Raw genomic sequence first — 72,089 nt, 5'->3', positions numbered from 1 at the left:
TTGACGTATTTGTTTCAATTTTGCATTTAAAAAAACTGAACACCCCTCATTTTGAAGGTGTGTGTGTGTAGAATGTTGCTGCTATTTTGATTTTGGAATTCACTCTTCATTTGTCAAAATGCCGTCCAAGCAAGAAGAGCAGCGTATCAAAATTTTGCTCGCGCATCGCGAAAATCCGAGCTACTCGCACGCAAAGTTGGCAAAATCGCTAAAAGTTGCCAAATCAACCGTTACAAATGTAATTAAAGTGTTTGGGAAACGTTTGTCGACAGCCAGGAAGTCTGGATCGGGGGGAAATCGAAAACCGGAAGCCGCTGAGACGACAAAGAGAGTTGCCGGTAGTTTCAAGCGAAACCCTAACCTCTCTCTCCGAGATGCCGTAAATAAGCTGGGTGTATCGTCTACAACCGTGCATCGAGCCAAAAAACGAGCCGAACTATCGACTTACAAGAAGGTAGTGACTCCAAATCGCGATGATAAACAAAATACGACGGCCAAAGCGCGATCCCGGAGGCTGTACACGACGATGCTGACGAAGTTTGACTGCGTGGTAATGGACGACGAAACCTACGTCAAAGCCGACTACAAGCAGCTTCCGGGACAGGAGTTTTATACGGCAAAAGGAAGGGGAAAGGTAGCAGATGTTTTCAAGCACATGAAACTGTCAAAGTTCGCAAAGAAATATCTGGTTTGGCAAGCCATCTGTACCTGTGGCTTGAAAAGCAGCATTTTCATAGCTTCCGGGACTGTCAACCAAGAAATGATACGTGAAAGAGTGTTTGAATAAACGTCTGCTGCCTTTCCTGAAGAAACACGGTTGTTCCGTACTGTTTTGGCCGGATTTGGCATCTTGCCATTACGGTAAAAAGGCCATGGAGTGGTACGCCGCCAACAACGTGCAGGTGGTTCCCAAGGACAAGAACCCTCCCAACACGCCAGAGCTCCGCCCAATTGAGAAATACTGGGCTATTGTCAAGCGGAACCTAAAGAAGACCAAAAAAACTGCTAAGGGCGAGCAGCAGTTCAAGGCAAACTGGCTTTCTGCGGCGAAGAAGGTGGACAAGGTGGCTGTACAAAATCTGATGGCAGGGGTCAAGCGTAAGGCCCGGCAATTTGGATTTGGAAAAGCGGAAGCCTAACTGAATATTTTTCCTGAATTTTATACTAATTGAACTTGAAAAAGAAATTTAATTTGATTTTTTAAATAAACGATTTCACCGATTTACACGCGTTTTCCCTTGACCAAATTTTGACCGTATCACCCTTTAATAGCAAACTAATCTGGAACTGGTCTAAGACATATGACCCAGTGAGTATTGACACCTCACACTGTTGTGAATGAGCACGGACGCGAGATTTACTAGAGTATTAAATGCAAAACGCAAATTCAAAATAAAACTTGACAAGTCAACGTCAATCCCCTTATTCTTGGGCAGGGTCTGACGATGTGAATCTGATTTTGATCAGTGAACGGGCCCCATATGGTACATTTTCTCACTATGAACATGTCATTTCCAGCCTATCTGAACTATTTAATAAATGGAAACCATAACATGAGTTACGCTTCCCCTAAGCGGGCCCTCCGCATCCTATCTCTGTCTTATCTCAAATGCCAATGGTTTGAATGTATCAATATATACATTGGAAATGACGTTCAATCAAATAAACCCATACCCCACTCACTTGGCCAGGCTTCAGAATCGTCCAGTGGGCAGTGCGCTCTACACTCCAAACTCCCTTTCTTTCAAATTTACCCCAAATTTTATGTTTTACCCCTCTGAGTGTTGATTAATCACAATGAAACATTGTGACTGAGCGCGGACTTGAGGTTACTAGAGTATTAAATAATCTAGGTCCTATTTAGGATTATATCTGAAAAATCCAAATTTGGCCAACGCCCACCGTTTCCCAGTCCGGTATAATATGGTTTATAAAACCATTTTTGCAGACTAAATATCACTAGGTTGTAAGCTAATACTTCCAAGAAATTTGGATCTACGCTTGTGTAATGCACCACAACTGCAGAACAGATGTTCCGAGGTTTCACGTTCCAAATTTCAGACACGACAGATATTACTCTGAACCCGACCAATGTTCTTCATGTGATATCTACTAGGACAGTGCCCAGTTACTAGGCCATTGTATATACTAAGAGCTCTTTTATTGAGCTCTAATAGCTTTTTGGTGTACGTTATATTAAGAGTTATAAATCTTTTCGACTGGTTGCAGTTTGTGACAGTCATCTAATTAGCCATCATCCTTTGCTCTTACCAGCATTTGAGTTCCATTTTTACCGTACAGTATGATATTCCACAGTATGGCTCGCTTGAAACACTTTTGGAAAATGTCCCATCGCAACTGAAATATTTGTCCTGGGCCAAAGATTCCTGCATCTGCTCGTATTCCAATTTTTGAGCCATCGGTGAAAAATATGACGATTACTATTTCAAAGGGATGTATCAGCTTTTGTAAACAATGCATTTGATCGTCGATTTGGCGTAACTGGTAGCTCACCCACAATGTAGAATTTTTCCCTCGCTGACCGTCGTTAACAGCAGAGAAATTAGTACCTAGTCGTGGAGCGTTTCCTACTTGTCGTTGGATTTGTGGTTTTCACCACACATTTAAATTTCTCAGGAGCTTTCTTTACAGGACAGTCGGTAGTTTGCTTGAGAGGAATCACTACAATTCATGCATTTACCTGGCATGTAGAATTTTTTTGTTCCGTGAACCCATCCCTGGCACTTTCGGCACTAGGTGAGGTTTTGGAAATTTCCTAGAGTCTTTCTGAAGTGTTCAAACTTCACTCGGACATGGAGCATACTCTTTCTATGACCTTAAGGTTGTTTAGTTCACTAATTTGAAGTGAACTAAATAAAAATCATAAGAAGTCCTGTTGCGTGAATCGCCTGGACGGGATTTCATTTTTATTTTCATTACTTGGACTGGCTTAACTCCAAGTAATTTAGTCAATTCATCTTTGATCTGATCCAGGGATTCACCACTGGGTAGACCTTTCAAGACAACCTTGAACAGACGTTCAGTTTTGGTGTCATAAGTGAAGCATTTGTGTTGCTTCTCAGTAAGATACTTGATGAGATGTTTGAATCCCTCCAAGGTTTTAGCGAAGACATATCAAGAAGACAGGCAACTTTGCCAGAATCCTGCGCTTGAGTGAAGGTGGAAGCAACGCATAGAAAAATAAGCAAATAAACAAACCTTTCTTCTGAGAGGATTTAATCTTTGTTTGCTATCAAATTCATTCGAAGCATTTACCTTTGAGCGGCAGATGACGCGAGTGTACCTGTCTCATAGCGTTCGTATGAGAAAATGGAAGAGTTGCCAGTTTTCTTGATACGTTGCCTTCGGTTTTAGCCGATACACGTCATTCACCCTGACACAGAGTGGCCAGACCTACCGATTTTTGGGATGCCTATCGATTCACAGACGAAAGGTTAAAAACTACCGATTTTTCACTTTTCCTACCGAGAATCACAGATTTTCAGTAATCTTGAAAAAAGTTCAATACCTATGTTTTGTTTTCCGTGTAGTAAGAATTAGAAATATTGATTTCAACGCGTTTAAAAAAGAAGAACTGAAGGACAGTGTATTGTTCTGAAGTAGAGTCCCCCCCCCCCTCCCCCCGCTCACAAAGGTTTCAAGTATCGGGAAAGTCTTCTTAAGACAGCCTACCGATAACTACCGATAAAAGTTTTAAAAAGCTACCGATAATGAAAAAAATAATCTGGCCACCCTGCCCCGACAGCCAATTTGAAGTCAAAATTTGAATTTAACGAAGTTCAAAAGTTCCGTGCAAAGAGCGTGGAAAGCGGTAGTGGTTATCACAATTGGAGGGATTTTTTCCTTCTTGGCATTAAGCCGGGAATGTTTAATGGAATTTTGCCTGGATGATGGATCGTTATCCGAGAACATATCAAATCGATTGCTCAAATAAATTTTATCGGAAGGGAGATCAAGAGATTGCCCTTTTCTTTTGCGTTTAGGCGACATGGCGGCAAAAGTAAGTTTCCCCAAATCGACTTCCAAGCAGGTTACTATAAGAATCCGAAGGATCGTAGAGGATTTTTTTTATCGATACCCAAGCAGGATTACAGGAAGAATAAGAATCAAGGTATAAAATGTGCAGGTAATATTGAGCACTGAAAAGTGTTGTTTAAATTTTTTGTAGCTTTAGGCGGCAGCAACCTGTCTACCAAAATCAGATGTTTTGCAATTGTTTATACAGCTGTCATTGCAACTGTGAACATAATAATTTAAAGTAAGAGTAAAAGTTGTAATACCTTCTTCTGATTCTACTTAAATGCTCTTAGTGGTCTGTAAATGCCCTCATTGTATGTATTTTTAAACTTTAAAATTAACTTAATCCTAAAGAGTGGAACGGTCAAAATTGGTCAATCATGATTAAGGTTCAATTTACTTTGATGCATTTTAAAAAAAATCAAAAGCAGTTTTTTACGACGCATTATTTTAGATTGCCAAAAGCTTGCGTCATTTTGTGTAAAATATCAAAAGGAATCGAATAGTGCGAGCTTTTTGCAATCTGAAATAATGCGTCGGAAAAAACTGCTTTTAAAATTTTCCAAAAAGCAAAGTAAATTGAACCTTAAATGCACACTGATTATGTTATTGTATAAATTTTCAAACTTTATTTCTTTTGGAAGATCAATGACTACAAAATACAGGAAAATTATATGATTAAGCTTCCGATTTTCCAAATACAAACTGTCGGGCTTTACGTTTCACACCTGCCACCAAATTTTGTATCGCTGTTGTACCAACCGGTGGAAACTAACGATTTTAAATTGGGTCACTACTTGATGAGCCTATTAGTCCCAAGCAAACCGATTAACGTACCCCATTCTAGTCGAAATTCTAGTACTACACTATGTTTGTTTTGATTAGCTATGAACGTTTGACAGATAAAATGAGGGGTTTGTGGATTTTCTTATGTTTCGAGGGGTGCATCGATTAGCTTGGGAGCGAAGAAAGTACCAGAGCTGAGCCAAAAAGTTGAGCACGTTTCTTCGGGACCTTCTAGTCTTAGAGTTACCTATATGGTTTTACCAACCTTATTCGATGCTGAACGTCAATTTGCTTTGACCTGTTTCTCCTTTTCAACTGTTTTCTGAGTTTTCCTGAGGTTCCGCTTAACGATTGCCCAATATTTTTCAATTGGGTGCTGCTCCGGCGAGTTTGGAGGATGTTTGTCCTTTGGTACGACTTGCGTGTTGTTTGCCGTATACCGTTCCTGAGCCATTTTTCCGTAGTGACAAGAAGCAAGCTCTGGCCAAAACAACACGGATCAACTTTGTTTCTTTTCATAAATATCTTGGTGACAAGTCACGAAAATTTCGCTTTTCAGCCCACAGGTGCAAATAAGCAATGGGTGATCTTGGATCGAAACACAAAACATCGATCCTTTTGGTTCGATTAACCGATTTTTGAATCGATCCCAAACAAGAAAAAAAAAATCGACTAGATCGATCCTTTTCTTTCGATTTTTGTTTCGATCCAAAAAGAAAATTTCAGTGCATTTGCATTTGCAATTTAATATTGATTTTTTTGTCTTCACCTTGCCACATCACTTGCGTTGAACATGGATTCTGCCAGACAACCAGTGTGACAGTTCAGTAGGCAAGAACGAAAAAGAGAAAGTTTAGGGCTCCAAAGATGATTATAGACCTTTTTGGTGTTTAATTGTCTTTCTCTATCCTTGGAGGCGAACCAGCCTAAGGCTGAAAGCCTCCTAAATAAAGCTAAATAATAATAATAATCTTTCTCTATCTAGCACACCTGGATGAACGGACGGTTTGTTTTCCCACTAATCTGTTTCCCTCTTGCTCGCACTCATTCGATTTAAATGGTGTACTAGTGCACCATCTCATCGTTTTGTTTCATATGTTAATCTTTCGTTTTTTAAATTGTTCATTTAATACCAGTAAAACGAATATTATAACATGTTAAATTTCTCACCTACTCAAGTACCCTGAGCAAAAACTTCTATATGTCAAATGAAATCAAAATAGTAATTTACTATATTCTCATCAAGTATGTATGTTATGCCGCGGATACACTTGGATGACAAACTATGAGCATGAGTATTATTTGTATAATAAATTGTGAGCGCATTCATGGTCACATTTGTATAGTTTGTGTATAGTTGCTGTATAGTGCTCATAATTATTATACTAATAATGTTCATACTCATAGTAGGTCATACAAGTGTATCCACGGCATTACACTCACAACTTTTACTGCGTACGTACTACACAATTTATTTATAAAGTATATCAATCATCACACTAAATGACTATTATAAGTGAAATGACATAACAATATAGCTTATTTAACGTAATATCAACTTTAGACTGAACTTGGTGTTGCACCAACTTTCCTATGATCCGTTATATTTGAAACATTTTCGTTCCATTTTGAAAAATGAATCGATTCAAAAAATCGATCCAAAAAGATCGATTCAAAATGATTGATAAAATCGATGAATCGATTATTTTCAAAAAAAATCGATTCTTGCCTCCGCCCAATGCTAGTGCAAATCGCCTGCCAGACCTGCCGTATTTTTCGGAAACTTTGACAACTTTTTCTGCTTAAACTTATCTTGAACTCTTCCTTTTCCGGCAGCCATGTTAACTTTGACCTGGTAGCTCTTGAAATCTGCCTTGATATATATTTCATCGTTCATTATAGCGTTCAAATTTCTGACGAATCAATCTGGGTGGGAATCATTTGGATTTCGCTTATGCGTGATCAAAATTTTGATAGCTGTTTCTCTTGTTTCGGCGCCATTTTGACAACTGAATGGAAAATGGCAAAGACGAAATAGAGGCAACATTCCGTACGAACAGACCTACAAAATGAGGGGTGTTCAAGTTGCACGATTAAAACAAATTCGCCAAATTTAAGTTGACCAATTTTTAACCGTTCCACCCTTTACTAGAGGTTAGGAAACTTTTATCAATTTATACAGAAATATGTATGAATGCATTTATACAGATTTTTCCAAATTTAGGAAGACTCAATATATTGCAGTGGTTTTTTTTAAATCTTTAAAAAATATCTGATTCTAAAATCATGAAATTTGTCATACACAAAATAATTGTTTTCTTAAATCATGATTTGTAAAACTGGAAAATTTTTAGAATTATTGATCAGGAAAACCGGGAAAAACCTTTAATTTTAATTCATTTGCCATCCTGAACAAAATCGGTTAAACCATTTGCAATGGACACTTACTAAATATGTTACAACTTCGAATGAGAATGGTGAAATTTCGTTAAAAAAAAACATCACAAGTTTCAAATAACATTTTCCAACATAAATAGTCAGACTTTTAAACAAAAATTGCGTAAGATAATGGTATTTTTTTAATATATTGGCGAGATTTCAGAGATTTTTTTTAAACTTCTTACAAAACATTTTTTACCAATTTAATCAAAAATGCTCACAGCTTTTGTAAGTACCGGTCAGAATTCTCAATCATCATTCATCGATCTTTTTTTTTAATAATTATGATTCAGTCTGTAACCGTTTGGTCACAAGTTCATAGGTTTTTTTTTGCCATTTATGTTATATATTCAGAACTTTCACGTTTCTTATGCAAGAACAGCAGCATACCACAGAAGTGATAGGGTTCTGTACCGCTGTGAAAATGTTGTACCGTTACGTTATGTCCACCTTAGAACTACAAACAATTATTGAACGAGAACCAGGACCCCCTAGCAGCAGCTAGTGTACGCTAGGGAAATTTAACGTTCAGAACCTCTTTTATGTTGGATCTTAAAAAGGTCATCCGTCAGCACACGGCCGGCTCGTGAAATTGGAAACAGTTTCCGAACCTAATTGTCAAGAACCAAACACTATTATCTGGCCAAACGTAGGCCATAATCCCAAACGAGTTTTCCCTTCTCGGCTTGACCAAGGTGGCCTTGCCACGGTCAGCCGATCGTGTCAGCGAAGGACGACGCCTGTCAACACACCGTCCAGCAACGCCCGCTGGCCCGTCATTCGCTCGCTTCGCCAATCTGGTGAGAGTTGCGGCCGCACAGTAGGACAGGAGTCACTGTGTCGGCCATCCCGATTCACCATAAACGGCAGCAGCGGTATGTACCGGTACAGTGAACAACGCGTATAGGCTACACGAAACATATTACACGAAATTATGAGCACAGAACAACACGCACATAATACAGAAAATGACGAATAAATGCATTTAAAGAAAAGTGAAAGTTCTTCGTTTTTGTATCGCGAAACCCTCTGATTACCGGGTAGCTAACCGACGCTGGGTGTTCCGGAGGTTGCTCTTGTCGCCTGAGTCGACCGGGTGCTGTATGTTTGATCTCCGAGTAGGTAGTTGGTGAGTGCTGAGTTCTTACATCAGTTAGGATTCGGAGTTACTTTTTCTTCGACTCCGACTACGACTCTTTGCGCTCAAATATACGTCCGTCTCCGACTCAAAAGTCCTGTTAAAAATACTAGTCAAAATATCAATGTCAATCTATCCAGCAGGCCACTTTTCACACAAGTTGATAAAATTATGTTTTTCGTAGTGTACCAACTGCGTACCATAGCGTACCTTCAAAGATTTTGAACGTTCCTAGCAAATTCTTTGTTTTAGAATGTCCTGCTGAATAGACGGGTGATTTTTCGAAAATCTTCATTAAACCTTCCAAAACCTTCACCAATGTAGTGTACCAATAGCGTACCTTCCGAATCTGAGGTTCATTTTTAACTTATCTCAAAATTTACCGAAAGATTCACAAAACTACAAATTTTCTAAAATAATCATAAAAATTCAATTTTTCTTTGAAAATCATCCTTCCCATCAATATTAACATGAGTTGCCTTGAGGTAAGTTCAACCTGGTCCCGTGCACATTGTTTCACGAACTTGTGAGAATATTTTGAAAATATTTAATTCTCAGCATTCCCCGAAATATTCACAAAACTACGAATTTTCTAAAATAATCATTAAAATTCATTTTTTTTTTACAAAATCATCCATCCCATCCATAAAAACAAGAGTTGCCTTGAGGTACGTTCAACCTCTACCCATACAGATTGATAATGTTTGTTTAAAGATGTTTAAAAATGCCTTCTCCCATGTTTGTTAATTATCTACTTTCAGGGGTAAACAGAATGTTTAGCTGGATGTAGGTATTCAAGGGTGTTTCGATATACTTGTTTTAAAATCACGTTTCAAGTCATAATACACTTAAGTAATATTTTTTTGGGTCAAATCGGGCTAAAATTGTTCGAGGAATTCAAATCCGAAGTCAGATTTTACATATCATGTGTTTTAAAGAGTTTTATATAAGTAAGTATAGTAAATTTTGAGGTACGTTAAAAATGAACCTCAGATTCGGAAGGTACGCTATTGGTACACTACATTGGTGAAGGTTTTGGAAGGTTTAATGAAGATTTTCGAAAAATCATCCGTCTATTCAGCAGAACACTCTAAAACAAGGAATTTGCTAGGTACGTTCAAAATATTTGAAGGTACGCTATGGTACGCAGTTGGTACACTACGAAAAACATACTTTTATCAACTTTTGTGAAAAGTGGCCTGCTGGATAGATTGACATAAAATCATTATAATATCTAACGATTTCATAATTCCAAAAAAATAGCGAAGTGAGTCGAAGTAACCCTGCTTGGGATCAACTCCGTTAGCGCTGAAAAGATTACTCACTAAAGATAATATGTGCAGGTTGGCGCAATCGAGCTTATTGCTTTAAAACCGCAGAGAAACTTGTGTTTCGCCTACGGGTAGATAATGTTTGCTATAAAATCGAAATGAAAGCTAAGCTGCCTGCTGGCTCCGTTCATTATCTTCAGCGATCAGCGAGCATCTTGTTTCATAATATGTACTCAGTTAAATAAACTAGGACATTTCTTCTCCTTCAAATCGATGTCAAGTTAGAGAAAACTATAAATCAAGTTCTTCTTAAACAGCAAATGAAAGGTTATCTTTCATTTAATTCTACTTAATTAATTGCGTTATCCATGATAGATTCGCATTTCGACTACAATGTGCAGTCTTCATCAGTGTCATTCGCACTAAAGACTTATCATAATCTAACTCCCTTCCTCTAGCTAAACATGTCAAGGTCACAGGTATGAAAATGAAACTACAATGTGCAGAATCGGATCCTATTTAAACTTACAATTATTTAAGTATGTAAAGTAATGAAGAAAAATCTAAACAACTCTTTAGTAAGGAAAATCCCGAAAGGCTTGTTAGCCATCATAATGAAGTAATGATAGTGGAATGCTTAAAATCAGCAAACAGCAACATCATTACTTCATTACTTCAAGTTCTTCTTACTCCTAATAATCCTTAATTCCCAATCCCTTAGAAGCCTTTGTTTTTACAAAACCTTTGGGAGTAATGTAAGCGAATTTTTGTTAATAGCGTAATCAGAAATGTATCAAGCTCTTTGTAAGTTTTTTCTCCCATGATTTTCACATTTGAACATGAACACATACATGGTGCATAAAATTGGTTCAAAATATCAATTTTGCTACACCCCACTCAATTGATCTCAAATCAGGTCTTGATCATTTGACCATTCTCCAAAAATATGAGCTCATTTGGTTGCGATCTCTTACCGCACTGGCAGTTTGAAGTTTATATGGGAACTACTTTTTATTCCGGTCGTCGTAGCATGTCGCCCTAATGATTATAGGGCTGTCTGTACTTATGAAATCTTCTCAGCTACACCTTTGCCGAAGACCACTTTTTAATCACTTTTCCGATTGTAATTCCCATAAAAAACACCAAATGGCCTGTAGTACAGTATGAGACCGGAACCAAATGAAATCAAATATTGCGAGAATGATCAGGACATGATTTGGAATCGATTGAGTGGGGTGAATCAAAATAGATATTTTGAACCACCTAAGATGTGTGCTCTTTTGGTTGCAATTTGACAGTTTTACATGGGGGTCGTACCTAGGTGGAAAGTGTTTTATTCGTTTATTCCATCCTAGCTTTTCGCCATAACAGTGAATTAATCAATTGTCCGTGAAACTTGATTGACTTTTTTTTACACAGTAAATAGATAGATTACTGAAATCTTGGCTACTGGTTGATTAAATATTTATTGTTTTATTAGTTTTTAGTTGGATTAGCTAACCCAAGTAACATTTTACGTTTTATGCAGTACTACAAGGCTACTATAAAACAACATTCTTAAAATCCTGGTCAAGACAGCTTTGCCTTTATTACATCCCCCAAAACTTGATTAAGACTAGAATCTGTCTAGTTGGCCCACCCTGGAGAAGGTTTTGAAGCGTATATTTTCGAGACACTTCAAGATTGATTTGCTGCTAAAATTTTATACGACGAAAGCATTAAGAAACATATGAAATCTTTATTAAAACTACAATAAAAGCCATTTGGCATCAATACTCGTGCCATTTGCCTTTGACGCTTGATAAGCGCACTAAAAATAAAGCATCAATCAAGATAAAAAGGGATCAAGGGGTAGGTCACTCCGCACACCAATCTTGGGTCATCAGTGTGTCAGTGTGCCGCAAGTATGCCGATTGTGCCGGTCATAGAGCAAGCTGCGATTGTTTGTAAAATACCCATCCCGGCAACCCGGTATTTCTGACACCTTGAATGTTTTGGTTTGAAATCACAAGGATAAATCGGATTGAGGATGACGCGGGAAGTGGCGGGTGTGTGAACTTTCGGTGTTTTGTGATCCATAGGGTAATAAAAGTCCTGTGTTTTAGTGTTTTATAATGCCCTCAAAGGCAGACCAGAAATCTAGCCTTTCGGCCGGAAAGAGTTGGAACCGGTGGGGAGCATTGTTAGAGACCAACTATAGAGGGTGATGAGTAGACTTCTTTAGTTTGTTTTGTGTGATTTACATTTAGGGTACTAATGAGGTCTAATTAACTGCCTCTTCCTCTTGAGTCCATTCTAGAACCTACATTTCGTATTTAGATCTATAAGTGAACTGCTGGTCTGAGTTCCTCTGGTATATTCAATAAGAAGATATTCCTGAACAAAGAGTCAAACAGCACGTAATGTCCTGAACAACTGCAATGACAGTTGTCCAGAAGTGCTCCCATTTTATTTACAACAATCTAATGCCTACGAGATTGTGCCAAAGGTATGCCGAAAATTTGCCGATGGATGTGCCCAAGCTGTGTAGAATATAATTCCGGCACAATGTGCTGAGTGACTTACCCCTTGAAAGGGATACATAAATATCATCCGATCTTGCCAAATTCATTGTTCAAAAATGAAACGGTCAAAAATCCTCATAAATTTCCTCATAATTAAATTGAAATAATTACCAAAATAATCAAAACTCATATTGTGGTCTATTTTTAGGTGGCAAATTAAATCTAATGTGAAATGAGCTTCGGAAGATCGGAAATATAAGCCCGCCTCCGAAAAACGTTGATTTTACTAATTATTTTTAATTTAGGAAACAGAATATAGTTATTTTTTATATTAATCACTAGCTGAGTGTGCCCGGTCTTGCTAGAAATTCAATATTAGCTTGAGTTTATGCGCCGATTTAAAAAAAGCATGCTATATTGTACGTAGCCCCCCCCCCCCTCTAAGGGGCTACCCCCTATGATTATCTCCTTATACCCCCACACTCGCCCCCACATGCCTAATTTGGTTCCATTTGCTTGATTAGTTCTCGAGTTATGCAGAAATTTCTGTTTCATTTATATGGGAGCCCCCCCTTACAGAAGGGGGAGGGGTCTCGAACCATCATAAGAACCTTTCACGGCCCCAAAAACCCCTGTATACAAATTTTCACGCCAATCGGTTCAGTAGTTTCCGAGTCTATAAGGGCCAGACAAGACAGACAGACAGAAATTCATTTTTATATATATAGATTGCGCCCAGTCGAGATAATTTGATAATTTTCGTAATCTCTATTACTGCTCATTGATGAATTGATGAGAATAAAGTTATTTTTAAGGAAAACCATCTTGAAAAACGAAGATAGTAAAAAAACAAATGTAATAATAACAACATGGCGATTGCATAAACATTAATTTCCCATAATCTATTTGTGAAAAAGCTGTTTTTCTTTCATGAAATCCCTAAAAAATGCAAACTATTTTAATGCTGCTTTTATGATGTTAATTTGCAGACTGAATTGTTTTTATCTGAAGCCATTTTGCTAGATCCTATTCCGTTAAGTTTTATGACGGCAAAGTTGCCTGGAAAAACTTAAACGTCAAAATTTGTTTATTTTCGATAGCTTTGTTGTGCGATAATTGCAACTAGGTTCTACTCCAGCATTGGATCCATAAGTTGCGTCCTCGATTAGGGCGAATATCATCCATCGGAAACAGTTAATCAGGAAGTGTATCGACGTAACTTGGAACAGGTGAAACCTCAATCGTTCCCGAAAAGTTTCCCTTCTCCGGATATTGCGAGCAATTTTATGTGTGCTTGCTTGGGTTTTTTCGAAGGGTCAACTCTTTCTAGTGTTTTGCTGTGTTAAGCTACGCGCACGCTGAGTAGATAGAAAAAGATTGATGACGACTTTGAAGATTTCCTTCAAAAATTAAAATGCGCGTTGCAAGTAGATGTGAGAAATGAAAGAAGATTTTAGGAAGATTGGTTCGCTAGTGTGAGAGTTTTTGAGCATCTAGAATTGAGATTTAGATGTGTCAACCACCTCAGTCCTTGTCTAGTGGTGCCAGCACTTAACCGAACCGTGCTAGTCAGCTATGATATATCTTAATGCTAATTCTAGAGTATAGTTTGTGTATGACACATAAAACCAGTCAATTTAGCTTTCAGAGGGTCGCAATAGCGATTAGCTGTAACGACGAGCAATCGCGATGAGCGAGGAATCAGCGATGATAAAATCACTAGTTGTGGACTTCTGAAAGCAAAATTGACAAATTTTAAATGTCATATACAAACTTTACCACCTCTTATCGCTTCTTACAAATAAAAATTGCAAGCTACAGTGCTGACACCACCAATAGTTGCGACTTCAGCAACCCTTTTTCTTGGCAGAGGATTGCCAATAACCCACTAGGCAAAGAGCGCAGCGTTTCTTTTTGTCACCCAAATCGAGTCATCCTTGAGCCACACTTCCAAACAAACGACACTAAAAAAAACGATTGCAAAAATGTCGCTCCTTCTGAAAGGCGTCAACTTCCGGAAACTCATCCCGGAACCAAGAACAATCCAGCAGACCCGGAATTTCCCGACGAAAAAATGTCCCCCGAAACCTGAAGAAGAAACCAAATGCGGTGCGGCGGCGGCAGTCAGCGATGATGGGGAAATCCCGATAGGTTATCAGTTGCTCAAAAACACGCAAGCCAAGTTCCAGCTCAATGACGGCCTTCCGGTTTGGTTGAAGGGTGGACCTACGGATCGCATCCTGTATCTCTCCACCGTGGGATTATCTATCGTCGGACTCGGCTGTTCTCTAGTATTTATTTCGAAAATGATTTTAAAATAGATCGATTCCTTTAATACTCTGTCTGCGGAGCTAATAAATTAACATTCAATAAATTATTCTTACACATCTAAGTTCTGGAAGATACAGCTTCTAATCAAACTGCAACTCCTTCGATATGCGTCTTATTTCGTTATCCAGAGCCTTGTTCTTAAGCTCGCAAATGTAGTTGTACCGGTTTGAACAATCCTGTCCGGAGTATCCGTATGTATACAACGCACCGTTGTAGGACAACTTAAGACAACGGCCAGTACCAGTAATCTCCAGGGTTGGTTCGCTTTGCTTCTGCGGTTTGTTGTTCACAATCTTATTACCCTCCCTCTTCGTATCCGGTTGAACCGTAGTTGTTGACGTCCCGGCCTTAGCACCCGATGACATGGACGTTAGGTTCGTGTTGGGGTTCACCGGTTTGGCGGATTGAGTCCAAATCCACAACAGTCCTGGATTAAGTCCCCCCAACCAGAATTCCTTACCCCGATTCAATTGATGGTTCAAAATGTACGCTACTACATCCTGAAACTCGATGCTAGTTTCAAATTCCGCTAGATGTCCCCCGTAGGATTTGCACAACGTACTGGCTGACTTCCAGTTCAAACCTCGATCGACGCCAAAGTGGTAGCAGATGTCATGCACACGGGTAAAGTTATCCGGACAAGAGTCTGAAAAAAATAAGGAATTCGTTAAAACCACACCCCAGCCATCTAACGCATTACCTCACCAATTTTCTGATTGTTCCCCGCCATCAGGTAGTAAATGATTTGCTCCGCCCGCCTTAATCGATTTTCCATGTAGTCCACTCGGTAGACCAGCTTCTCTATCGCACCCAGCAGATACAGGTCCGTTTCGGACACCTCACGAGGCGAAGACAGCAGTTCGGTGGGGCTTGCACCGCCGAAAGATTGTCGCATCGGTGTGAATGAACTTTGCGCGGAGGGAGGTGTCAGCTGGTTCTCGGCATATCCCGATGGCCCTATAACCTTTGCCGTGGGGGTTCCCATTTCGACGGCCTCTCCCATGCGTTTGTTGATGTAGAAACTGGACGTCGGGATGTACTGGTGGGCTTGGCTGATGCCGACGGCCGACGCCTGCATTGCTCGGGACTGCCGGACGGAGGAGTTCAGTCTGGGTGGGATGAGAGTTAAATGACCCGTTAGAAATGAATTAACTCAGAAATTATAAGCCATATAAAAATGTTTTCCAAGAGTGAGTGAAATTGCATATGCACTTTAAGTTCATTATTGATTCAAATAAACCAATTTTTTACATCAATTCGGTCCTCTCTTGGTTACTAAAATAAACCTACACCACCATTCCGCATCGTGATCTCTTCCCGTGCGGATCTATTTGCTTTTTGCTAAAGGAAGTGTTACTGCTACCTAAAGCTACACCAAATTTAAACAGCCCTTTTCAGTGCTAAATAATACCTGTAAATTTTCTACCTTGTTCGATTCTATTCCCCTTCGATCCTTGTTTGGACCCTACCCGAGTTAATCCTGCTTGGATATCGATTTCGAAAATTCCTCTTCGATCCTTCGGATTCTTACAGTAATCTGCTTGGAAGTCGATTTGGAGAAACTTTCTTGTGCCGCCATGGCACCTAAACGCAAAAGAAAAGGGCAATCTTTTCATCCCCGTTTTGATGAAATTTATTTGAGCAATCAATTTGATATGGTCACGGATGATAACGATCCATCATCCAGGTAAAGTTCATTAAACATTCCCGGCTGCCAAGATGCCAAGTAGAGGTCCTCCCTATAGTGATAACCATTTCCGATTTCCATGCTCTTCGCACGGAATTTTTGAACTTCGTTAAATTTAAGTTTTCACTGCATATTGGCCGTCGGGGTGATTGTCGTGTATTGGCTTAAACCTTAGACGGATGCAAACTTCTTCTCAAGTATCTTACTAATTGTTTTACATACTAACGACACCAACACTGAACGTCTGTTCAAGGTTGTCTTGAAAGGTCTGCCTAGTGGTGAATCCCTGGATCAGATCAAAGATGAATAGGCAAAATTACGTGTAGTTGAGCCTGTCCAAGTAATGAAAATGAAAATGAAATAACGTCATAGCGATCCGTACAACGGGATTTCTAATTATGTTTATTTAGTTCACTTCAAGCATAGTAAACTAAACAACCTTAAGGTCTTAGAAAAAGCTATCTTTATGCTCCAAACAGCTACCCCACTTCAAAATCTTCATCCTAACAATGTTAGGCTACCTATGTTGCTATTCCAGCTGATAAAAATCGAAATCAATATTCAAACCAACATAATTCTAACAGAAATTTTGATGATTTTGACTTATAGAAAGTATTAATCGACATGATTCCTGATATGCTTAAAACTAACATCTTGTTTGTTGCAATTCAACAATATTGCAACCAATATCTCCATGGCTTTTAAATTCAGTAATAGATTTTAAATCATTAAATATTTTGAATTGAAATTCTTGATCTCTTAAATATAATAAAGACGAGCTATTTAACTTTTTGAGAGTTCACAATGTGCATATCGCCGTTATAACTGAAACGTTTCTTAAACCTGGCCATAATGTTAAAAGGGACGGAGACCGTCTGCTGGTGGTGCCGTTGCCACCATTGTTAATAGACGTACCAAATATCAAATTATTTCATCATTTGAAACCAAAGTTTTGGAAACTTTGGGAATGTATGTTGAAACAAAATGCGGACAACTTACGTCTAAAGATACCTATTCGCCATTCCAATGCGTAGTCCAGCAAAAGAATTTGCACAAGGGCTTAAAGTAATTCCAATGGTAATATTCTGTTTGATGATTATTCTGCAGATTATTATACTATTCAATATCCGTACGCAACATGCTTTTCTTCAGCAAGAAATCCCTCAACTATTGATTTGGTGTTAACTGATTCATGTCATATTTGAAGCCAATTGATTACCCATGCTGACTTTGGTTCTGATCACCATCCAGTAACTTTTGAAATATCCTAAGAAATAATTTTTAATCCCAAAAGCTCTACCTTCAATTATCATAGAGCTGATTGATTGGGAGCAATATCGAACATTTATGGAATATAACTTCGATCCAAATATTTCTTTGCAAACCATTTATGCTCTTGAATCTCTGACTACTTTTAAAGTTGTAGCAAGAGCTGCCTCAGTGCTAAAATGCGAGGTTAAATTTGATTAAATTATATTAGATGACGATCTTCAGCTCTTGATCCGTCTGAAAAATGTCTGTAGGCGGCATTATCAAAGAACCCGCGAACCTCCCATGAAAATTATCTGGCGGGATTTGCAAAACCAAATTAAAAAGCGATTCTCTGCTCGAGGAACTAAACTTTGGAAAATAATGTACAAAGTATCGCAGTCCCAAGAATTTCGAAGTATTAAAAAAATTCTAGCAAAAGTCGTAACGTGTCTCGGCTTCAAGAAGACGGAGTGTCAACAGAAGGCAAAGCACCCAGCGAGGGATTCTTACCCTCTAGCTTTGGCCTTCTCCCATCTAATTGTTACATTCCGCCTAGTTCGTTCCCACGGACGGAACACCCATCAAAAACTTCCAGAGAGTACCTTGTATTTCTTGGTAAAATTGTTTGGCAGATGTTTTCATTTGGCATACTTTCCTGATAAATGGAAAAATGCAAAAGTTGTTTCAATTTTGAAGCTGGATAAAAATCCAGCTGAAGCTTCTAGCTACCGTCTAATAAGTTAGCTTTTTGAAAAAAAAATCTTTTGAATAGAATGATGATTACATCAATACGAACTCAATTTTTGCAGATGAGCAGTTTAGATTTCGCAATGGACATTCAACTAATCGTCAACTCTTAAGAGGTACCAATTTAATCTGAAGGCTGCTCCACTGGATTGCTATTCTAGACATAGAAAAAGCATTCGACAATGTTTTGCATGAAGGTTTGATTGCTAAATTGAAAAAGTTTAATTTTGCACTCTATATTACGAAATTGACAACTGACAGAAACCTGAACGACTGTTCGAGCAGGAGTTCCTCAAGGTAGCATTCTTGGGCCTATATTGTATAACATTTTCATTTCGGACCTTCCTGAGTTAGCTCAGGGTTGCCGATGACACAGGCATTTTCGCTAAAAGAAGAAGTGTTCGTGTTATTTGCAACAGACTGTAGAAAAGTTAAGATATTTTCTCTTCTTATTTACAAAAATGGAAGATTTCTTCCTTCCTTCTTCTTCTTCTTCTTCTTCTTCTTCTTCTTCGCATTTCAAGCTTATTGCGTGCTCTCAACTTAGTGGTCTACTAGATGCCTGCACCATTTTTGCATTAGTATAATTGTGTGGCAAGTACAATCATACTCTATGCCCAAGGAAGTATAACAAGTGTAAGTGTTGCGTCCAAGATTGGTGAGATTTATCGCGTGTTTTCGTATATTAGGTTATTAAATTCCAAGAAAATGTTTAAAGGTAAAACGTTCCAGAATCCCCACGAACGCAGCCAGTAGGAGACACTTCCCTATAAATTGTATGGACGTCCATAGGGGTGGCGTAATGGGGGCCATTGCGTGGAGAATTCGTGGCACGTACGACGGTTCAACGGTCACGGTTCGGGGTCATCGTTCACCAAGAGGCACAGTCATAAGCCTGGTGATCATTAAAGACAACGGACACAGCGAAAGTCAGAGCTAAAAATCTATAGTTTGATTGTGAAAACTAAAGTGAGCTAAATTTAAAGTTTAAAGGAGTTGCAGAGGAAGTTGCCACGTACAAACCGTTGTCTAGTGAGAACCTTTCAATCGATAACCGCCATTTCAAATTCTCCATCGCACCCACAGGACCTCGCGGTTTTACCGCAACGTTTACTTATTTAACGTATTTTTCCGGAGTCGATCGCCGAATCGTAGATCGTTAACCTGATCCCACAACTACAGTGTGCGCCGCCAATGCAGGCAAGCCAACTTACCCTTGTAGTTCGTTGAAGCCTCGAGTCCGTCACCATACTCGAGAGGCGTACGGGACAGTTAGAGGCGTCCACCCCTGACCCAAGAAGGTGACGAGGTACCAGAGGAAGGAGAGGAACGACGACGACGGCTGTGGCAGGTGAAGGGGCCCCAAAGAAAATGCGAAGAGTAGCGCTAGCACAAGGTAGGAGAAGTCAACTAAGGAAGTGGGAGACGTCAGAGTCTAGACCGGCCGTGAAGGAAGTGAAAATTAACAAAAGCGAATAAAGTGGGAGTTTGTCTTGAGCGAACTTTAAGTGTTTTCTTGGTTCGCGGAATTGTCACGAGCGTGTGCCGACCCTGAGGCTTGGAGACGGGGGTCTCATTAGTGCTGGGAGTAACACCGCACTGGCACGTTACAGAAGTTCAAATTTTCCAACCAGAAAAATTAGTAACCCGTACCGGGAATCGAACCCAGCCACCTCCAGCATGGTCTTGCTTTCATTCATTGAATATACACAAATTAATATTGAAAGACACCATTTACCAAGTTTTCTGTCAAAATATGCAGTGGCATAATAAAATACAGAACAGAAAAGTACATTTTCTCACTGCACACTAGACAATCTCAAACAATCACTACACGCTCAAAGCAAAACAGGCTATTTTGCTACGCCTATTTTGCTTTGATTTCAATGGCACAAATTTTCATGATAAGAAGAACAAGCTATAAAATCAAGACCAACAATTGAAAAGGGCTCAACTCCATTTTGTAAACAAACCTTGTAAGACCATTTTCTCGTGAACCTAAACCTACGTTCGCAAACCTAAAACACAATCAGGTAGAGGAGAATTTCTCCTGCCTGTTCATTTTGTTGGTTTGCGTTGGTTGGCTTCGGTTCGCGATAAAATGGCCTTGCAAGGATTGTTTACAAAATGGAGTTGAGGCCTTTTCAATTGTTGGTCTTGAAATAAATTCCGTGTGTGCTATCTGCTTCTAGATGGTCACTATGAACGGAGTTCCAATTTCTTGGTCACGTCAAGTGAAATATCTTAAATTAGTACTTGACCAAAAAGTAACTTTTAAAGATTTCATTGGGGGCATTCAAGCCGAATGTAAAACATATATGTATAAAATATGTATATCCTGTATCCTGTAAACATCCCATATATCTAAACTATGATTATGATATGACTATCATTATCATAGTTTAGATTAGAAGCTATCATTATTATATCGCCTTAAAACAATCAGCTCAATTAGTTAATAGAATGCCAAGAGTGGGTGGAAGGCAACACCAACACGTTCTGTTTATTTTTAATGAACATGGTAGATGATCCCTTGAGTTTATAAGATTTTGAAGATTGTGTTATGCTTTTTAGATAAAGAAACCGAAATGTATTTCATGATGTACCTTATGAAACACAATGTTGACAAAAATAATGAAGGGGGTCATACTGGAATAGAACCATAGACGTTGGCATTATGAGACCAATGCTTTGACCACTCGTCTATCAACGCTTTTAAAGTGGAAGATGCTAATAGCGTATAAGAGCTTCCTCGTGTAAGATGATAATCTTTCATAAGTCGCCCAAAGAAAATTCCTACGAGCAGCAAGCGTGTTTTCTGAAATCGAAAACTCTGGGCTCCGGAGTTGTTCGTTACGTTTGGCGTTTGCAATCGAGCACTGGCGAAGTGTAAAATTGGCAGTATGCAGTGTAGTGTTTTGTTTAGACATTTCTGCTTTCCGGTTGACCATAAATAACTTTTTAGTCACTTGTTTAAAAATATTTGGTCTCTTAGTCACTATTTTGTTGAGCACTTACCGCTTCCAGCCGCCGGGTAATCCGTAATTGAGGGGTAAGCGTATATTTTTGTTGTAAAACAAAGAATAGTTCTGCTGCTTTCAAAAGGTGGTTATTATTTTTTTTATTTCCCTTTAATAAGCATGCAATGTTGCTTAGTCAGCTAAGTCTTCACAGCAATATTAACATTCCATGAAACCTGAGAGGGTGCTGACAACCCCATACATGCTTTAGTTTGAAATTCGTTAGTTCCAAATTCGTTCAGATTTAAACTTGAGGCTTGCACGAGCAAAACTGGAGATCGAATTGAAATCAACATTTGATGTTATGATGTAACTTATTTTAAATACCTACTCAAGTTGATCTCATTTTGGTTGACTTGACGGTTAACACAGCAAAAATGAGAGCAAAATTTTACGCTGTTGACTCAAATGGAAAATGAAATTAATTTGATTACTGATTTTGAATTCACAATGTTTAACTGAATACGGGTCTGACGTAAATGCTTCTCACGCTGAAAGACTTGAGCTCAAATCTCACCCGCGCAAGTCACGAATGACCTAAAATGTGTCAAACAAAACAAATAAACAATAACCGTTAGTTCAACGACAGAAAACAACTCTGAAACTTTTCAATCGAGCAAAAGTTTCTGGACAGTATGATCAATATAAAAAGGCCCTTACAGCATACAATAAAGAATTAAGGAAATCACGCAGAAGAACCTGGAGAACTGTGAAAACATTGGGAAAAACTCCAGATGTAGCCAAACTACAAAAAGTACTTTCTAAGGGCCATTCAAATGGTCTTGGAAATTTAAAAAAAACAAATGGTAATTTTACTATTAATACAAAAGAAACCCTTGAAATAATGATGAAAACTCATTTACAGAAGAGAATTGTAGGCCATCCGGGACTACGACTGTAAATTCAGCCGCAGTTAATACCATCTTCACACGAACTAAGGTTGAGTGGGCAGTGAACTCCTTCGAATCATTCAAATCTCCTGGAAAAGATGGTATCTTTCCTGCATTTCTTCAGAAAGGTGGAGAAGTACTACTTGATTCCTTAACTAATATTTTTAAAGCTAGTTTAGTGCTTGGTCATATACCGAAAATTTGGACCCACATTCGTGTTTTCATTATTCCTAAAGCAGGAAAAAGAGACAAAACAAATCCAAAATCGTTCAGACCAATAAGTCTTACATCTACCATGCTTAAAATCATGGAAAAGATAATAGACAAGTATATAAAATCAAAATATTTGCAAACGAGCCCTCTTAACAGATCTCAATTTGCTTATCAATCAAACGAAACTACAGTCACAGCTTTACATAAACTGGTTACAAAAGTAGAAAATACTCTTGACAAAAAAGAAATTGCTCTCGTAGCATTTCTCGATGTAGAGGGCGTTTTTGATAATACATCTTACAAATCTATAAAAAAAAACACTCAATGGAAAGGAACGTTGATCCTTGCATTATAATTTGGATTATGAAAATGCTGAATAATAGAGAAGTATCGACTGACTTGGGATAATCATCAATAACAATAAAGGCCACTAGGGGGTGTCCTCAAGGAGGTGTATTGTCACCCTTATTATGGTCACTTGTTGTTGATGATCTTCTCAATAAACTAGTGGAAGAAGGCTTCGAAGTTATCGGGTTTGCTGATGATGTGGTCATAGTAGTTCGTGGAAAATTTGATCACATCATCACAGGTATTTAGAGTGCAATCTGCATTGAACTGCACTTTTTAGTGGTGCCAAAATGAAGGGTTAAATATAAACCCATCCAAAACAGTTTTGGTCCCGTTCACTCGCAGAAGACAAGTAACACTCAAAAGTTTGTCAATTAGTGGATCTATTATAAAATACTCGTCAAACGTAAATTATCTGGGATGATAAACTTAATTGGAACTTACACTTAGAGTAGGTAATAAGATAAGCCACGAATGCTCATTAATCCATTAGTAGTAATGAACGAAGACTGGATGGGAAAAAAGGTTAAACCTAGATATACCGTATAAAGTAGTTAATGCTAACCGCGAAATATGGGAATTAGGAGGGCCAATAATTCCACCAGAATCAATAATTTTCCACACAGATGATTCAAAAATGAATGATAGCACTGGAGCTGGAATCACAGGCCCGGGGCTTAACGTTTCAATACCAATGGGAAGATGGACAACTGTTTTTCTTGCAGAAATTTACGCTATCTTAGAGTGTGCATATATTTGTCGAAAAAGGAATTATCGACACACGCGGATCTGCATATTTTCAGATAGCCAGGCAGCATTGAATGCACTACAATCTTTCACATGCCAATCAAAACTGGTGTGGGAATGCATAATACTTCTGAAGCAACTGGCCGTCAAAAACCAGGTTTATCTGTACTGGGTACCAGGCCATTGCGGAATCGAAGGAAACGAAAAGCCGATTTACTCGCTAGACAAGGCTCAAGTGTCCAATTTATAGGACCAGAACCTTTCTGTGGGGTATCTATTTAAATGTGTAATACAAATGGAAATGAAAAAATGGGAAGACAATATGAAATATGATACAGTCAAATTGGGCTGCTACGAATATTTCAAGGCAATCCAAATTGTTTATTACTCCAAACAAAGGAATTACGGAAAAAATACTAAATTTAAATAAAAAATCACTAAACATACTTATTGGGCTACTTACGGGACACTGTCCCGTTAGATATCATTTGAAAAAGATAAATCGAAGTCGAACAGTTATCTGTATACCACAATAGATCAGCTTAATGGTCGCAGTGGTTCAAATCCCACGAAAAAAAGAGATGAATTTAAATTAAGTGGTCAACAAGACGTTAACAGCAGAACTTCAAGTTAAGTTGCCTTCTTTTAAAAATTCTTGAGTACATAATGAAAGCACAATATGATATCAGACTTTTGTCGCGAAAATTGAAATCAAAATGAGTTTTCATTGTGATAGGAACTGCAAACTTTAATATCGATTTGCTTTCATTTTGTTAGCCGACTTTGCTCGGGTGGGTAGTGCATTCATCACGGTCTACAGAAATTAATATTGTTTTCAAGAATCCGATGCTCATTCAAAAGTTATCCTTTTTTAAAGTACTGATCTTCACAACATAAAGGGCGCCATTACGGAGCATTAAATTTGATGAAATTATTAGCAGCTCTATTTGCCCAAAGTTCCCAGCTTGGTGAGGGGTAGAGAATGACACACACACACACACAAACGCACATGGATCCGATGTTCACTCAACGGATAAATGTTCAAGAACTAGCTTAGCGAAGAACTTAGAAGCATGCCAAAAAAAACGTGGCAAACTACACCAGTTTACGAAAACCGCGGACGGTCCCTTACGAAACCAAGTGGTTCATCAAGGTTTTTCAAATCATGGTTTAGGTTAAATAACATGGTTAATTTTGTCCCTGCTATTAAATATAATTGCTAGAAATGTTTATTTTAAATTCTCACGTAATTTAATGTGAAGGGTTTTGGTCATGTCCGGTCTTGACTTACTCGAAGGTACCGGAATATCTCCGGTTGCGACGGATGTGAGCGTGGGAACTCAATATGACCAATATATTCAGTTCTCATGAAATTAAATGTTCTTTTGTCCCATCTAAGACACCGAAACAACGCAGGGTGCACCCGGAACATATCAAGATAGGGTCAATATGGTCCTGAATACTCGTTATGATTTGATGATTTGATTTTGAAATCTTATTGGATGGGCCAAAGCCCATGATTAGGAAATAGGTGCCGGGAGCATGTCCCCTCAGGAATTTAAATATGACCACCAATGATCTTATTTTCGGATTTTTATATGTTTCGATAGTCGGTTAACGTGTTCGGAACGTTTCAGGTTACTCCTAGTCTCGAGACCCGTTTTCATCGGAACATGTTACAGTCATATTTCCGGAATCAGCTGACCCATTCCAAAAATATTCAATAGCGTTCTAGAAGACCAACGATGTTTCATGTACTGAGATTTCATTCAGTGCAAACACGATTTTTTTTTGTTAAAATTATGTTTTTCCTGTAAAAGTGCCCATCTTGGAATTGATGAACGACTTGTAGATAATTAGTTTGCCTTTTTAAAAAAAATCATAATTTTCCAAAATGACATTTTTTGTGAAAAATTATTTTTAAATTTTTAAATTGTTTTTTTTTTTTTTTAGTGTGGGAATTATAATTTTTATGTTTTGACATTTTCTTATGAAAGCTCACATAATTCTCTTCAAATCACTCTTGAAAAACATTTATGTAGGGGAAATGGCTCTAATGATGGCCTATGGATCTAAGATTGGGCCCATCGCTAAAAATCTACTATTTATCAATTTTATCTAAATGAACGCGTTATTGGGACGGTACTAATAGATACTTTTGGTCGCTATTGAAAATTAAGTCGATTACTGAATTTATGTATGGGCCCAAATTAGGGACATTTAGGTCGACATTACATCCATTTCCCCTATGTCATATCATTTTTGAGTTGCATTTTTTTGTAGAAGAAGTTGAAAAATGTTCCGCCATAGTCGACGTGAAAATCGTCCTTTGGTAAACTTGAGCTGGAATGATCCATAGGCTATTTGTTTTGCGTGAACCAACGATGTATGGGTAATGTTGGGCCTTTTCTTCTTCTTCTTTGCATTTCAAGCTTATTGCTTAGTGCATATTAGCTTATTGCGTGCTCTCAACTTAGTGTTCTACTAAATGCACTTCCACAGTTGTTAATTGAGAGCTTTCGATGCCAATACCAAATCATGAATTTGTATATTGTGTGGCAAAAGCACAATGATACTCTATGCACAGGAAAGTCGAGAAAATTTCCAACCCGAAAGATTCCCTCGACCGGACTGGGAATCGAACCCGCCGCCTCCGGCTTGGTAATATCATGCCATTACTGACTAGGCTATGGGGCCCCTAGGCTCTGGCGGGTCCTACATTCGTCAAATAAAATCAGTGATTAATTTTTGGTTTTAGTCCCGATCCATCGTCATTGTCCACACAAAATAATCTTGAGCAATAAAATACACACCATCATAACCGCCCCAAATATCAATTCTAACGCCTAAGTAAGCATTCGTATGTACCGGTGTACTGTTAATCCTATTTTATTTCCAAATGAGTTGCCTCAAAACATCCGCTCTTACCCGAGAGTATACTCCTCCAGCAGAGACGACCACATGCCATCTGGCTCCGGCTCGGTCCACTGTGCTGGGCTAAGCTTGACGAAGGATTTCCGTCCACCTTTCTCCACCACATAAATCCCATCGACGCTTGCAACCAACTGCTGCAGCGTGACGATCCAAACCACCATCAACAGCATCAGCCAACAGGTTAACCTCATTTTGCGCACCGCAACCCCACTGCCGCCTTCACCTGCACTCATATTTCCGCGTAAGGTTCAACACTTTGAAAATTTCTCTTCGCCGATTCGTGCCTGAAGCTCGTTTTCTGCAAAGAAACCACCTCTGGCTGTCTACTCACTGAGGTGTATAATAACACTAACAACACTATAAGTGACGTCGTTGTCGTTGTTGTTGTTGGTGTCGAGTTCGTCACCAAGTTCCAATATTATCTCATCATACTTTTCTCTTCATGTCACTTTCATTTGCCATCAAGCTGCCGCAGGGTTAGGCGCCACCTCTTCACACACTAGTCGATACGAGCGTACATCAGACGCACCACCCGCGACCGACAATCGCCTGTTCCGACAACTCTATGTTACTTAACACACACGCTGATCTAACCGGAATCACTCAGCTAGACGACTCGGATGACTTGGATCAAAGACCTTGTCCACACTACTGTTGTAGGAATTACTTAATCTCGATGACACATTCACGTTGACACTGCCGTTATTTGGAACACTTGCACCTTGCTGCTGTGAGTGGTTGAACAGGTTCGTAGGTGAGGTACCTACATCCGTTTCGGAAACGAACCAAGTGTTGAGTCTCAAAAAAGCCGTTGAGCGTGAAAACTAGGCTCGCGCGTGTTCACTGCTCAATCGATCGTACGCGTCTGCAAGAGCGGTTTGGCGAAATGCATGTGGCTGTGGTTCAACCGATCCTGTGTGCCACCTCCTCCGGGGGAGCTAAAGAGGTTTTGCCCGGACCGTTAGTGTATGCAGGACTTTCATGGAGAATTGAGAGCAGCATACTACTTGTCTACACACGCCCCTGGTGATCGTCATACATGCACGATCACCTAATCGAATGACCATTCGACCCTCTCGTACGAAATCGGAGATGTTGAGATGAGAGAGAGAGTGGAAGAAAGGTCCACAGAAGAGATAAAATTTGCATCGAATGTTTTGGTGAAAAAAAAAACACTTTCTTTCGATTTGAATAGACATGTGCTTTCCTCGATAAACTACCTATGTAATTGATTGATTGTTTTAATCGTATCTTCGGAAGCGATGTTTCACTGCTGTAAATGGTCCTGTGGGACAAAGTCAACTAACCATCATCAGTGTCACCAAAAACGTAAATCTGGGATTTTCCAGTCAATAAATTGCGTGAATTGACCTGCATGAGTTCGCACGAATAAATGTCTTTTGTACCGCTGCTGGAACGGGCGAGGGATGACACACTTGAGTTGGAAAGTCAATAAATTATTTTCGCGAGCTTGACACCGTAAGATAAATGAATAGCTATTTAAATTGTTTATTTAAATCGACACAGAAAATGTTTTACCGTCATTAGTAGCTTTTCGTTGAAGTGTGAATTGGTTTTTACGAGTGTTCAAACTTTTTATTGGTGTATTATGATACTTTAGTGTAGCGTTTCTCAATCTGTGGGTGGGTTTCAGACTTCAAATTTTCTATTTTGTTTTTATGAAAAATTATTCTGAATTTATAATTCTAACTCTAAGACGATTTTGGGTGCTTTGAAAACATTTTGGCGATTCTGACCTTGTGACATTTCAAGCTTTACAGAGGTTTATACCATTCTGCAATCCTAAATCATGGTCTACAGAACCATCATAGAAGAATAATTGTTACTTGGGTTGGTTGTTGGACCATTTGGACGTTTTCAAGATAAGTTTCAACGCTATTCCAGCGCTAGGTCATTTCTGGAGCCATCTTTCCTAAAGCCATATTTAGGAATCTTTTTTGATGGATCTAGGTAATATTGGTGACTGTAGGACGTTTTTGTGTTTGAACAGCTATTTTGATGTTATTAAAGTTATTTCTCTTATCAATTTTGGTGTTTCCGTCATTTTTGAAATGCTATGTCTATTTTTGCCGTTTTGAAATGTTGGTGATTCTAATATGTGTTGGTGCTTTTAAGGCTTTTGGTCTATATTAGGCTCATAGGTCTGTAATTCTGTGGCTTATGAACTTTTTGGCTATTTTCGGTTTCATATGCCATTTCTTGGCGTTTTGGAGTCATTTTTGGCAATTCTTGGTTATTTGGTGGTAATAAGTAATTTCCTATGTTTCCAGACGTTTTATGGTAATCATGGCGTTTTCAAACTCATTTGAAGATTTTCATGCCGTTTTGACATTTTGAGGTAATTTCTGAGATCAGCGTTTCATAATGACCCGAATTTGGTAGCTACTTTCGTGTAGTCAGACCTTGTTTACCAATTTTTAACTGTTTTGTTGATTCTTAGCATAACATCCGTTATTTTTATTAGTGTGATCTCGAATCGCAGTCAAATTTAAAGCAACTTAATTAAAAAAAAAAATCAGAAAAAAAATAAAAGTAAAATATGGTACAAGAGAAAAGGTTATACTCATCCTAAAAAAGAACAAAATCGAAAAAAAAAATCGCCTAAAAACAGAATATAATATATTTTGACGTTCTAATTCATGAATTTTAAAGGTTTATTGGCAGGCGTTTTAGTGTTTTTTTAATAATGTTGGTCTTACAACATCAGTCTTTAAATTTGGTAGATCGCGAGTTTATGGAATGCGTAAAAGTGGGTAGCAGTGAACGAAAGTTTGAGAGCCGCTGCGTTTAGTGTGCTAAACATAGTGAAAGGATAATCAAAACACTTTCGAAGACATCAATAACTGGTCCGAAGAAAGTGCTTTAGAGCATATGTTTGGCGTATTTGTTTTGATTATCTGTTTCGTTCCACTATGTTCCATAAGCTATATTTGATCGGCGTGCAGCTAGGCATGTACAGGATCTTTTTATTTCGGAGATATAAATAACTCTTCATACTTTGTGGCATTTTCATAGTCAATAAAATGGTGCGCAGCATTAAGATGTATGCTATCATTACATAAAATTGCAACAAATTTTATGCTTTTTGTTATGCACTTCTCTATATTTTAAAGATCTCGTACCTGGGGTAATTAAGTCAAATTTTTAAATATTCATAAATAAACCGTGGAATGTTCACGATTACCTGTAACATCTAGTCCCGTTTCCACTACAACAACAAAAGTTAGATACACAGCAAAAATAAATTTTAATATTACATCCAAGAGGATGCACTTCAATCATGTCGAAAAGCTCATGTAATTTTTATGGCCACAACAATAAATAACTGCACACACTTAGAAATTACTATTTTTAAATGAGACGTAATTCAGGTTTGACGTAAATCATGGAACGTAAACAAACATGGCATGTAAAATTAAATATATGCAACTCGACGAAAAGTGTGTTTGCTTGAATTGATTTTCTCGTCCCTTTCAACTGATTCTTATGTCAAAAGGGCCGCTGAGCAGTTCCACACAGATTCGCAAATCGTTTCGGATCGACCTTCTACGATTATGATGAAACTTTGCTCAGTTGTTTGTTATTGCCCAACATGCCATTTTACATATATGGTTCCCTAGTTTTGCACACGACTTACACTTGAAAAGGGCTTAATTATATCTTAACTCATGCGTATGATTAAAAAACTGTGAACAGCAAAGTTTAAGGAAATTAATTGGGCTTTTTGTTAAAAATACTTTCAAGATTGGACACTCACGAATAACATCTCAAAAGAGTGAAAATTTCTCAAATTATGCGATAAGTGAATTTTAACCTACGAGTATCTCGAAAATAACAACTTTGGGCAATTTAAGCATTATGAGCTTTTTTGTTGTAAATTTAATGTGTTTTAATATTAATACTATTTCAAAGATATTCGATAACTATTGGTAGTATTTTGGAAAATACTTATTTTATCAATAATTCATAACTTTTTTGTTTATGATTTGCCCAGCAAATGCATAAAGTCAGTAGGTAATACTTTACCTAAACTATAAAATAAATATAAAAAAAAAATTTAAAAAAATATGCAATTTGAGTAATGTTACTTTTTTTTTTGATAATTTTGATTTTTTTTTTGTAAAAAAAAAATATTTTTTTACAGTGTATATTTTTTCTTGAAAAGCACAATACTTGTTCGCAACTTCTTCTAAGACACCATCTCAATCAAACACAATACGCAAGATATATGTTTTTCTATTGATGCGTATCATTTTTGCATAAGTTCTTTTCAAGTGTTAGTCGTGTACAAAACTAGGGAACCATATATGTAAAATGGCATGTTGGATAATAACAAACAACTGTGCAAAGTTTCAACATAATCGTAGAAGGATGATTAAAAAATTAAAAAAAAAATCGTAGTTTGAAATGGAACTGCTACGCTAGCATGTGTCGGTCTCAGGGCACTGAAATTAACATGTATTTTTCGTAGTGTGCAGTAAAAGCAGCGTCATGTCAGTTCATCCACTGTATTAATGATAATTTTGTCCTTTTTGGCAAGTAATATTACACCACATTTTCGACATGATTGAAGTGCATCCACTTCGATGTGATATTAAAATTATTTTTTGCTGTGCGATTTATCACGGTCAAACGGTATTTATGTGATAGGGGAAATGTATGTAATGTCGGTCTAAATCCCCCTCATATACGTCCATCCATAAATTCAGCAATCGACTAAATTTTTAATAGCGACCAAAAATATCCATTAGTACCGTCCCAATGAAGCGTTCCTCTAGATAAAATTGATAAATAGCAGATTTCTAGCGATGGGCCCAATCTTAGATCCATAGGTCAACATTAGAGCCATTTCCCCTATATGGCAAAACCTAGCAAAATTATTGCTGAATTTAATTCCTCAAGGTAATTTAATTCAATTCCACCAGAATTTGAGAGACAAATAAAATAGTGCTACGCTTGAACTAAGGTTAAACCAGCGAGTTAAGAAACTCATATTTGGAAACCTCTCTTTTGTGGTAGGAGAGATGAATCAGCCCGAGGCTGAAAATCTCTTTAAGGAATATATTTTTTGATTTTGGCATCTTTGCTATCGAATTCGGAGGTTTAACGTTTTAGTGATAGATGTTGAGATCTGATTTTTTTTTTTTTTCATTTTATTATCGTCACTTTTATACTTTATGGTCCTTCGAGAATGATGAGATTTTCCGTTAAACTCGTGCAAGGAATCGGTCCACGGGATACCACTGTTCTCGGGCACCGGATATGACAATTGGCGATTTAGGGTGGAGATGTACTTGAAGTCTGTAGATCTGCTGGATGCTATCAAGAAGGATCCACCGGCGGTAGCAGCTGAATTGACGAAGTTCCAAGAGAAGGACAGAAAAGCTGCGTATCTGCTGATCTCTTTCATCCATGACGATTTCCTGAATCTCGTAAGGGACAAGGAAACATCTAAGGACATTTGGAGAAGCTTAGAAACCGTATACGCGAAGAAGTCCGTTTCATCTCAAACTCTGGTCAGGAAGCAGCTTACGAAGCTGAAGTTGGTTGAAGGTTTGTCGATGAGAAATCACATGGAGACTTTCGACGACCTGGTACGACAACTAAATTTGGCCGGAGCGAAGGTATAAGAAAATGATGTCGTATCTCAGCTCTTTGTGACTCTTCCCGAGTCGTTCGATCCCCTCGTTACCGGAAATTCTTGGAGAAGAAAACCTGAAACTGGCTATTGTTTGAGAGCGCCTTCTTGCTGAAGAATTGAAGAAAATCGACCGGGTATCAGATTCTCGCCAGTCAGGGTTGAAACAGAAGCATGAAAAAATCACAAGGCAAAGGATTTTCGTGTGGAGATAAAGGCGGAAGCTAATGCTGCTTGTGGTGGTAAGATGGTGGCCTTCAAGAAAGATGAAGACGTAGTATCTTTCAAGTTAGACTCTGGGGCTACGGATCATCTTGTCAACGTGAACCACTGTTTTGCTGAACTCAAGAAATTGAAGCATCCCGTGGCTGTCTTTCGCCTCAATCACTTATTTCTCGGCACCAAGGTACTATTACGGGCGTTAACAAGGAAGGTGTTCAAGTAACTCTCAAGGCTGTTCTGTACGTGCCCGAATTTCGAGCGAATTTGTTATCCGTGTAGAAGATGGCGAAAGCAAACCTTAACTTCAAGAAATTGGAAGCTTCGATCCAAAACCGTAATTGAACTGATAGGAAGATGTCCAATGCGTGGTGATTTTTACGAAATCGATTTGCTAACGAATACTGCGGTGGTCAACATGTGTGGAACTGTGAGCGTTAATCTATGACATCGTCATTTTGGTCATTTGGGAAGCAAGAACCTGCAGGCACTCGTAAAGCATAATATGGTAACAGGAATTCCAGAAGTACCAAGTAAATAGGATTTTTGTGATGTTTGTGTTCTCGGAAAGTACTGCCGAGATCCATTCACGGGCACAAGAGTCCTTGCTTCAAGACCTTTGGAACGAATTCACTCCGATGTGTGTGGTCCCATCACACCGGTAGCTTGGAATGGTTCTAGGTACTTCGTTTCTTTTATTGACGATTATACGTACTTCGCACTCGTATATCTTCTCAAAAAGAAGTCTGAGGTTTCCAAAAATTTAAAGAATACGAAGCGTTGCACTGGGCCAGAGAGTAGGCTGTGCGTGTGTTCGAACCTGACGTTTGTTTTTCCGTGGTGTTTTTTTTTTATTATCTATTATCGGTTGCTGATCTGGCCATGACCCAGACACAGGAGACAATTTCTAATCTCCTATTATTTGCCGGTGAGAAGCTATTGCGAGGCCAAGTTGAACCTCCACGAGGCGTCACATCATTCGTCCCATTATTAGTTCCATCATTCGTTGAGTCGCAGCGTTGAACCTGACTATTGACCACGAAAAGGCTTGCCAATGCACATCAAGAATCGACTACATACATCCGAACATTTGTTTATCTCAAATCGAAGGAAGACATTCCGCGCAACTACCATAAACCGGACTAGTTCATGTTGATCTTCGTCAAGATTCGTCTACAATTTGGACTCCTACATCAACACAATTGGCTAAACATGGTGAGTTCGTTCCATTTTGTAAATTTGTATCTTTTCAAACCAGTAACGTTGGGAGATCACCTTTTTGTGGTGCGCTACTGGTATAAGATCTACCACCGAACCCTAGTCGTAACAAATTCAAACTAGGGAATCAGGATTTTCCAGTAATCAAAGGATCACATTTTAGTCCTTGTTACTTTTTATGACTTGATAATAGTGACAAGACTTGGGTAGTGACCATGGCATTTCTTTCAAATCAAAAATATTTTTTATGCTCATAGATTTCACATAATCCTTTTCACTTGTCCTTCTCCTTTTCATTTCCCTCTTCTCTTTTCAGAAAGCGAGTAATGGTGCTATAGCCAAAAGGCTAGGACAAGAGTTAGTGCTCATGCCCCAACCGTCAGAAGAAAATGGAGTATCACTTAATCTTTCTAGCTTTGATGCTTCCAACGACAACCAATCATATAATTACCAAAATCGGAACGTACGGTACGAGATGTCCACGTTTCATCTATTTATTGGATTCTGAAGCATCGCCCCATGTTTCTGAATCATCTTGCCCCTTAAATGCTGCACAGTAGGCCGGCCGTTTTGATATGTGTGACGCATCTTCGATGTGAAACATATATCAAATAGACAAGAATAATGATGTAGGTATATATATATATAGGAGGATTTGCTAAACAATTTGAGAGGCCATAAACAGTATTACTCGCGTAACACGAGAAACGGGCCTATCATTGTTGATCGATTCTCTTCATCGATTTTCTCTTTCGCGAATAACACGACTGCAAATGCATTTTCCATCGTGTTGTTTCAGGCACAAGCTAACATCATCGATAATCGATCAACGAGGATAGGCCCTTTTCAAATGTTACACGAGTAGGAGTTTTGATCTAATTTCCGTCCTACTAAGCACAGCTCACGCTTTACCTCTTTTTTTGAACGGGTTTGAACAAAAAATTTAAAATTTCTCTCAAAGATAACTTCTAAATAGATTAACCTTTCCATGGATTTGATAAAGAGTCACAAATTGTTGAAATATTGTTTAAAATGTAATACTGCTTCTTGATTCTAAATCCATCCAAGAGATTCAATTCCGTCCTAACGCATTGAAACGCCATTACATTTTCTTCGTCCTTCGGATAAACGTACAAAAACGTGATTCGCTAGGAGCGCTTCTTTTGTTTTGACAACAATGAGCGTAAATATTCATGCAATGCGCTCTAATAGGATTTATGTTGTAGCTAATGAAGTAACGCATCTGAACAAACCTATTATTGATTTGTGCATGGTGAAATCATTGATATGATTGATCTTTTCTGATCGATAGAACGGAAATGGGCGATTACGACGAAGTAGTGCTCTACCCTACTTACAAGGATATCAAGTACACTCACGAAGAAGTGGAAGATTGCAAACTACCTTTCTTAGATCTCCTCATTGTCATGGACACGTCATTTCGAAATCTATAGGAAACCAACAAACACCAAGCGAGTAATTTCAAGCTCTTCAAACCACTCTCATAAAAATCCAAATTCAAGCTCTTCAAACCACTCTCATAAAAATCCATGATTCACAGGATGCAAACTTTTCCTCTTGGAGATATAAGGAATTCGAAGGAAATGGCTCATATTTTTGAAAAAAACAGCTAGCCTCAATGTGTATCAAGACAGAACTATCATAGTATAGTATAATACAAGCAATAATCGATAAAATACATCGAGGGACCATTTGAGACGGACTATGATAACTCTTACACCAGTGACATAATCCCCCTTATTCTGCGAGTCACGTGACTCTCTCTCACCGGTGAGGTGACTATTGTCACCTCACCGGTGAGAGAGAGTCACGTGACTCGCAGAATAAGGGGGAATATTTGGGAACGAGTAGTCGTGAATGTTAACAGACACATTTACTAAACTGTTGAGTTCGAATTCGAGGAGTTTTGGCCTAGATTTATTATTCAGTAACAGAAATAATCAGCTGAAGTCGTTGTCAGAACCAACAAATGACCCAATAAAAGCCATGAGAAAAGCCGGTGTTTACGAAATGTATAGTTCACATTGTGGTTATATCTACGTACTGCAATTCACTAGGGTGGGCATTCGGGATCTGGGTGACAAGATCTTTATTGATCTATGCAGAAGCTGAAAAGCTAGCTACCATTTTTAATAGTAAATCTTGATATTGGTTTGATATTTTCTTCGAGAATTATTCATTATAATTCCCATATTCATCTACAAAAATATGTATAGTTCTGCTTGTCGGTTAATAACTATTTTATTAGTCGTTTGATTGAAAAAAGATCAGAGCAATGTAGAAAAAGTTTAGAAGGCAATGAACAAAAGGTATGGATTTTTTCCCATAGTTATTCCCATACAAACTTCCAATGTTCCAGTACAGTCAGTTTCCAAACAAACAAGTTCAAATTTTGAGAGGCTAATCAAGACACGATTTAGAACCGTCTAAGTGCTGTGGTGTGAAAATTTCAAATTTCGTGTCAGTCTAATAAGCAACCTATCAATTGAAGTTTGCGCGGTTTTTATGAGTTTTTAGTTCCAATTAATTTTTAGCGAAGGGACTGTGGGTGTGTGAAACGTTAATTTTAAAGGCATGAACATCTCTCTATAACTGGAATATTAAATGCTCGTCCATAGAGGATTTTATTCTTATTTGAAATGTCACATACTTTACCGTTACTCTTTTCTGATATTGCTGGTCCGTAATATTCAACAGTTTTCTAAGACCAGGATATTTTTGAAAATTTTCCAAGATTTTCATTAGGATCATTCCAAAATGTCTTATAAGTTTTATTTTCAGGACCACCCTTAATAATCTTATGATTGTGTCCGGTATTCCCTAAAAGTTTTCTATATAAAAGTCTCATAATTCTGTGCAGAACACTTGACTAATTCACTACAGAGATCTCTTGAAATTTACTCTGCATTTATCGTCGTATACTTAGTCGTTCTCGCAAGAATTTGCTTTAATTTCTCTCCTTAATTATCTTTACAGTTCGCTTGGAATATTATTTGATTATTTGTACTTTCAAAAGCATTCTCTAAAAATGTCCTTGGATTTCACCTCAGAATGCCATCCGAATTTTCCTTAGAATTTTCTTGAAACTATCCTTAGAATTTCCTTGATAATTTCGTCAGATTCTCCTGGAACACTACTCAGAATTTCTTTGGAAATATGCTCTAAATTTTCTGCCAAACTCTCCTGGAAACTCCATGAAATTCCCTCAACATTTGTAAGGAATTTTATTGAAGCTATCTTCAAACTTGCTCAAAATTCTTGAACGAATGTGTTTGACCTATATTATGAGTTAGATTTTTTTAATTATCCCCTTGCAGCACTCCTCAGCATTTCTGTTTGGTTCATTGATTGATCAAAATTTAAGAGATTTCAGCCGTGATCTTTAGACGTAGTTTCAGGATTGTTGTCCTATCATCATAAAGTTTGCTGTAGGATTAATTTACATTGAAATCTCCTCCAAATTACCTACCCCCTCCCCCCACCCCCCAATTTCTTACGATTTGCTTTAGAGTTCTCTGTAATTCTATTCGTAATCCCCATAATAGTCTCTTCAGAACTAGCTATGCATCCACCTTTACAATTGTCTTGCAACACTTTTCTAGATTTCCCTTGTTTTTCTTTAGAATTATCGGAACTATCAATCTATCATCTTCAGAACTTTCTCTAGCTGATAAATTATCGCACTAAAGCTTCATGTTGATGTTAGTATAGCATTTCCTCCCAGCTCTGAAAATCGTAAACTTCACGTATGAAGAAACAAACACTTAGATTGAATTGTATGTATCTAGATAGAGCTGGAATTAGGGCGTAACAGTTTTTGTAAACAATTACTTCTCTCGATGATTTCTCGAAAGCTATGGCTTTCCCTGACAAATTGACATCACCATCGAGTAGGGGAAGACTTTCCCTCTGCGATTGATATGTTGGTTTGTGTAAGCGTCCCTTGAATTCCTAGAAATCAACGAGAGATTGGTTACAAAGGTTGTTACGCGCTAATTCCAGCTCTATCTAGGTATGTTTAATTATTGATGATGTTGCGCATTTCACAACATAGCAGACTCATGCGCTAAAAATAATGTCGCAGTTTTTTCGCCTGGGTCATGATCATTAAATTAACAATTATCTAAGTTCTATTACCGCTAGTATATCGATATGTTGTAACTATTGTAAAATGTAACGAAATATTACATTCAAAATGGTCTAGTTTTATTTGTCTTGGCCTGAGCGAAATGCGTAATACTTAATTCAACGAAAAAAACTGTAGTGATTTGAATATATAGTTTCAAAAGTCAATGATAATGATTTGTTTATTTTATTACAACACATTAATTACGTTTATAGTATTTTCCTGTGAAACGTGATGTATGATATTCAACACCAGGATAGTGGAACGTGTTCAGCGCAACGCATTTCTCAGTTTCGATGCAATGTTTTTTTTTTATTTCTTCGTCCAATCTCTTTCCATTCGCAGCTCAAAACTGAAAGCCGCCAGCTGCAGAGCGTTCGTCAAGGTCAATATAGGGCACCAATTTCGGCAAGGAGAAAGTTAATTGAATTGTTGATTCGTTACTGCATCTCAAGCGTTGTTTATTAATCGATAGACATGCATATTGGCACACTTTTTCCTCACATTTCTTAAAATATACCTAGATCTCTATTATTCACTTAAAATCAGTGTACTCACGTATGCTAAAAATAAATCTCTTGCGAATCGATCGACTCACGTAGCAGTTCGCTACTGTTCGGTTATGATAAGACTTAAAAAAGACATTACCGTAAAACCTAGTATCACTGCAAACAGCTGCAGAAGGCCCACATGTCGCACTCCAATTTCAACGCGTTTTCCCCGCTCTCGTGGAAGCACCTCACTGACGGTAACGTATAGCAGAGTGCCACCGGCCACTCCTTGTAAGCTCGGTATCACCAACTGGTTGAATGTTTGACCTATATCGTCTAGTATCATACCAACGGCGATACCGGCCACTGATCCAACGGCAAATGTTAAAATTTGAAGAATGTGAGAACAACGATGCCGGCTACCGTGTGAGCAAATTTCGACACCCAGGCAGAATCCTACTACGTATTTGTGAGCACTGACAGCTCCCAGCAGAAGTAGAACTGCTGGGGCTGTGCTCTGCACACCGATGGCTAGGCCTTCGAGTAGTGAGTGCACAACCAGTGCCAACAGCAGACTGAATACTCCAGTGACTGGTTCAGACATGTCTCCGGTTACCACCATCACTCGCGGGATGCTTTCGGTGGAACTAGATGAACTGGACATTCCCAATTGTTGACTGTCTCCTTGTATTTCGTAATCTGATGAACGTTGCGCAATTTGGATGGCACTGTCGCTAGAATTGAAACAGAATGTTCAGATCAAACAACGCGATGCTAATGCTAACAGACTAACCTTTTACTCAACAACTTTGTTTCCTCGCTTGTTCCGTAGCTGCGACTGCTATCGAAGTCTCCATTAGCTGAATCCCGACTAACACGTCTTCCGAAAGGTGCTTCACTTTGCTGTCTATGGTGATGCTCATGGCTGTGCCCATGGCTATGACCTACGCCACACATATGACTCAATTCATCAACTGCATAGATCAGAAAGAATCCCAGACAGAACACAATCTCTGCGTACTGCTTCAGTGCATCTCGCACCTCCGGTAACATGTGAACTAGAGCCGTAGCCAGCAGTACTCCAGCTCCGAAGCATAGCAAAAATGAGATCAATGCCGGAAAACGTTCCCTATTCCTTTGGGCAATAAATAGTGGCAAAATTCCTGACACAAAGCTTCCTACTCCTAGGGCCAGGATGGCTAACAATTTGGCTTCGTTTTTGTTCATGCCAGTTTCCGTTAGATGTGTGGTTATGTTTGACATCTCGTTCATGCTGGCAGGATCCATTGCAGTCGGGGATGATGTTTCGAGATCAGTTGCAAGCCACTCACTGGCTCCTAATATTTGATGGGGCTTCAGTGATGTGTCGTGAGAGACACCGTTCCATTTATCATTTGTTTACTGTTTTGTGAGAGATTAGCGTCATGGAAAGATTAGGAGACGCATACTCATAAACACACACACAGCGGCTGGAATCTCTAATTGTCAGACGGATAAAAAAGGTTTTTGTTTAGTATTTCTAGGAATTTCTAGGAGATGGATAGAGCAGTAACGTGAACTGTTGGTCAAGGCTACGTAGGTGGTATAATAATTAGCGCTGAGTTATGAAAATTGTCTGTTGGCTTACATAAATAAACGGTTGTGTTGTAAAGTGCTTTTCTGTTGATAGCTGGTAGTGATAAGAATCGGCCGTTCAACGGATAGATGAACGGCCGGAGGCAACCAACTGACCTGCTGCAAAGAGCGCAAGTATTCCATATTGAAGTATTATGTGTATTTATTGATTAGCTTCGATGCTTGACCCTTGCGTGCACAATTAGATAAAACAATAGTGGTATACGGGTTAATGCCCCTTTCTACGGTATGTGATTAAGAGCCCATTATTTCACATGCGCTTAAACCTGGTTGAAGATGTAAACGCAGGTGAATATCCTAATTAACTAAACGCGTATCAAAGTCCATAGAACATCAAGATTATAACTCAAGTTAAATTGAGTAGAACCTAGAAATCTTCAGGACTCTAGCACGTCTTCGGAGTTGAAGTAATCCCCCTAATAAATAGGTACCATACACTAACGCTTGGGACGATAACCCGAAATGGTGGTTAGGTGCTTCTTATGGTTATTGTTTATACGTGCCATCATCACCTTTTTCCGCATCGCATCGCACACGTAATAGCCCAAAAAACAGTTCAACAGCCGTTTGGTATTTACTTTGATTTATTGCGGTTTTATAATGGCAAGAAACTATCCTTTTTAGTTTAAATACTGCCTTCAATAGTGCATAACATTCTTGGTTAGTAGTTTAGCTTTATGCTGCTTTAAAAATCTTTTGAAGTCTGACGATAGAGTCAAATAGGTTGTATAAATGAATTTAATGCAGCACTCTATCCCTTCATAAAAGTATTTTGTAAATCAACCATAAGCCTTCCTAGTGTTTGTTTAGTGATGTCGTGACGAAATACTCTATGAAGGTGAACTTCCTTGGAGGTTCAGCAGCTCTGTCTGAACCGGTGCACAACAACAACATAAACAGAGCAGTCGAATGAGAAGAGTAAAGTGAATGCTGTCCATGAAGCACTGGAAGCCGACTCTTAGAATTGATGGGAATACATATAATATTTTCAATGGCGTTTGCGTCACGTTCTGAAAAACAGATCAGCCCTCTCCATAAATTTCGCTTCGATACTGATCTGAGCATCAGTGCCAAACTAGGACTGCGGATAACTGCCGACACGAAACTCTTCCAAAAATTCTAAGCAAGCGCATATAAAAACTTCATCAAATCAGAGGTGAAGGGAAACACTTCGGGAACGATTGAGCATCAACCTGCACCAAGTTATGCCGACACACTTCCTGTGTAATAGCTTCCAATGGGAGGAAATCGTCCTAATCGAGGTTGTCACGCAACTCGTTGGCTCACCGCTGGAATAGCAATGCACAGTGATTCAGAATGCAGATTTAGGTGGAAGGTATTGTTTTGAGCCTGAAATTAAAACTTTAGACTAAAAGTCTCTTCTACAAAGTTGTTCCTTATAGCTGAGCCCTCATTTTTATGACAATGAATTCTAGGGTGGTTCTTATTATCATTAAAATCAGAAATCTAACTTTCTTGTTTGAAGAAATTAAGGTATACATTTTTTGGCAAAGTTATAGCTGAGATAATTTCAAGCAACTTTGTAAATAAGAACTTCTTGAAGAACCGATGTAGAGCTATTTTCTTGAATTGAGTATATTGGGTGTATCTGAAAAACAGTTGTTTTGCTCTAGTTTTCTTATTTAAAATTTCTCAACAAAGGTGTCTTCAAATAACTTTTAGATCTTTAGAATGCGCTAATTTTTGCCGCACAGAGCTTGTCGATATCTTTCGCCAATCAAAAATTATTGACGTTTTTCTACTAAAAATATGTCCTTTTCAAATGTTAATATCTCTGGTTGGGGCAAACAAAAAATAAAGTTTTACGGCATTTGAAAGGGTGCATGTAAATTAGCTCAGCTGTAACTTTGCTAAAGAATGTATACCTTAATTTCTTCAAACAAAAAAGTTAGATTTCTGATTTTAATGATTATAAGAACCACCCTAGAATTCATTGTCATAAAAATGAGGGCCTAACTATAAGGAACAACTTTGTAGAAGATACTTTTAGTCTAAAGCTTCAATTTTCATATCTTTCCACCTAAATATGCATTTTGGACCACTGTGCAATGTTCAAAACTATCGAAAGAATAACAAATTTTGACGTTTATCTTTTTTCAGTCAACTTAACCACCATTAATGCCGTCATAAAACTAATCGGTTTAATATCAAGCAAAAATATTTTTGATTGATTGATGATAAAATTATTGAAATTGGTTCAGGGGCAGCTGAGTTATTAACGTTCAAAATCTTTCATAAATTTATTACATGATTCATTTTTGGCTTTCAGAAAGTGTACCGCATACAGAAACCACAGACGTACTTCTACGTCAAAATCATGCGGGGTAAAGTTTACCACCCCCACTTCCGATGACTGATAATATAAGATACCCCCAGCCACATGGAATAACACATGATCCTTGTCATATAAAAGGCTACTGTCTTCGGTAAAATTTCATTGTAGGTCAAGGCCGATTGGTTAGAGAACAGCAGTACAGAAGTTTCTCACTATGCGGCACTAATGTGCAAGTCAATTTTATGTATAACATATATCATGAGATCTTTACTATTTAGGAATTTTCCGACTTTGGGAAATGTTATTCAGGTGGCCAATGTCTTCTAATTTGTAGGCTGGTTGGTTCAAAATTCTCACTACGTGACACTAGTCTGCGTGTGGACTTCACGAAGATGTCCTGACTTCGTAGATGGTGAGGATTTCAAGATATAGCTTTTAGATACAGGAAGTTCACATGTATACTAGCGCCGCGTTGTGTACTCCAAAATTGAAATAAGTATAGATAATGTGACCATGTTTCCAGTCGCTATAAATCAATGGAGACGCATGGTAGTCAAGTTACATAGGAGTAATGAGCGAAAACCTAACAATTGATAACTTCAATGAAACGATGATTTTTTATATCTTGTGTAAAAGCCTAAAATTTCATGAAAAAATATAAAACATATTGCGCTCTCTGTCTACAAACCTTGAAAACCATAAAAACCATAAATAAAATACAATCAATGTTTTTCAATACAAAAGCCAATTTTTGACGTAGGACTACGTCTTCAATTTCTATACTGGGGGTCACATTAAAAAATCAAAATTCAGACATGGAACGAGAAATCCCAAACACGGACGTAATGATAGAGCGCAAATCAAGCACACGACACATTGCACATGCTCACATGAGCGAGCTCAACGCTCGGTTGACCGCTCACCATTTCACCAATCATAGGAAGGGATGAGAAAAGCAGCGGTGATAAAAACGCTTGCCAAATCGTTTTCGTCGTGATTTACTTTCGACCAGAGGACGGATAAGCGTCGGACACGACGTATGAGTGGAACAGCACGTTTTTCACCAATAATTGAAAGAACTAAGAGCAAACACGTTTGTTCCGACTACACGGTAGCCGTCCCAAACGATCAAAAGGCCAGAAAAAAGGCCACCATTTGAAAAACAACCAGCCCTTTTCAGGGCCAACAATTAAAAAAACGGATTATTATCGGATAGATTATCGACCAATTAAAAGAACTGAATGCTCAACATATTTGTTCCGTCCACTAGCGGTCCTACGTCAAGCTTCCGTTAGTGCCCCTAGGCACAGACCCTTCTACTTTTTAATATCGTTATATGTCTCTTTGACATTATTTTAAATACCTTTCATTTGATAGTTTGATGTTTGAGATCGGTCCAGTGGTTCAAAAGTTGTAAATTTTTGAAAAAATACCACCCTAACATGGAAATGGTAACCCCTAATGACAAAATATAAAAATATGGGTCTAATATTTTGCAATGGAAACCACTATATTGATTTACTATGGAATGGCTGTATATTTACCTTCATATATATTTTATATCTTTTGACAGTTGAACCATTGGACGACCCGTTTTTTTTTTAATTTACAGGGGAAATAAAAACATTATTGTTTTAAATATAGAAACACACACAAGCTAAGTTGCACTTGTTTCCATTATCAAGCATAGATTCATCATATTTAAGTTGTCAAAATTGATATGTATCTAACCATCCTGTTGTTTTAGGTACATTCAAATGTTCTTCTTCTTTGGCTATTAAAGGGTGTCTCCAGTTAAATTGCATCACTTTAAAAAAGCTGTAACATTTTGCCCTTTGGGTAAATTTTAAAGAAATTTTGGTTGATATGGCCTCAGCGTGCATTTTTTTTACACTGCGTGAGTTTCATTGGTAATTGGCGTTGACGGCGACTCTGTAGCTCTTTACTCCTACGAGAAAATTCTTAAGCAAACGTCATACTGTGGGTGAAACATGGCGGACTTTATACTATCCTTTCAGTCCACCGAAAATTCCCATAAGAAACTGTCTATATTTGCTGGAAGAGTGTTGTGAAAATCACTTGCATTACAAATATCACGGCAACCAAATATCACCACTGATGAAAAATGAGTTAGTGACAACCCAAGCAATGCAACTTTACAACTCAGCACTCACTTATTATTGTCTTCTTTCACTCTCAAAGGATTATACCAGACCCCCTTCACTCTTTGGAATATATAGAGACAGATAACAGCGCCAATAGGTTTGTGACGATACAACGTTGAACTGCACCGTTGGCAGAAAACACGCACACCATCATCTATACATGTACGCACCCACACCACGAGCGTAGGGTACATCGAAAATCAAAACACGAAGCGGTGTCATCACTCCTCGTCATCTCGTCACCTCAGCTTCGGCAGCTTCAGTTTGCGATTTCATTCGACGTCATTGAAAAATACCTTCGTTATAACATTGAAAAGTAATCATTATTCCAACGTAATTTTTGAATAGCTAATAGCGTGCAGCGTTGGCCAAGGAAGACCGAGAGGAAGACGGCATATTTTATTACTTTTGTTTAGCAATGATTTCGATACGTTGCGTTTTTTCCATGTACATATCCTTCTATGCTTATAAAGATTATGTTGAGCAACAGCTTCATAAATCATCAATTCTCGATTACTTTTACGAAGGGCCGGATCAGCATTTGTAAACCATGCATCTTACTGATACTGGTGGTAACATTGGAAACTCTTTCACTCGAAAGCAAAACATATTACAAGCCCATCATGATGTGAGATTTGCGATTTTTTTCTCAAGCGTTTCTGATGCGTATAACGTGGTTATGATTGAAAATCGATGCAATCATAACGAAGTGAGAATCTTGCTAGCACAATATAATGATGACATCGATCATCCTCTTCCCTCGGCTGATCATCAACGTCCGCATTGGCATATGTCATACTGTCATTTATTGATCCCTAGTGGTGAAGTTGGCGGGGGACTCCCGACAGTTTCAATGTGCACTCACCAGATGGCACTGCGATCACATAATGCAATGATCTTGATGTTCATTGCCTTGTTCGAGGAATTGATTAGTGGGATATCTTGTTAATTAAATATCTTTGATTATACCCATGGTCTTTCCATTCAATGAAACGAAATACACAAACGTTTCCTTTTGAGTACAACTTCTTTGAGTGGTATCTTCGGTGGTATCACTGTGCACCAGCTCAGCCACTCAGCCAATAGTCCATTCTACCTATATGCGCTAGTATTGATGTTCCGAAAGTGAGGATAACAATAACAAACCAATATTTTTGGCTGGAGCGAAAGTGAGGATAACAAACTTCTCACTTGAAAATGGGATTACACAAGTGTGCGTGTTATAAACGTCAGAAACGTCAATGTGAAACAAACTGGCAAAACGACCAGCAGCAAGCAGCTATAAATGGAACCTAACGCCTACACACTTAAATGTTTTCGCCGAGATTCCAACAGCCGAGTATTTCTGCAATTTATTTTGCAATTGCCGAGACTCAGCTAACAAATAACATTTTGCTGATATATCAGCTAACAAACAGATATTTTTCAGAGATATCAGCAAAAGTAAATGCCGAGGTAATCGGCTGTTGGAGATTTTACCGAGCTAGTTTAAGTGTGTACACACTAATCGAGTCAGTACGGTTTTACCGAGTTTTTGAATAGCGGAACTGTTCGGTAAAAGTTTAAAAATCTGTGGAAAATTTATTAATGAGAAAATTTGTGCTGAACTTGTACATACTTAGTTCTGTTAACCCCATTTAATGATAGAAAATAAAATTGATCGATTTCATTGATTCCTTACGGATAACGGTCATTTGAATTTTTACCGACTTTTTCAGCAATTCAAAAACCCAGTAAAAAAATACTGACTCCTGTAAAAAAATCTTAGTGTGTAAGTTCAGATAAACAGATCGTGCGTTCTAAATTTACCGCCTCTTTCTTTCCTAAGTTGTTCTGAAGGAAGGTTTGCGTGACATCACCACAACACTAACAAGAGTAACAAGGAAGAAATACATGTCAAATTCATGTTGCAGAACCTGTTTTTTTTTTCGCTCTTCCTGACAAGATGGCACTCATCGAACTCAACTTCGAGTATTCATTAGGGCCATTATCGCATACGTAAACAAGGGCTTCTTTAAGAAAGTTCTGGAAATTCATATTCTATCCATGCAAGCCACCGGGTACGGGGACTCTCTATCTACGTTCTCAACACAATTATCATGGTGGTCTACTTGGGTGAGATACCATTCTCGAGAAATTAACGGTTAAATTTATTGTTAACGTTAGTGACATTTGTGACAATAGGCCTTATGAAGCTTAGAAGGGATTTTGGACTCTCACTAACATCGAATCAATTAAAATAATTTTCGATTGGAAAATTAAGCTGGAGCAGACCCAAGTCTGTCGACGAATAAAGCAGAAACAATTCTCCATTTACCCGATATGGTAAGTAGGACTGTGTGGAATTATATTTTTAACAACAATGTTTATGTTATTTCTCTACCATCCACAGGTTTGTCACAAAGCTCTACCATCATAACGGGATTGATGGAGTCGATTGCATTCACGTATCCAGATGCTGATCAAAATAGTAGTTGGCTGCTAGAAAGCACTAGTGGAAGCATACCAATTGGAGAATTCATTCGAACATCCAAAGCAGCTCCAGGCGAATCTGATTTGCTACGAGGAAGGAACGGGAAGGTGAAACAGTGACATGGAGAGTACAATTAAGCCCTACATGTAATGCTTTAGAGAACAAGTCAGGGTGCAAGTGAGAATGCCGTAATAACGTGATTCGTGATTAGGGTGTAATTGCTTTTGTAAACAAAAACGTCAGTCGCCAATTTCTCGCTATTCGAAGCTAAATGTCACAAACAAACTATACTAGATGATAGAGAAACAATTCCTCCTCCTGTTTCCGATATTGAGCCGTTATCGCAAGAAATCGGCGATCAGCATGTTTGTTTACAAAAGCAAATTGTGAAAGCGATGTTGACCACTGAACATAAATATCCGAATGTATGTAAATTACATCTGTGCCAGAACAGAAAGATTTCTTTTTCTATCTGATTTGTGAGAAAACATTAATTTTTTCTTATGAAATGTATGGAAAACCTAAGAACGTAAACCAAAATTATGAATGATTTAAAATTCAGTCACAGTTCTGTACAGCGACACAACGGAATGTATTGTCCTCTGTCACTAAAATAGTCGCTTCGATTTTGGATCGCTGCGTTGCACGTTGCTCTATTTTCACTTCTTTGTAAGCTAACACACACTCGTAGCAAACCAGAGAATAAAGACATTTCAGAACACTGAAAATATCTTAATGACAGAAAGCGTAGCCAGATATCTCACGGTTGATTCAAAGGCCATACGAGTGTGAGTGTCATAAGAAGAGTGACAGAAAATCTCACGTGAGATTTTATTGTGACTCATCGTAACGTTGTAACCCCCGTAAGTCCCGTAACCTGGGTAGATCACCTTTTCGTGGTACGTTACGTGATGTAAGATCTACCACCGATTCCTAGTCCTGACTACTTCAAACTAGGGGAACAGGATTTCTCAGTAATCCAAGGAACACATCTTAGCCCTTGTTACTTGTTATGCCTTGTTGATAGTGACAAGACTCGGCTTTGTCTACCGAGGATGATCTTGAAACAAGGGAAAAATGAGTCAGTTAGTCTTCTATGTGATTCCTAATCTTCTATTCGTTGTTCCCTAGTTTGAAGTGGTTAAGACTAGGGTTCTGATGCATGGTCATTATCGGTGTCATTCCTTAATTTTATTGCTAAGGAATCCAATTTTGACTGACAAAGGGGCGCGCCTTTGGAGGGTGTTTCAACGGGTACACGACGTTAGGCATACGGTCGTTAGGCATAGGGACGTTAGGCATAATGTACGATAGGCATAATGGACGTTGGGCATAAAGGACTTTTGACATAATGGACGTTAGGCATAATCTACCCGATGAATTCCAGAAGGATGATAATGGGGACCGTCTATTGATTGCTGACTTCGGTGACAATAATGAAAGAGCCTTAATTTTTGGAACTCATGAAAACTTGCGACGTCTTGGACAGGCAAAGTATTGGGTTACAGATGGATCTATTGTGAGGGCAAATTGATATCTCTTTTATTATGAGTGGGACAACACTGGTTCCGTCAATGCCAATTTCTAGTTGTTTTGAAAATGGAGTCAAAACAACAGCACGTGCGCGAGAAAATTTTGCGCACTCACCTCAACATCCCACATGTTGGGAATCCAACAATCTACTGTTTTCGTGTCATAACACGTTTCAGAGAACATTTTACTGTCGATCGGAAGCAAGTGTTCCGTACTGCGTTGAAGATCACAAGCGAGTCAACTATTCCGTTAAGGATGTCGCGAAAAAACTTCACCTAACCAAGAAACGAACAGAACTACGTTCATTCGAGGTTCAGAAAGCACCAAACCGCAATGAACGACAGAATAGGACAGCTAGAACACACAAATCTTGACAAAACCACACTGCTTTATCATGAACGATGAAACATACGTAAAAGTGGACTTCAAACAAATTCTAGGAAACCAAAAGTTCGATGTTTCAGAGTCCCTCAGGAAACAGCAAGTGTCGAAGTTCCCCAAGAAATGATTTGGCAGGGGCGATTTGTTCTTGCGGAAAACGGAGCAAGCCTTTCGTAACAACTACAACCGTAAATGGCCAAATCTACTTGAATGAGTGCCTGAAGAAACGACTGCTTCCGTTTCTGAAATCACACAAAGTTCCTACAATTTTTTGGCCGGATCTAGCCTCTTGTCACTACTCCAATGAAGTTCTGTAGTGGTGCAAGACGACTGGGGTCAATTTAGTGCGGAAAGATCTCAATCCCCCAAACACACCGGAGTTGCGGCCGATCGAAAGATATAATGAAGCACTAACTCCGAAGGTATCCTAATGTTGTTACTACGAAGCAGGAAATGTTGAAATCATGGTTGAAAGCAGAAAAAAGTCGATTCAACCGTTGTACAAAAACATTCTGGGTAGAATTAAGAAGAAAGTTCGGGCATTTGGATTTGGTGAAGAAATAGAGTGAAATAAAGATACGTAATCCAAGCTTACATATAGTATTACATTTCCTGAAAATTTCATAGACTTATTTTTGGCGAGTACTTCTAAGTGGTGTAATTTAACTGTGAACACCTCTTATTTATTATGGATTTTTGAGATAATTTCCTTGTCATTTCAATACACAAAGTTCTTTCTTCAATACTTGGTTGATCTGTTGAGTTATTAATTTTCAAAGTACGTGATGTCCGGTAATATCCGAAAACATCAAATAAAATGTTCCAAGAAAATTCACTACAAAAAAAACTAAAACCCCACTTAAGATTTGAAAAAAAAAAATTAACGGAGGAAATGATTAATGTTCAAAGTAAGCTTTAAAATTAAGGTCATACCCATGTAACAATTTGGTTTTATGAGTGTTCTGTGGACCATGATTGTAACTTGTAGTATGCTTTATAACCTCGATAAAACTTGCAATATCGGGTACTTGGGTAATTTTACCGATTGTTTCACGCAAACCAAAAATCTATTACAATGAATGTTAGTTCCGTTTCCTATCATCCTCTGTTCATGAACATCGCAACGAATGTTAGAAATTGACCATGCAGGCGATGTAATGGTTTTTTGTCTTTTTTTATTTCGTGTTCCATCTACGCTTTCGACTATACCAGTAAGCTTGTAGAACGACGTACATTGTAGAACATTGTAGAACGACGCACACACTTGTCTCGAATCTCTCCAGCAGAAAAAGCATACGAAGTCGAGCATTTTTATTTCGTGTTGCATCTACGCTTTCGACTATAGGTACCAGTAAGCTTGTAGAACGACGCACATTGTAGAACATTGTAGAACGACGCACACACTTAACTCGAATCTCTCCAGCAGAAAAAGCATACGAAGTCGAGCATGCGAGAAAATGAGCGCTTCATGTTTGCTTTTAGGCTGACCATATTCAGAAGCATGGAGAGAACAGTGGAGAAAGCACAGGTCTGATAGCAATGAGGTACAGAGAGAGGTGAAGCAGATCGTGAAATAGGGTTGTATTAGTAAACCAAAAAATCAACGTAAACGCAAGTAGTGACGTCACTACTTGCGTGTATCGTACAGTGGTTGTGTGAGTGATTGCTTCACCTCGGTAATCCAGCTCATTGGTCTGATAGTCGCAACGTCCGTGGTTCGAGTCCAGTCGGCAACCTTTTTTCTATTTTTTTCGACATAATTAATTTCACTAACTAATACAACTCCACATTTTTCGGTCTCCAATTTTCTTACATCGGACCGCAGCTAGGTATATCGCATCCTCGGTTCATGCGGTCTCCACTTACATCCTCTGATGATGAATCCCACATAATTGTAAGCGAATCTTACATCCACCGGTTGGGTGTTCGAATTCCACAATAATTTCTGAGTGTGTACGTAAAGTTTGTTCATAGTCTGAGGAATAACATTCTTTTGTTCAGATGTTCGCTATGATTTTCCAATATTTTTTAAGAATCAACATCATAAAAGAAATTGCCAAGTGCCAATATAAATTATCAATTTTTTTATCAAAACACATTCCTTATCTTCCAAGTATTTTTGTTTATGATTTCGTCAACCACCCTAGGCCCCTGATACCGGTCAGTATGAAAACAACCACGTAGAATGAACTACCATTCCATGTGCCAAACACTTGCGATGGTATGTTTTATTTACGTCGAATGAACGATACGATTCCCTCTATACCAACAAAACCGACTTCCATACCACTACTGTAAACGCTGTAGTCGCTGTAGCTTTGTGTTTTCATGGTCACGTTTGTCAGAACGTTTCTCCCATATTGGCACATCGAAATGAACCTGGGAAAAGCACCGCGTATCGACCTCACATATGATAACATTATTGAATTCTAACAGTTCAACGCCGAACCAGTCTGCCAATTGGTTTCCGGGTATTTCCACGTCAGCTTACACACAATTCTAGTCTGAACATTGATAGCACTTCAAAACAACATTCACGATTCTGAACATGCACCGATGAATGCCACATAAGGAATGTTTCTGTTTTCACTATAATAGATAAGCATCGAACAAACCTTAGTGATGCATTGTTGCACTCGAGGAGAAATCTGTTCGACTTTTACAGACCCTGAACTTTTCTCAATGGTGATGCTTCGCGAGCATGATGATTACACAATCAATATGTTTTCGAGCGATATATATGCAACATCAGCGCACTTTACACAACGGGTTGATTTTGTTTTCGTTATTTTATTTTATTCGTTTCGCTGCTGGTAGGTACTCTGAGTCACTTTGTTTCGACACACAAAAGTGGGGTATTACTGGTGGATGGATTGGGAATGAACTAAGAGTCAGTAAAAAAAAAATAAGCAGCAGAACGCTGTTGCTACAACGGCATAGCGAAAACGTCTGACAGATAGAGAAATAGGAATGACACACTAAACCAGGCAAAACGATGGCAAATGTACTACGTTGTCGATCCAAACACCGAACTAAATGAATGGAACTGTATATGCCACCACATGCATCGCTGTGCAATGAACCGTGGCATCTTTTTTTTTCGGCCGCGCGAACGGTGCTCCAATTGAAAGATTTTTGCTTTGCTATAATTCGCCTGACACTTTTTGTCTTCAAGAATAACACTATATAAATAACATACAAATGGAAATCAATTAAATTACACAGATTTAATAAAGTATTATAAAAATGGACTGTAAATCAAATCTCGAACAACGATGATCTTGAGCGTGTATAGCTCACCAATCACAACACGCCCACGCAAACTAACTTTAACATTTGACAGAGCAAACTTACTCTACCATATGCTGGTGTCGGTTTGTCTGAATGAGTCCTTATCCGCGAGAAATCAACGTTTAAAGTCATTGTTTACATTTAGCACATAGGCCCGTTTCACATGTTGCTCTAGAAATGTAGAACTTCTGCCACCTATGCCACACAGTCAATGAGATCGACTCAAATTTGGGTTTAGTTTACTTAAAATCTCAAAAGTGCAGGAACTGAGTCATGAGCAAATTTGCCTCCTGTTTTCCTGTGGAAAATTGACGACAATTTTACTCAATCTAGAAGTAGTACCGATAGACTGAGTAAATCCAATCTTGATTATTCCCACATTCAGGATTTTTTTCCTGGAAAAACCTTGAAAAAGTCAGAAAAATTTACTCAGCGAGTTCCTGCACTTTTTGCGATTTATGAGTAAACTGAACTCAAATTTGGGTCGTGTCACCAATTGCAGGCTTATTTCCTCATAAATTGAGCGCAAAGTGCAAACATTTCAGCCTATCACATTGAGGAGAACGATTGCACAGCTTTTTGAAAACATATTCACATTGAGGCAAACACAAACCAAAACGAAGAAAGAGTGGTGCGCTTAGATACAGTTACTTTCCTCAATGTGCTCTTTAAATGAGAAGTTTTTCAATTTGCTCCCGGTGCACAAAATTTACAACCGGGATTCGAACCAAGGACTCTGGAAGCCAACCAGTTAATCCAGCGACACTTGCTGGATCGCTGTGATGTAAACCAAATAAGAACCATGACTCATCGCACCAACGGATTCAATCAAGCAAAAAAAAAATCTCAAGGAAGAACATAATCAAGAGCCACATGTGAAAAGGGCATACAAGCATTTTATAAACAAACCTTTGTAGGCCCTTTTCTCACCAACCAAGGGTCGCCTACGCAAACCAACAACACCATCGGGAAGGGGAAAGTTTCCTCTACCGGGTGATGTTGATGGGTTGCGTAGGTTGCATATGGGTAGAGAGAAAAGGGCATAAGAAGGTGTGTTTACAAAAAGCGTGTATGCCCTTTTCACATGTTGTTATTGTAATGTGGTTTCTCAGTTTTTTAACATTGAGGAGGCCGTTCGAACAGCCGTCTTCAGGTTTAAAGAGGAAGGTCGAAGCAGAGTTGCGACCTATCACAATCACGATCGTCAAACAGCTGATGGTAGTAACACTTTGTACATTCCTATCAATGTGCTCGTCGAAGCTCTCTCCATGACCATCCATCAAGTTGACGAAAGAAGTAAAAAGCAACTGGTGAATGTCGTCTTTTGTTGTGATCCATCACCGATCTGGTCATTCCCGACAATCTTCACGACACTCATATGTGCTCGTTTTGAAGCAGTTGCTGCTTTGCTTGCTTATGTGAGTGAGTTGGTGAGTGAGCCCAACAGCTTCCGTTTCATGTTGCCTGCTTTGTTTGTAACTCACACAGTCGCGCCTGCCGAGACGAACTTGGAATGCGTAGGCATTGTTTTTATTTTCTTCTGTCGTTTCGCTTTTTCTCATGATCGTACTGCAGAAGTCCTCACTGTTTTCGTTGTGCATTTCATCATCAGCAGCGAGTGTAACGTTTTGCTTGTGAGCAGCGACCATTACTGGTGATTGTTGTTTGCCATGGCTCTAACTCTCACTGTGTGACAAAACGATCTGTCGGCGATAGTCGGTTGATGCGAAGACGAGTGTCACGTGAGTGTCATGATATTTTGCATCACTGGGTCGAAGCAAAGTGGAGAAGGGCTCTGTCGTGACTGGACCGAGGTTTCCAGCCTCGGTCACGGTTCCACGAATCTACTGCTCAGCTGGTGGTCCGATGTAGTAACCGGACCGAGGTTTCCAGCCTCAATCACGGTTCCACGAATCTGCTGCTCCCTCTGTTGGTCCGCTAGTGCCGCTATCCCTTCTGCTGGTGGTCCTTTGCTGGTCGTCCGCTCCCTCCATAGTCCGTCATAAGAATGCCGTCAACGAGCTTAGGTACCTCATATGTGTATCTCTAGCTGTATCAAAATTCCTGAACCAATCAGATTCCGTTTACATACGGCCTATCACGCTTCACGCTCACTCGATTCTACTCATTTCTATTCCACACTAACTCTATCTACTACATTCTTCCTCTTTCCTACTCTCCTTAATTGAAGATCGGGGGCAATTTATCAACCCTCTCGGGGCATTTTATCAATCCTTTCGAGGGAATTTCTTCTACCTTCTCGGAGGAATTTCTTCTACCTTCTCGGAGGAACGTCTTCTACCTTCTCGGAGGAATTTCTTCTACCCTCTCGGAGGAATTTCCTCTACCTTCTCGGAGGAATGTCTTCTACCTTCTTGGAGGAATGTCTTCTACCTTCTCGGAGGAATTTCTTCTACCTTTTCGGAGGAATTTCTTCTACATTTTCGGAGGAATTTCTTCTACCGTCTCGGAGGAATGTCTTCTACCTTGTCGGAGGAATTTCTTCTACCTTCTCGGAGGAATTTCTTCTACCTTTTCGGAGGAATTTCTTCTACCTTCTCGGAGGAATTTCTTCTACATTTTCAGAGGAATTTCTTCTACCTTCTCGGAGGAATTTCTTCTACCCTCTCGGAGGAATTTCCTCTACCTTCTCGGAGGAATATCTTCTACCTTCTCGGAGGAATTTCTTCTACCTTCTCGGAGGAATTTCTTCTACCTTTTCGGAGGAATTTCTTCTACCTTCTCGGAGGAATTTCTTCTACCTTTTCGGAGGAATTTCTTCTACCTTCTCGGAGGAATTTCTTCTACATTTTCAGAGGAATTTCTTCTACCTTCTCGGAGGAATGTCTTCTATCTTCTCGGAGGAATTTCTTCTTCCTTCTCGGAGAAATTTCTTCTACCTTCTCGTAGGGATGTCTTCTACCTTCTCGGAGGAATTTCTTGTACCTTCTCGGAGGAATTTCTTCTACCTTGTCGGAGAAATTTCTTCTATCTTCTCGGAGGAATTTCTTCTACCTTCTCGGAGAAATTTCTTCTACCTTCTCGGAGGAATGTCTTCTACCTTCTCGGAGGAATTTCTTCTACCTTCTCGGAGGAATGTCTTCTACCTTCTTGGAGGAATTTCTTCTACCTTTTTGGAGGAATTTCTTCTACCCTCTCGGAGGAATTTCTTCTACCTTGTCGGAGGAATTTCTTCTACCCTCTCGGAGGAATTTCTTCTACCTTCTCGGAGGAATTTCTTCTACCTTGTCGGAGGAATGTCTTCTACCTTGTCGGAGGAATTTCTTCTACCCTCTCGGAGGCATTTCTTCTACCTTCCCGGAGGAATTTCTTCTACCCTCTCGGAGGAATGTCTTTTACCTTCTCGGAGAAATTTCTTCTACCTTCTCGGAGGAATGTCTTCTACCTTCTCGGAGGAATTTCTTCTACCTTCTCGGAGGAATGTCTTCTACCTTCTTGGAGGAATTTCTTCTACCTTTTTGGAGGAATTTCTTCTACCCTCTCGGAGGAATTTCCTCTACCTTCTCGGAGGAATGTCTTCTACCTTCTCGGAGAAATTTCTTCTACCTTCTCGGAGAAATTTCTTCTACCTTCTCGGAGAAATTTCTTCTACCTTCTCGGAGGAATTTCTTCTACCTTTTTGGAGGAATTTCTTCTACCCTCTCGGAGGAATTTCCTCTACCTTCTCGGAGGAATGCCTTCTACCTTCTCGGAGGAATGTCTTCTATCTTCTCGGAGGAATTTCTTCTACCCTCTCGGAGGAATTTATTCTACATTCTCGGAGGAATTTCTTTTACCTTATCGGAGTAATGTCTTCTACCTTGTCGGAGGAATTTCTTCTACCCTCTCGGAGGCATTTCTTCTACCTTCCCGGAGGAATTTCTTCTACCCTCTCGAAGGAATGTCTTTTACCTTGTCGGAGAAATTTCTTCTACCTTCTCGGAGGAATGTCTTCTACCTTCTCGGAGGAATTTCTTCTACCTTCTCGGAGAAATTTCTTCTATCTTCTCGGAGGAATTTCTTGTACCTTCTCGGAGGAATTTATTTTACCTTCTCGGAGGAATTTCTTCTACCTTCTCGGAGAAATTTCTTCTATCTTCTCGGAGGAATTTCTTGTACCTTCTCGGAGGAATTTATTTTACCTTCTCGGAGGAATGCCTTCTACCTTCTCGGAGGAATTTCTTCTACTCTTTCGGAGGAATTTCTTCTACCTTCTCGGAAGAATTTCTTCTATATTTTCGGAGGAATTTCTTCTACCTTCTCGGAGGAATTTCTTCTACCCTTTCGGAGGAATTTCTTCTACCTTCTCGGAGGAATTTCTTCTACCCTTTCGGAGGAATTTCTTCTACCTTCTCGGAGGAATTTCTTCTACCCTTTCGGAGGAATTTCTTCTACCTTCTCGGAGGAATTTCTTCTACCCTTTCGGAGGAATTTCTTCTACCTTCTCGGAGAAATTTCTTCTACCCTCTCGGAGTAATGTCTTCTACCCTCTCGGAGTAATGTCTTCTACCTTCTCGGAGGAATTTCTTCTACCTTCCCGGAGGAATTTCTTCTATCTTCTCGGAGGAATTTCTTCTACCTTCTCAGAGGAATTTCTTCTACCCTCTCGGAGGAATTTCTTCGACCCTCTCGGGGGAATTTCATCTACCCTCTTAGGAAAATTTCAACTGTCCTTTCAGGGAGCGCCAGTAGCATCATCGAAAGAAAGAGGATGGTTCTCACTTACCGAGTTGCGCCATTGCCATTGCCGACTGGACCGAGGTTTACAGCCTTGGTCACGGTTCCACGAATCTACTGCTCAGCTGGTGGTCCGATGTAGTAACTGGACCGAGGTTTCCAGCCTCAGTCACGGTTCTACGAATCTGCTGCTTCCTCTGTTGGTCCGCTAGTGCCGCTATCCCTTCTGCTGGTGGTCCTTTGCTGTTCGTCCGCTCTCTCCACAGTCCGTCATAAGAATGCCGTCAACGAGCTTAGGTACCTCATATTTGTACCTCTAGCTGTATCAAAATTCCCGAACCAATCAGATTCCGTTTACATACGGTCTATCGCGCTTCACGCTCACTCGATTCTACTCATTTCTATTCCACACTTACTCTATCTACTACAGGCTCATGGTATAGAAAACTGAGTGAAGTTGGAATGTTACCTTTATCTTTTTCTGCTCTGAGGTGGATCCATGCCTGTGACCAGTTGCATCAAGGTTGGTTATATATGAATATCGAAAAAAGAGGAAATAAGACCGCGTAAAATAAGGGTTGGATATATTCTTGTTAGTCTTATTATTCTTCCTGGATTTGACGTTACATGAGTTTTCTTCTGCTCTTAACTCATAGCGAATTCGTGCGAAACTTCACGTTAGTGCGCACCTCAACCTGAAGTAGTTTTTAAAAATAAACGATCAAACTAACGAATTCGACTGAATTTCGAGTCTATTATGATTCAATTTTATGTCAAAATTGACGCTCGTATATGTCAGTCTCAGAGCACCTAAATTTACATTATTTTTTTTTAAGTGTGCAACCTATGTATGAATTTTGGTGAAAAGTACAGTGTTACAACAGGGAAGTCGAGAAAACTTCCAACCAGAAAGATTTCTATACTGGACCGGGAATCAAACCCACCGGCAGGCATAGAAAATCATTTACATTAATTTGGTGCATTCATTTACATTCATTTGCCTCTAACTTTTTTCATCAACAGAATTCCCTATATTGATGTATAAAGCTTTTGTTGGTTTTGATATTAACTACAACTTTGGTGAATAACTCAAATCTGTATCTCTTATGCACACACTTAGAAAAATCATGTTAATTTAGGTGCTCTGAGACTGACATATACGAGCGTCAATTTTGACATAGAATTGATCATAGTCATAGATACCATTAAGTGCGTTACTTCGAACGTATCCATGTCTATGGAAAGTTGCAGGAACATCCGCTGAGGCAAGTTCTGTGACAAATTCTGATGAAAAATGAGCAGCAAAGAGCTCACATTTCTCCTCACCTATTGTTTCAACATCGACATTTTCTGAGATTTAGAAGAAAAAAAGCTGAACCCAATATCTTGGATTTTTTTTATTTTGTGATCATGAAAGTTTTCCAAGCTTTAGATTCCGAGAAATGGTTTAGGAAAATTTTCATACTGTAGACATTTTTTCAAAGACTACAATTTTGTAAAAAGAAAAACTCGGTAGCTTTAGTATTCGTCCAAACTTCGAGAAAAAAAACATGTCGCAGAATCTTGAATTCTAAGAATAGTTCATTAAATTGTATTATACATAAAGTGTTATTTACGTTTCAAAAGCATTTAAATTTTTCTAGGACTGTGAACTTACAGTCTATATATTCAAAATATGAAAATTGTTCAAGGACGCACCATTTTCATAATTTGTTTGCCTCAAAGATCTCGAATTTATTAGTCCCAGCATTGAAAAATTGGTCCAAAATCTCTAAAATTCATCCCGGAATCTTACAATTTTTTTCAAGATCGAGATTTTATGTCCTAAAGCATGCAACATTTTCTCGGCTCACGATGCTTCAATCTTGGAAAATTTTCCTTCTTCCATAATACAGTATTTTCCCGTTTTTGTCAGCCCCATCTGAAATTTTAGGCTGACAAAATCGAGATATTTTCCTTTTCAATATTTTGACCATCAAAATGATTCTGAAATCAAGTTCAACCATTATTTATTAATGGAATTACTGATATCTGTTTACTATTCTTACAACAAAGGGTACACCAAACGTCTCGAAAAGTTTGCGTACGGTGCGTTGAGCCGGTACGTACGATTCGGTTTCCTTAAATTCCACTTGGTTTTCTGCGCTGCAACCAAGGCTGAACCTCCAAATCTCAGTATCAACGTAAATGTACTAGCCAGGAGCCGTCTCTTGCTACGGTTTGGCCCCGACATGTTCGGTATGACTCTGGCTACCTCTGGATTGCCTTCGCTGCCTTCTCGTAGGCATATTCTACGTGGCTATTGAAGCCAAACTGTCGTCGACCAACACTCCCAGGCACATCAAACCGCACTTCTAGTTTATTGCGTGCTCCCCAACGGTAATTTCTAACCGCTGCAGCGCTTTGTGGGATATCTTCAGCTTCGCTCCATGCATTAGGTTTCCAATCATGTCGACCGCCTCGGACCAACATTTCCATCTATTCCATCGTTTTGCCTGTTACCGTACGACGACGTCGTCCGCAAAGCCAACGATCTCAACTCGTTTGGGTAGCTTCAGCGTTAGACCGCCGTTTTAAATCACGTTCCAGAGCGTTGGACCAAGGATGGAGCCTTGTGGAATTCCCACCGTGATCCTAATCGATCTCTGTCCCATATTTGACTCGTAGATCAGAACCCGATTCTGGAAGTAGCGTCGGCCTCCCAGCTGGAGCTGTTGAACGCATTCTTAACGTCGATCGTTATCCGTAATATCGACCTCCTCTCCACTTCTGTTTCGACACCTTCTCGACTCTCTCGACAACTGTCCAAATTGCATCCACTGTTGCTCTTTCTTTTCAAAATCCGAACTGCCTCTCCGACAATCCTTGCTCACTCTCCGTGCATTTCGTCAGTCTGTTTAGGGTGATCCTCTCCTAGAGTTTTCCGAGTGTATCCAGCACGCACTGTTACGAGTTGCTCGTTGGTGACTTCTTCGTTATCTCCCTCTCCGTCTACGTACGATGTAGGTGGCCAGGTCGTTGGATCTTACTTCGAGAAAAGTTCTTCCACGATGACTTTCAGGTTCTCTAAGCAAATTTCAGCGGGCATGACTTGACATCTGATCTTCGCCATCACAAAACGGTGTGCGTCGTTGGCAGCAGCGTCTCGACCCAGCTCCAGTTGACAGTTTGACTTGCTCTGTTTTATCTTTCGTTTATGTGCTCGTAACATTCCTCTACGTTCCTCTCGGTCTGCTTCTGTTCTTGGTCTCTGAACACGTCTTCTGGCTCTGAGACAACTAGCGCGGAGGGTGCTAATTGCCTCGGTTCAGCAGTAAGCTGGAGACCGTCTGTTATTTAGCTCCAGTTTCCTCGACATGGTCGTGTCACATTCTCTCCCTAACGATTCTGTCAACTCGTCTTCCACTTCAGATCGCAAGTTCTCGTCCTCTGTACTGCCACCGGATTACTTTGGCCGATGCCATATCGCATTGCATGATGGTCACTATGGGTTTATCCTTCACACACTCTCCAAAGTGACGTCGATAATGGATTCCCGGCCATCTCTGCAAAAAGTGCTGGTGGTGCCTTTATTGAACAGACTAATTTTCAGCATCGCCAGAGCTCTTGCGTTGGTACATCTGTTTCCCCACTCCACTGCCTAAGCATTAAAGTCTCCTCTGATGACTACCGGTCTTCGTCCGATCAGCTCTTCGGTAAGTTCAACCAGCGTCTCGTGGAACTGCTCCATCGTCCATAGAGTGCGTAGCAACTGCATATGAATACTCCGTTAATTTTGGCGATCACGAAACCTTCTTCTTGAAAGGGGTATCTGCCCATAACTCGTATTGCAGCCATCCCAGCTCTATCCGTCACCTAGTTACCGTTATCGGGAGGGACTCAATACATCTGTGCAGTGTCGCAATAATTGAGGTTTATTTGAGTTACCTCTGTTATTGTTGCGACAAAACAATGAAGTGCCAAAAAGTTCAGGAAAATCTTCAGACTGACGAAATCGGGGAATAAAAGCTGACAAAATTGGGGGTGGACAAAATCGGGAAAGTACTGTAATCAGATTTTTTTTTTAGAAAAGTTCTGTAGGTCCCAGTTATGATAATTTACAGTGTTACAAATGTTTCTATATTTGAGATTTTTAGAATGGATTGTACAAGATTTAGGCTCATTTTTGCAGTGAGGCTCTATGATTTTATACGAAGCCATGATTCCACGAGATTTTGGAGATCTAGATCATCAACATGTTAATGTAAATCTCATCTATTTTTTTTCAACAAAGTAGGCGTAAAGCAATTCTACTCATAAAATTAAACACACCTATTTTTTATTGCTACAAAATTTAGCTGGGTTTTGCCGGGCTGGCAGCAAAATATTATTGCTGAACGACAATGTCGCAGAAGTGACAATTCTTTACTCTAAATTCACTGCCTCTTTCAGCAAATCCAAGTGGAAACCATTTTGCTGTATAGCCAGCGATATAAATTGATTTGATTATATTGATTAGGTTTGAATATTGGCTTAGAGGCTTAGAGAAGTGTTATGCATGATGGTTATTTATTTAAAAAAGCACATTTGATTGCCGTTATCTTTTTTCGTCAGTGAGATCTTGCTTTTTAATTGTCTAATGTAGGCAGAAACTCAGGAACATTTGGAGAAAAGTGTTCGCTGGAATCAAATGCATAATATTTGAAATTTGAATAAGTTACTTCATTATACCTGGTAAATGCGGCTAGCTATGTGGACGAAGAATTTGTTATAAAACGCACTTCGATCCATGAAAACAATAAACGCGGAAATATAAAACTTAAAACACATCCCTGTTTTGACAGATCCTAGTAGCTGAACATCCAGCAAAAATTTTTCGCATTGCTGGTTATTCAGTAAGGGAGAACAGCCCATAATGCACCCCTGGGGTAAAATGCCCACTTATAGAAAAACAGCGATAACTTTTCCTCAGATGCATTTTCCGGGTAACGGTTTGTGATTGTTTTCAACTGGAGGTTTAACAAATAATTCTTGATCATAAAATCATGTATTGACCTACTGATGCCTTAAAAAAATTGCATTTTGTGCAAAACAGGACACAGTTGTTAAAATCATCGACTGTAAATTAAGCTTTTATCATCATGTATCACGAAAAAAAAAATTAAAAAATTTACGTTTCGTATATTTTTTAGATATTTTACTTGATGAATCACAGTTTAACATTCTATTGAGATTTTGAGACCTTATTTCTGATGTAACATAAAGAAATAATCATTTGAAATACCGCATCCTTTTGCATTATCTACTTGCAGGGGTTATGGTTTGTTTACCATGGGGTGCATTTTACCCCAATGTTGTGGTGCGTTTTGGCCATTGTTGTCGTGCGTCTTGTCCCAATGTTGTGGTGCATATTGCATCATGAATCAGGCGTTTTGCCCCGCTATCATTTTGGAAGCAATTTAAAAAATACCTTGAAAGTCATGGAAAATCATCCTTTTGTAGTTCTAAATCACTCGATCTTTGTAGAAAACATGGTAATGAACCAAATGCCATTACTTTCTTCTTGATTTTAGCTTCCATTCGCCAGCCATTGACGATTTTGCTTAAAGGGTGCATTTTGCACCATCCTACCCTATAATGTATTTTTGCTGGAAGTAGTTCAGCAATCCGTTTTGATGGAAATCGACTCTGATTTTTGGTATGTATGATTATCTCTAAACATTAATTTTGAACGCCTTATTGTTTGAGTTAGGTTTATTATTAAATAACCGGAGAAAACCCGGGAATTGAAAAATTGAATTTGAATGGACTACTTTTCCTGAAATTTTCTAATTCGACACTTGATGAATTGAATTGAAACAAGAATTGTAACTTTACGAAATATGCTTGCCATATTTTTTATTGTAACAAATACTTTGTTGTTGAAACCAATAAGTGCGTCCGTCTTTACCGCTTTTCCCCCTACAGACAGCTGTACGGGCAGTTTTTTGATACTCTGTATGTCACAGTTTGATTGATTGCCGTTGGGATTCCAATCAGCGAACTTATTGTTCACCAAAGTGCCCTTATATCATGATTGAAATTACACCAATTCCGTCTAGACACTTATGTTCGTAATAAAGCTATAGCTATACGTGATGAGTGAGTCAACTTCATGATAACGTGTGTCATCAAAAGGCAAGTGGCTGTTCTCCATACACTATACTCACTATTCTAATATCAAGAATACGCCCATATTAGTCACTTTGAATCAGTTTGCTCGATCCTGCATCTTGACGAAATCGAAATCGAAAATGGGAATTTTTTTTAGATGAATGACCATAGTACCAAACAAACGGAATGGGGTTTTTTCTGTGCCTTTGTTAGCCCGAAAGATCTTTCGTTTAATTTCTTCCAATTTTATTTATACGTCGCAAAAAGGAATGTGTTTCACTGCGCAAGCGAAGGTGTGGATTGTGGGATTCTAAAAGGCACATTTGAACGGTACAGATTCCTTATCGAAGCTTGTCTGCCTGTGACGTACTTTGGAAAGCAATTCAATTAGCATCACCACCGGTATGTAGTCTGGTTAGTCAAACGGTGCTAAGTGATAATCTTCATCTGTTCTGCATTCGAAAAGAACTAAATCTGGTTTCATAGTAGCGCATCGCAATTCATCGAACATTTGTGATCCATCCCTAGAGGGCCTGGTAGTTGATTCCAAAAATATTACATTTTCAAACACTACCATAACATACCTGTTAGAGCTCGAACGCCTTATCGCGACACGCCGCTATATAATCCACCGAAAATAAGCGTTCTCCACCGATAAGCGATTTGTCTGGTTCTACAGTCGCGCGAAAACTGACCTCTCTACAATTCGTTACAAACACTGCTCGTTAGCAACAACCCGTGGCTGTTCGTTGGGAAAAATGAAATGAATTTTACCGTACCTACACAAGCAACCAACGAAGGCACACAAACGGCAACATAGTCGTTAAATGAATTCAAATGCGCTAGTATGGGTGTGAGCATATCAAACAGTGGGTGGGTGGTGTATGGGGGGGAGGGGAAGGTTTGTATTATACAGATAAACTGGCCTGTAGCAACAAAGCAAAACATTCGTTATACCTATGCATGTCCTTTATCACGTATTTATTGGTGTTTGTACCTATCTGATGTTTTTTGTTTACCATAACAACCGGCTTTAATAGCAGGTAAGAAACATTACTATCAATAAGAACGGTCGACAAGGGCTGATTTGAGAGTGTTGTCTTGTGTGTTGTTAGAGCGAAGGTACATACCTGAATATCATTGCTACACGAAGATTTATGTGCTGCAAGCTGGCATAGATTTTTAACTTTGCGCTTATACCTAATCATCAAATCAGGCATAACATTTGATAACGGCACAAAAGCATTTGTAGACAAACATTCTAAGGCCCTTTACACGCGAACCAAAGTACGCCCACGCAAACCAATACCACTTTCGGAAAGGTGATAGTTGCCCCTATCCGATAATGTTATGCCTGAAATATAATGTAAAATTTATCCTTCTCTCGGAAACCAAACCGGCAAAACACAGTTGAAGCTTCATCCTTCTGGCTATGAAAGTTAAGTCATGGCTATACGTTTCTATTATGGAACACACCATAATAGGAACGTATAGTCCTTTGATATGTTTTTTTTCCGTCGATCTTGTTTTTCCGTGCTGAGCACCAATGCTACCGACGTGCCAAGGAATTCAGCTCCCACACCTGGACCCTACCTATCGACCCCATCAACTCATGAACCGGGGACCAACGGCTTTACTTCCCATCCGAAGGAAGGCGTGATCAGAGATGTTATGCCTCAGAACATCCCGGCGGCGCCGACTGGGATTGAACCCAGGCCTGCTGGGGTGAGAGGTCATCACGCTTACCACTACACCGACGCTTACTGACGAGGACCTCTTCAGGCGATTCAACAATCGGAACATTTTCTTCAACTTCGTTGTCATGCTAGACTTGTTCTTCATTTACAGAATTCGCGATTTATTTTCTGTAGTGACAAGGAAGCTCTAATCGACAATTCTTACAAATTTTATCTCCAATTTACGAAAGAGATACTACTCCACAATTTTAATATATAAGACGTTTCGGAGAGCGATCAAATAACGCGTGTGGTCAGATTCACATTCGATAAAACTTATAAAGTTTATTTTGACTTTTATATTCTACATGCTTATCAGAAAATGGGTATTTGTTATTTGGTATAAACCGAAATTACACTCTTAACACACAATCCATCAACTTGTTTATAAAGTTCTTAGACACATTACTTAGTTTCGAAGAATTTATCCAGCTAGTATGCATAGATTAAAAAAAATGATTACAGCAATACTTTTTGCGATTGATAGTGTAGCAGGTACACCAAGTGTACGTTAATGTTGTAAATATTTAATTAGCCATAAATAAATTAGCATGAAATAGATCTAATCGCTACGCCTACAACTATGCCATAAGCGAAACGACACTGGCTGACTTACTTTAAAATTGGAATGTCTCGCGAGTAAAGGCCGGCGCACAATAGATACGTTTTCAGGTTTTTTGACAGTTAGCCATCTGTCAAAAACCCCGAAAACGTATCTATTGTGCGCCGGCCTTAACGCCACTCGACCTTGCGTAGTTTCTCCCAAGGCCGAGTCCAGGGAAACCTTCGGGAAAGTTGGGGAAAGGAGTGTGGCTACACCCGACTTTGAACGAAGAGCCAACGATCAGAATAATCTCTCGCATTACCGATCTCGTTCGAAGAAGTTCGCGGGAAATCGAACTTTCGTTAAGCTCGGCCGAGGTCGCCTTCCCTAATCGTTTTGTTCGCGTTATTGTATAGTTTTGTATAGTGAGTTAAAACAACGTGATTTTACCATAGAGGTAACTCTAAGACCAAAAAGTCCCGAAGAAACGAGCTCAACTTGTTGGCTCAGCTCTAGTACTATTTTCGGTCCCAAGCTTATCGATGCACCCCTCGAAACATATGAACATCCACGAACCCCTCATTTTATCTGTCAAACTTTCATAGCGAATCAAAACAAACATAGTGTAGTACTGGAATTTATACTATAATGGGGTACGTTAATCGATTTGCTTGGGACCAATAGGCTAGTCAAGTAATGAGCCAATTCAAAATCGTTAGTTTCGTATTGATTGTTGATTTTACTTTGTATTTCAATTCCAATTTCTCGTTGATTGTTTAGTTATAGCAAATCATAAACTAAATGTAGTGTGCGGCATAGGTTAGATTTTCTGACAAAAACAATCAAGGCCAGGTAATGTGCTCGTCAAACAAAATCTGTGCTTTGTGCTTAATATTATTTCCAACAGCTGACGGCTATGTCCAACCTCCGTCGCCATCATCTGCATTACCGGGGCGAAAGATCCCGGGAACCATCCCCTTGTCCGGTGGAAAGCGATTCGAATTATATCGCGTATCGGGGCTTGGTGGATATCAACTGCAGTTTAATCAAGCTGGTGTCTTCAGATAAGTTTAGATTTAAAATTTCTAACTATTTTTCTAGGCGGTTTAGAAAAATAAAATGTTCCACAAACTGTACTTATCATTTCCACATACTTTGCTGAAAACACCAATGGATTAAATCGTCATTTACATTGAGATATGTAGTATTTCTTAAGGAAAATCCATTCAAATCGTTTTTACGACCATAACTTTTTTATTTGATTTTTCCATGGCATACTATGTTAGAAAGAGCTTTTTTTTTCATTTACCAAAACAAGCAACTTTCTAGAATACTTCAACACGCTACCTCACAAATGCAACATGTTAAGAGCGTTTATGTGTTAAAAACATACGATATTCTGGTGGACAATTTGCAAATTGGGGCAACCAGTTTTTTAAACGAATGACGTAATCAAATTTTACGTGCTTTGATGAATATTTTCATGTAAAAATATTAGAGGAGAAGTTATTTTTCATTACAGGACAGCTAATTTAAAATCATGGTTTTTAGCTCAATTTTTCTTAAAATTGACTCTTTTCAGAACTAACTTTTATACATGGTGAGTTTTGGATCAAGTTCGGTTCTGGTCACTTCCCCGGAGGCATCCGGGAAATGCGCGGAAGTTACTAATGTGGTCATAGATACTAGGATGGGTCATCATAATTATTTTTTCAGAACAATGTTTTTTTTTTGGTTCCATTTGGGGTGCCAAATAACTTTGCAAAATTTAGGGACGATTGATTGAAACACGGCTTTCCGCATTGCATTTGAAATTTGTATGGAAATTAGTATGGGAAAAGCTACTTTTTTGCATCTTTATTGCTAGGGACCACAGTTTTGCACAAACCACGCATCTAAATACGTTAAAGTATAGCCCAGGAAGTGCCTAACAACTTAGCTCAAAATTTTATTGTGGTAGAATGCCCCTAAAAAAAATTATAGCTTTTCCAAGATCAATGTTATGAATTAAATGCCAAAAATCCCTTTTTCTGCCAACACTGCCGGGGTACCAATGAAAGTCAGACTCCAAATTCGAAGTTAATTACTTTATCGTTTTGGTATGTTCAGATGAAATATTCAAAAACAATAGATCTATCTCATATGCGTAGTCGGAGGGGGTATGGGGGGGGGGGGGTTAACTCACATCAGTAGAAGTAAAGTTTCAAACTGAAATAACTTCGGAGTTTCTTATCTGATCGATTTGGTATGTTCAGATGAATTATTCAAAAACAATTTTTCAATTTCATAGGCTTATTAAGAGATGAGAGGGGATAACTATACCCGTCCCCTCACTCATATAAATGGAGGTAAGGCTTCAAACTGCAATAACTTCGGTCTTTCTGATCTTGTCAAGTTGGTATGTTCAGATGTATTCAAAAACATGTGCTGTGAAACTTAGCCCACTTAAAGTTAGCCCCGACAAGCGAAATCCGACTGTACCTGTGTCTGAGACGAAACTGGTGAAGACAGTTTTCGTTTTCTCTTCTTTTTGGTTCTTGGCGTACGACTACTTCTGTGTTTTCTGTATGCGGGTGGCCCGAAGGGCAGTTTAATATTTCACGCAGAAGCTTTGTATAGAAATTTAAAATTTCCCAGTTGCTAATAATTCAAACAACATCTCCTCACTAACAAAAAGAACCGACAAGTGGATATTAAATATTTATACTACAACATTTTTTGTTTTAAAAACTGCATACAGTAAGCCCTTCCTCTCCCCCACCCCGCTGTCTAAAAACGCTTATGAGATTGAGCAAATGTTTTTGAATAATTCATCTGAACATACCAAAACGATAAGATAAGAAACTCCGATATTATTTCAGTTTGCAATCTGACTTCCATTGGTACACCAGCAGTGTTGGCAGAAAAAGGTATTTTTGGTGTTTAATTCAAACCATAAATATTTGAATAGCTATAACTTTTTTTATATACATTCTAGCACCGTACTTCCTTTGGCAAAGTTGTTAGGCACTTCCTGGAATATATTTTTACATACTTAGTTGCACGGTTCATGCAAAACTGTGGTCTCTAGGGATAAAAATGCAAAAAAGTTGGTTTTCCCATACTAATTTCCTTACAAATTTCAAACGCAATGCGGAAAGCCGAGTTACAATTAATCGCCCCCAAATTTTGCACAGTTGTTTGGGACTCCAAATGGAACCAAAAAAGGATTGTTCTCGATTGGTGCGGTGACGTTTGCGTTTTTCCAGAAGTTCTTGAATTTTGGTGTATTTTGATGTGTCGGTTTCGTTCAGGTCATCTTCTCTTTTGACAGCGTTAAGATTTTTTCACGCACGACCACAAATAGGATTGGGTATTGGTACCGGTAACATAACTCACAACTTTTGTATCGACTATACTGAAATACAGTTTTGGAACAACTGGAAGCTCGATACCATTTGATCGGTATATGGTTGGATTCAGCAGCCCGATTTGCCTTTCCATATGCTCAACTTCTTGTGACGTTAATTGTGCATTTTAATTGTGCATAGATAACGATTAGTTCATAGCTACCATAGAACTGTTGCAGTTTTTCAACAGGAACCTGACTGCTTATTAAGCGGGTCGTAGTATGGTCCAGAAGTTCTTGTAGCCTAAATACTGCCACGGATGGCGAAATTCCTGTAAAAGACATAAGTGTAATTACAGTTTTAGTTCATCCTATAGTCTCTTTTAAAATTTACCAGATGGATACTACGTTTCCTTTGCTTCGAGAATTTGCCATACGCTGGATACATATCTACGCCGTTTTGAAGAATACTAAGCCGAATACTCGGGTATTGCGCTTTCGATAAATGTTTACATGTAACGCAAGATCTTCTTCTGGCCGTATTCCCCAGAAGAAGCTCTTGCGTTTATATGCAAACATAATTAGATTTTAGTTTCTGAGGTTTCCATTGAACTTGGTGCTTTCATGATGTTCTCTACAATCTCGGCATTCTTCTTTCCTGTTACTTAAAATAAGGTAATGCATTTGACATTAATTTCATATGTCATCAAGCTTAATACCTGGCGGTTCAACACTAGATGCTTCGGCAAACATCAGTTCCTTTCGAGAAAAATGCTCCCGCAATTCACGCGTCCTATTTTGTTTGGTTCTTGTGATCGACTATGAGAACGTTTTCTTGGCGTATTCGAGACGCTCAACGTCTCAAAAATTAGTTTTCCTTTCAACCAGTTCGAACAGAATTTTTCAAATATTCCCCAATGATATTCAACACACTACCAATTTTTTTTTGTACATGATCCAACAGCTCGGTCACAACTTTCCCCTCCATTAAAAGGTAAACCACCTCCTTGTTTGCAATGAATATTCCTGTAAATACTTGTAATTCCCACTCTGATGAAGACTGCACATACGTATCTGTCATGAATACCAAAAATAATTAAGTGGAATGAAATGGATGATAACCCTTTTTGCTGTTTTATAATATAAATCTTCTTAGGTTCCATTCAACCCCCCTGTCGACATTTTAATCTATTTCATTCAAAGTTTCAAATTATTTTATGATAAAACTCATCGAATTTTCAACGACTGTCAATATCCAACCGAGGGCACTATTCTGTGGAATGCCAGCTGCTCAAACAGTAAACCTTTCACCACCTATCACGCATCGATAAAATTTCACCTTCCAAACCATGTTACTATACCAACTAAAAGTTCATTTTCTATATAGTAATTAGAGGGAGCACAATATTACCATTACGCTAAGGCATGTGCCTTACCTACCACCATCGCGGAGTGGAATAGAAGTTTCACCGCCCCATGCACATTTTCATAATCGATAAAGTTATTTCGCATGCAGCACAATTTATCTAATTGACAAGGAAACTTTTTCTCTCCTCATTGCGCTATGCTGGCTACATATTTTTAGTTTGCTTGTTCGTTGTCTAGACTAGGGCTACACGAATTTAACCGAAAAAGTTCAAACTAGAAGGCAACACCGAATAGGAGTCATTGAATCCTTTCCGCGCGTCGCATTGTTGTTTCATACGTTTTGAGCATTTTTTCAATTTCTGCTCGCTATGAATTCACCTAACACAAATGCATGCCCCCCTGCAGCATTGAAAGGTCAATTGCAGGTTATTTTAAACAAACAGAAAAAAAAGTTAAAACCTACCCCATAGCTGCCGATTGGCTTGTAGTAGCTATTATCGGTGTTCAGGCTGGAACAGCATACTAGTATCATAGAGAGTTCTGATGGAAGCATACATGAAGGCTGACTAGCTGCTTCTAGGGGAGCATTTCACCAAGACCGTTAACAACTCGTATGACCTTTGACACACGTAACGTGATTGTTCAATAAATGTGATGCTTTTCAATTTGCTCCCCTTCATGGATGGATCCAGGTGGTTACCTCCAGAGGCCAATTTCCTCCGTTACACGAGGTTATGACACAACATAAAATAATTTGTTCTAGTTTTTCCCATGACAAGCAAACCGCAAGGCAAAGTTTATGTTTGACATGCATTCATGTTTGCGCGTTACTTCCGTGCTGCTATATTTTTAGTTACAAAAAAAAAACCCGACAATAAATGATTTATGTCACTTCCTAATTAAGCCTGATGATTCCGTGACACGAAAGATACGCCGAATAACAGTTGCAAAATCTGGTATGGGAAAACTTTGTCGTTGTCCCTGGAAAATGGGTTATCTTTTTTCCCTGGTTGTGGCATGGCATGATTGTTTATTTTTAGGTTGTTTTGCAATAAAAAATAAACGAGGCTAATTTACTAAGGGTAGTAGTAGTACAGGCCGGTAGAACAGCTGGCATTTGACTGACTGTCAAAAATAGCTTGGGCTGTAAGTTTTCTTAATTCCGAAAACTGTGTCCTTCGTTCAGCAAACAACGATAGTAATTCATCTCGAAGGAACAATGATATTTATGCTGCAGTTCTTAGAGTTTATAGAAACAAAAATTACCCGTATAAAACCTCAAGTACACGCGAAACAAATTTCTTTAACATCCAATGTAAGGTTGGATTTATTACATCCTCTGCATATATTTCATACATGCAATGGCAGCTCTCGCAATGGGCAGTAGCGTACAAGCAAGTTTTTTTTTCAGAATGCATGTTACCCCCTTCATGAGATGGTTTCCTGGACGCAGTGCATTCGGGGAAACAAACTTTGTTCGAAAAATAAGCTAACATTAAAATTTCAAAACTATTTTAAAAACCTTCCGACGACCACATTACATAATCTGTTCATGTCACGAAAAATTGCAAGTTCTGTATATTTTTCATGCGATAAAAATATTCTTACATTTCCCGGTTGAGTGTAGTTTTGATATGATGTATAGTATTTTATCATTTGCGATATTTTAAAGCCTCCGCAGAGACACCATCAAGCTAACACGACGGCGACAAAATTTCATCATCGCTGGCAATAGTCGGCGAAACCAGAACGGCACAATCTTGTACAACGATCTGCAGGAAGCCCACTACAACATCCTGTGTCCGGACACTCCCACCCGGTTGAGTTGATCCGGACCTCATGCCACCATCGACATCTTCATCAGCAACATTGGTGATAAAATCTCTCAACCTATCGCCTATCAGGAACTGAGCTCGGACCACTATCCGGTGGTGGCCGAAATAGGTTTCTCGGCCAAAAGGTTTCAAGTTTTCCGGCGAAATTACCATCGTGTCAACTGGTTGCAGGACACAGCAATCGACCACGACGTCCTACCGGAGTCGTTCGAAGAAGTCGATCGGTGTCTGCAAACCATCGAAGAGGCGATATCCCGTGCCAGGGAGCAACACGTACCAGCATCCAGACAGGTGAGTCATACATTGAACCTTGACAGCCCTACCAAAGATCTTATCAGGCTCCATAACACCATTCGTAGGCAGTTCCAGCGTTCTGGGCTGCCTTATTTGAAGACCAATGTCAATAGGTTAACCAAAATTATCCAGGCCAGGATTGTGGAACTCAGAAATAACCTTCCGCTTCCTTTGTTGACCAGAACTCGGAACCCATCCCTACTCATAACCCCAGTTGAAAAGGCCAATACTCTTGGCCAACATTTTGTGATTTCACATAATCTTGGCCAAACCATGATGAGTCCACATGAGCCTGCCGTACTGGAGGCAATGTCTAGAGTCGC

The 72,089-nt window shown here is 39.0% G+C and overlaps 2 protein-coding genes across 5 annotated transcripts; both read right to left on the bottom strand.

The window, feature by feature from the left end:
- Positions 1 to 14,551: 14,551 nt before the first annotated feature.
- LOC135705443 (uncharacterized) lies at positions 14,552 to 26,919 on the bottom strand. Its single transcript, XM_065227190.1, has 3 exons — positions 26,339 to 26,919; positions 15,213 to 15,616; positions 14,552 to 15,153 (listed from the first exon to the last, which is right to left on the bottom strand). The coding sequence occupies exons 1-3, from the start codon at positions 26,575 to 26,577 to the stop codon at positions 14,588 to 14,590; spliced, it is 1,209 nt and encodes a 402-aa protein (XP_065083262.1). The 5' UTR covers positions 26,578 to 26,919; the 3' UTR covers positions 14,552 to 14,587.
- Positions 26,920 to 38,016: 11,097 nt separating this feature from the next.
- Positions 38,017 to 63,355, bottom strand: LOC135705444 (zinc transporter ZIP1-like). Of its 4 annotated transcripts, none has more exons than XM_065227191.1 (3): positions 63,246 to 63,355; positions 38,872 to 39,554; positions 38,017 to 38,812 (listed from the first exon to the last, which is right to left on the bottom strand). In XM_065227191.1, exons 2-3 carry the CDS (start codon positions 39,363 to 39,365, stop codon positions 38,197 to 38,199), a joined length of 1,110 nt encoding a protein of 369 aa, XP_065083263.1. In that variant the 5' UTR covers positions 39,366 to 39,554; positions 63,246 to 63,355; the 3' UTR covers positions 38,017 to 38,196. The 4 variants fall into 4 exon arrangements, with proteins under 4 accessions (XP_065083263.1, XP_065083265.1, XP_065083264.1 ...); XM_065227193.1 differs by having other exon boundaries at positions 38,872 to 39,479; XM_065227192.1 differs by lacking the exon at positions 63,246 to 63,355 and adding an exon at positions 51,177 to 51,482.
- Between the last annotated feature and the right edge of the window lie 8,734 nt (positions 63,356 to 72,089).

This window comes from Ochlerotatus camptorhynchus, unplaced genomic scaffold (assembly GCF_037179485.1).
Source record: "Ochlerotatus camptorhynchus isolate MF236.1 unplaced genomic scaffold, CSIRO-AGI_Acam_v1.1 ptg000267l, whole genome shotgun sequence".
Classification (NCBI taxonomy): domain Eukaryota; kingdom Metazoa; phylum Arthropoda; class Insecta; order Diptera; family Culicidae; genus Ochlerotatus; species Ochlerotatus camptorhynchus.
Note: the sequence above shows the minus strand (reverse complement) of the source record. Positions and strands in the feature narration are given on the sequence as shown.

Bases quoted from the DNA above. Each gene is read 5' to 3' on its own strand.
- LOC135705443 (XM_065227190.1), bottom strand. From the start codon at position 26,577: ATGAGTGCAGGTGAAGGCGGCAGTGGGGTTGCGGTGCGCAAAATGAGG. The intron at 15,617-26,338 runs GTAAGAGCGGAT...CATCCCACCCAG, and splicing joins CTGGAGGAGTATACTCTCGG to ACTGAACTCCTCCGTCCGGC. The intron at 15,154-15,212 runs GTGAGGTAATGC...TATTTTTTTCAG, and splicing joins GGGGAACAATCAGAAAATTG to ACTCTTGTCCGGATAACTTT.
- LOC135705444 (XM_065227191.1), bottom strand. From the start codon at position 39,365: ATGGATCCTGCCAGCATGAACGAGATGTCAAACATAACCACACATCTA. The intron at 38,813-38,871 runs GTTAGTCTGTTA...TTTCAATTCTAG, and splicing joins ACAAAGTTGTTGAGTAAAAG to CGACAGTGCCATCCAAATTG.